Raw genomic sequence first — 72089 nt, 5'->3', positions numbered from 1 at the left:
AACTAGTTTCACATATGTTAATGAGCAAATGACAAACCCCGCTGCATGATTTGATACCAACACAAAGTCTCCATACCTGGACCTATGCATGATTATTTAAGTACTTTAGGATCTCTTCAGTGAGAGCATGAGGTAGATATGTGTGTGTTTAGTTAGAGATGTTCACTTTGTGTCAGTCAAGACTTAAGCTTATTGGTACACCATGACGTTCTATTGGCAAGCCACACATTCCTCACTACACCATCAGAGTGGCTGTACTTGTTCCTGCATTTTCAAAGAGAACAGGTGCTAATGACTTTTGCTCATTCTCCTTGAGAAGCTATGAAGTGAATTATGGTAATATATCAACCATGGTATAAGTAGACCATTCATCAACAAACATGCAACACTCTGATTCATATTAGTGAATTGATTGACAATCTTTGGTTGGCTCAGCATGAGATGCTCTACGTTTGGGGCAACAACACCAACACTGATTGTGAGCAAAACAAGTCCAAACAGTTCATTTGGGGATATATCATGCGACACGTAGAGGTGAGGAGAATTTCAGTGAGGAGGTACAAATTGCCTTCAGGGAAAGTAGGCGTCTTCAACAGTCCAAGTGGATGAGATAGACAGGTGCGCAAACAAAAAGGTACATTGCTGGGTGACAAAGAAGGCATGATGACAGACGCAGGACCACTGGGAAACTATCCAGGGAGATCAGATAAATGTTACCTGACAGTTCATCAACAGAAACTGGCAAAGTCTACATCTTCCTCCCTTGATGTGTGTTGTGCCTCCCCTGCAGTTGGTGTTGTTTGTGTGGGAGGCATCTGAGGCACACACATCAGGGGCCGAAGATGTGTGTCCCCTGTTCCCAGCAGAATTTGTCTGTGCCAGTAAGTAAGGCAGCAAAGCACTGATTAGGGACTGATAGCTTCTCAACAATACAGCAACAGTGCTATGATGGCAACAATTATTGTTATGTGGGAGCCCAGCTTGTGCTCCATAGATGCCACAATTGTAATGAAGGTCTCCAGAGTTGTGGCAACCTCACTAGTGTCAGATGCTGAGGCCTGTTGTTCTTGTCTCTACCTCATGACACCAGCAATGTCAGCCAGGTACTCGTCCATCCTATGGAGCCATTGGTAAGTACCTTTAAAAGCCTCAGATGTATCATTTTTAGGACGGAGGCACCAATGGACTTACTCAATGCTACCCACAATAATCACCATCCCTGCATGCACCACATCAACCATCTACTGCTGGACACCTACCACTCGCCATTTGAAGTCAACTTAGGTGTCTTCAGTGTCCTCAGCTGGGCTTGGGCTGGCAGATGGGGCATGACCGGTGGGTGGAGGTCCCTCTGGAGATCCTACAAAGCTGTTTTCTGTTGCCATGACCAAAGACAGAGATTCTATAGAGTCCAGGGGTTGTTGGAAGTTGTCACCATCCATTGGGGCCAGGATGTCATCACCAACAGATTGGACATCTAGGACAGGCTGCTGGACAGAAGGTGTTATTTGTCCCATGAAATTGAAATATGTTAATGATGACATATGATTTTGCCATAAGTAACTTGGGTGACAAAACTATGTTTTTTTAATTTACTTGATGTTATTTTTTATTTTTATTTTTTGAGAGAGTTTTATATAGTGCGAACTTGACCCGAATCCAACCAGGTATCAGAGCGCTTTACATAGCACCAGTTACGTTACATGAGGACACACATTCATTTTTTTTTTTGTTACACCTAGATGTATCGAACATGAGTTACTGCAAGAGGCCAAGTTACATTGGAGTTGCCTTTTAAATGGCAATATCTTTACATTGTTCACACAACCACTGTGTGACAATGAGTCCATTTTGTGTCATAGCAGAAATTGCAATGCAGTTACGCAGTTTGCGGTCTGCAGTGCCTGGAAAAGTGAGTACAGGTAAGGGCACCATTTACCAAGTTGCTTAGCTGATTCTTTGTTTTAGGGACTAGATTGAAGTAAGGTTCACTTATTGACACCACTGCTGAGAACATTACACAATTTTACCAGGGTGCCTGCTTTGCCACTAGGAATCACTTAGCCTACAGCCTCAAAGTAATGCCATTTTGTTATCTATTAGATTTGGTCCTGCACTTTACCTTTCACACAGTACGGCATGCCAATCTGCCTTGGTTTGCTGTTGTGTAAGCAATTTGTGCATTCATGTGGCTGAGAGGTCACATTTGACACTCATCTAAACAACACAACAAGCTGTCTTGCTAAACTGCATGCATGTACTTACCATAGTGCACTTAGTTGTGTGGAATCCTGTAGTTTCCTAATTCACACAGTCATCTCCAGAGTCCAGAACAATAGGCACTGTGCACCATTTTTAAAGGGGATGGGCACCATCACACATGGAAATAAGCAACCTCTGATGCTCACTCCATTTCCTCATTACCCAAGTTGTGCATCTACGGAGATGCACAAATCTTTTCACTCAGACCCACTCACTCATAGCTGTACATGACTCCTCCGTCAATCATCATTCAGACCCAGGTACTAAACTTCCTCTCACACACTGATGGCACCCAGATCAGACATTGCCTTTCAGGACACACCTACATCACCCACATTTGTTTTATCATGCAATTGACAGCCATGACTACCTGTATGTGAGAGCAATGGCTCATGCTGAACCATGCAAATAAGTAGTGAGGATATTCTGTAACGTGTACCAACCCTGGTCGCCCAAACGACCAGGCCCAAACACATTACCCTCCAACCATCCCTAAAACCTGCCTATCACCCTACACACATAGCTCACCTTACACTTTACAATTTCCTGTCTCACATCCCCCAGCTTGGACATAGCTATCATAGTCAGACTTTTCTGTTTATGGCTCCCTGCCGATGCCAGCTACACCATCACCCAGGCTACATCACATGTAGAATGTAGTACATCAATGCCCTCCTCCACTGCATTTCTTCACTGCTACTACACGAGTGGGAAACTATCACACACAGCAGTGCATGACTATCAATCAAGCTACCAAGGACCATGCATGATGTGTTTCTTCAGTGCAGGCTTTGTATTTTGGGACTTGCAGTGCTAGTCGCAATTAATCTAAAGGTCATAGTATTTCAGGGACAACCTGGACTGCGGCAGCACAGCATGCATGAACCAGACAAAATTTGGCAAGGATACGCTAGGATAAGCAATTTGACATTGTGCAAAACACATGAAATTAATATGATGTATGAGTTAACATGTGAGACATTCCTGCCTTTTACCTTGAACACAGCACAGTGCAGCACAGCAAAGTGTTTTGATGCACTGCACGACAGTGCACATTGTCCCTTGCTGACACTTACCGTGCAGATCTTTCAGGTTCTCAACCGCAGCACAGTCCTCTCCTTCCACCAACTCTGTTGGGATGAGTGACACCACCTGCTCCACCAATGGGTCCAACGCCTCCTAGTCCTCATGTCCTCCTCTGGTTCTTGATGCTGTTCTCAGGTTCTTGGCCAGTTTCTCTTTGGTCCTGCGCTTATAATCATACCACCTTTTCTAGCACTCTGGACCTGGCTTTTCGTTTGGCCGTCAGGGCTGCGTGTTGGCTCCCACCGTTTTTTCACTCATCAATGGAGTTGTGCAGCACCTTGCAGACAGCCCAGCTGATGGCCAAACAATCTTATCTACTGTGGACTACCAAATGGCTTTCTTCTCCACTAATGGCAATTTGGAGATGAAGAGACTGTGTTAAGTTTTTTCTCACCTCAGATATCAATATTTGGTTCCCCTTCTCACTGAAATTGCTCTTCCTCTTCATCTGGGATTTTGTCTGTACATCTCGGTTAGTGTTGGGGTTGTTGGCATTGCTGTTGGGCTTGCATCTCTCTCAATTTCTTGCATTTGGTGAATTCCAAAAGAATGTTTGCTTGCAATGCATAGTTTTTTAAAGCTTTTCAATGCACTGCAGCACTTAAATATTATTTAATGGTAAATCTGCTTTGCATGACATTGGGAGCGGATGCATCACAGCACTTTGCTCCATCCTTCAAGCCTCATGACATGGTGCATCGTCTTGTAAATTCTATGCATCCTTGTCGCGTAAAATTGTTGTACCACAGCACAACTTTTTCTGAAGCTTTGCTGTATTACCACAGCAATACATCAGTTTTCATAAATATGCCAGTACATGTTTAGGTCACCAAGAATGCACAGGTTTGAATATAACAAAAGATGATTTGAAAATCTGGGTCATATTTATCAAGGTTTGTGTCATTTTTGCCCATGCAATGGGGTGCAAAAGCAATGCCACCCTTGAGATGTGATTTATCAAGCCACGCAAGGCCACCTTGTGTGGATAGGAGTGGCTTGATAAATCCAAAGTAACGCAACACAGCACAAATTATTGCATTGCATTACATTACATTACTCTGCCCCACGGAGGCATTCCATGGGTGATGTGGGTGTGTTCCAGCGCAAAACCCATGAATTCTTATGCATTTTCAGACTTACCATAAGTGGTGGACCTGGGAATGCACCAAAACTGCCACGCCTCCCCAGGTGAGGTGTAACAAGGAGAATTATATGTATTTCTCTTCATTTTTGTATCTTTCGAAATGTGCTGCAGTCTGATGCACACATAGCCAATGGTACATGCCTTAGGGGAATGTTTTTGTGTAGGAAGGTGCCCTTTCCTGCACAAAAACAATCCTGCTAACAACACAGACACTCTTGTACCAAAGGGTAAGAAAATCTGTGTTGGCGTTAGGCAGCACATTGTGCGCCAGCCCTGGTAAAAGGCAGGAATGTGCCATACAGTGTTACGTTTGGCACATTCCTGCCCTTTCCCTATCATGCAGAGCACTACAGTGCAGCGAGGTGACTTGCTTCTCTGCATGGTATAATGATTTATCTGTCCCTCCGAGTAGAAATGTGTCTGGCAATGTTCTAATGCTAGGTGGTGATCTGTAAAGAAGTAGCCGTTAGAGGAGAAAGTTGGTGCAGAGTTGCATCGGGCAATGAGGGACACACAACTTAATAAGGAAACATCCTCAGCTTTCAATAGATTTTTTTGATTCCTTAATATATCAATCAGCTAGTCCACCTCCTCTTTTGCCTATATGATTTTGTGTGACAGTTTGATAGCTTTGAGAAACAGTTTTAAGCAAAACTGAAGCAGTGTCATCCCTGAACCACCATTCAGTTTGTCTGTTGTAGGTCAAAAATGTGGAAGTTGCTTTTAGAAAAGGTTGGAGCATTTATTAGTAGGAAGTTTAAATATTCTATTTTGGAGAAAGTGTGACTTTTTTTTTTATCCGTAAGATTGAGTAGAGTCCTTTGAATTTGCAGTAGATATATTATTGGTGATGGTGTTTACTATATCGGGACAGCAACAGTGTTGTTTGTCTATGCCATTATCCTCATCCAGCAGGTTTAGAAGGCATTTTGTTGGCTCTGTGTGCAGGATGTTGAGATACTGGTTGAGAGTAAGGGAGGGGGTAGGCTGAGCAGTTGTTTTGTAGTGTAGTCTTGTGTAATAGACAAGGAGATTTGAAGGTATGAAGAGAGGTGCATTTTTTTTGCGTATGCAGAGGGTGGCAGATGTATGGTTTAGGTGTGGTCATGGAGCATGTGGGTAATGTTTCAAGCTGTTAAATTGTGCAACTCATGAAAGGCAGTTGAATGAATGTTGTTGTGTATTAGAGGAGTTTGTGGTTGGTGTTTGTATTGATAGAAAATTGGAAGGTAAAATCGATTTAGAATATGTATTATTTGTGTTGGTATGATGGTCAGAGTTGGTGTGTGCTTGCATTTAGTGACGGAATGTAGTGTTAAATTGTGTGTGAGTGAGATTTCGATGTTCTTGTGTGCTTTGTTTTGTTTTTGTGGACTAGTGATATGAGATTTTGGGGTAGTGAGTTCATGTGTAGGATTTAAATATTATATACCGGTGGGGAGTGGATCTGCACCTCGGAGCCGGCAGCCCAAGGCAGAGAAAACCAATCTCACCGCCGCAGGCACCTTGCTGCATGAACCAAGAACCACCAGCAGCGGAATTAACCAGGCACACCCCCAAGTCCAGGAAACGTCCTGCCGAAGAAGCAGCTGGAGGGAGAGCCCCGCATTCAAGAAACTCCCCTGAGAATAGTGAGCGTTGAGCTCAGGGTGTTAAGGCTTTATAACGTCTGCCACACCCAAGATAGTTGCCAATAAGCATCATGGGACATGAAGTCCCAAATAGGAAGACTAAACAAATTAACAACAAACAGTGTGTCAGCAATACAAACAGTAGGGAAAGGAAGAGAGGAAAACATGCAATCATGTGGCAAAACAAACATTGGTGAAAACAACAGATAGGAAAAGCATGCAATCATGAGTCCGCACTGGTAATGGCAAATAGACCACCATTGAGCAGGAATGGCAGACTCATGTGCTTTACCACAAAGGGGCTTGGCACATCAAGATGATAAAACAGGTACGCATCACAGTGGTGTGTGGGGGGCGGGCCCTAGTCCGTGCACCACCCTATCTCTGGCACCTCTCCTAGCCCTCCACTGCCAGCCTTTTCTTGCCCCAGCACCTTGATCCCTCAGGGCTGCAGACCTCAGAGGCTTACACTCTAGAGAGCTCACTCACCACCTCTGCCCCTAGGCCACACTACATTCCGATCCATAATGAGGACCCCTCTTCCCTTGAGGACAAACCAATTGACCTTGGTCATGACCGTCAGTTGGTTACAGCCAATCTCCTGAACCTTAAATACATCACCGTGAAGCTCGTGAAGCTCAGGAGTCTTAACCCGTCCTTGTGGACCCCTTACACAAATCAATACACTCTACTCTGAATGGGAGAGCCTACCTTCTCCTATCTTGTTTCATTGAATAACAGGAAGTCACCAGGCTGGCTTGTGAGATTTTGACCTCAGTCCAATTCTACCTCTAGGCCCCAGAGAGTTATAGAACACCTATCTGATGCTAACATATACTACCTTCTGCTCTCATATATCAATACAATAGGGTGTCAACACCCTCGCTGAGCACCATCCAGGCTAAAACCTCCAACTCACACAGAGAATCCAGTCTCAACTATCGATGTGTGAACAAGTATAATCTGCTACAAGTCCCCACAACACACAATGATACATTAGTTTCCAAATCTGGTCTCAATTAAACCTGGTTTGCTTCATTCCTTCATGACAGAACTCAGAGAATTAAAGTCAATCAATCCCTACCTGACAGTACACCGGTAACAATTGGAGTACCTTATGGTTCGATGCTCTCACCTATGATATTCAACTTGTTCATGACATTTTGAAACTCTCAAACATTCATTACCACATGTACGCTGATGACACACAATTGAATTTGAAAATCTCATTTGAAGACATCAAAACACTCAACTGCACTGTTCTAAAGACACAACAATTGCGGACTCGTAATCACCTCATACTCAACAACTTTAAAATGGAATTATTTTTGATCACCCCTTACAATCTCTCTACTCCCATTGAAAAATGGTTCAAGCAGCTCACAGGTCTCAACTGTTCTCAACTGCTCCCCACACATTATTGTCTCTACTCAATCTCTTGGCATAACATTGGACGTGAATATGCAAGATCATATTAGTGGAACCATCGGGCAGCCAATTACCGAATTAACATTCTAAGGAAAATCAAACTGTTCCTGTGCACTATGGATTTTCAGTTAGCAGTACAGTCTCTAGTCAACTCCCAATTAGATTACCGGAGTGCCACTCTTGCTGGTCTGCCTAAAGTAAAGCTGGCAGGGAACAACCATTACAACGCAACTTTAACAACGCATGCTGTTACAACGAAAGTTTTACAACGCGAGTGCATTGACAACGCAGGACATTACAACGCAAGTCTTTAGCACGCCATCCAGTGCAAGTCGATGTAAAGACTTGCGTTGTAATGTCCAGCGTTGTCAATGCACTCGCGTTGTAAAACTTTCGTTGTAATAGCATGCGTTGTAAAAGCATGCGTTGTAACGTCATACATCCAAAGCTGGCCCTGTTAAAAGCCACATTGATCTCAGCTGCCAGGAGAATCGACAATCGACCTAAAATATCTATATTGGTTCAAGTTTGAAGTTAGAATCCAATGGAAGATTGCATGCATGACGCATAAGGCCTTTCACCATAATACTCTTGTCAAAAAACTCAAGCTATCCAGGGGGTGATCATTCCTTAAGAAGTGCTAACGCCCTACTGTTGAAACCGTGCACGTTCAGCAAAAAGAAAACTTACAACAGCTCCTTCTCCAGCCCTACATCAAGGGTTTGGAACACTTTACTATCTAAAACCAGGACAAACCCCTTGACTGCCTCCTTCAAAAAAGAAGCAAAAAAGCTCTTGATGCATAGATTCCAAAACTTGGAGTCTTGAACCTACTCAGCCTGTGGTTGGGTGGAATACCGTGGATCTTGGAACTGCTATGCTTAATGATATACTGTATATATGTTACTCCATGCTTATTCTTTCGCTGTTTGCCATTCGCTTCTCTCTTTTCCCGTAATGTAGGACTTGATTGCTATATGTACAGCACTTTGATACCTGGATGGATAACATCCGCGTTATATAAAACTTTGCAAATAAATAAATAAAAAATTCCTTCCTGGTGGCTTCTCCTTCCATTTTGGGGTTACCGGGTCTACACCGTGCAAGGGCTACAGCCCACTCCAAATTATCCACAGATGCCCCTGCTAGCATACAGGTCACCAATCCCTTGCTGGACATGAGTTCTGGCCCAATTGGCACATCGATGTTCCCAGTTCACTTCACAGTGGCCTCTCCTAGCATAGAGGGTCACCGACTCATCACTGCACACGAGTGATGACCCGTTTGGCACAGCGTTATCAATGGCTCACTTCACTGCTGCCATCCTCTCATACATAGGGTTTGCTGAATTGTTCCTGCATATGTGTAAAGACCTGATCAGTGCATCAGCTGTCTCCTCCCACCTTACAAAGAGAGTCCACTCAATAGGATTCTCCTCTGGATCCCGCTCCCTCAAACACTCTCCTTTCCCTCACAAGGCACACTAGTCTTGGCAAACTGGCAGGCGCTGGTGCTCCAGGATCCAGGGCAGGTGGTTTTGGATTCCATGAGTGATGTCCCCTCACCCAGCTGGCACTCTAGCAGGCCTTGGGCCCCAGTCCAGATAACAAACAGAAAACGTGTGAAGATTCTCGTCACACAGCCTGACTTTCTGACTGACAGTTGACAATTTTTAGGTCTCAAGCTCCCCTTCTTATAGTCTTTTTCCAGACAGCACATGTGATTTAGTGTTCAAGTCTTTAAGGTTTATATGTGAGGGGGGTCTGCTTACTTTTGTAGTATTCACTCCTCAGCCCTATCTTCCTCCAGACAGCAGTCTGTTAGAGTAGGAATGTCTGAAAAGCTGATAGTCCCATAACACAGGCGTGACTAGAGTTCACATCTGGATGTCAGCAAGAGTGATTTGTGTAGCAAAAGTTAAGCCCAGAGCCGCATTCCTACTCTTTATGATTTTATTGTCAGCTCCTTCTCTTTCCTGAGATGTGTTAAGGCTCCTTCCTTGTGACCTGTCTGTGAATTAAAAAGCACCCATTGATGTGTACTGGTGGAACCTAGCTCTCCCTTTTCCAGTATGTCGCACATAGCTTACTGGAATGCAGAAATGCACAAATGTGTCTGGGGGCATTCCTCATCCTTCTCTCTTCATGCTTCACCATGCAGTCCTGGGTCCCCCAAAATGGAAGCCAGAGCCCTCCATGTGCTGTACACTTTACAGGCACACATATACCCAGCACATGCATGCAACCTACACATACTACACAACACATGTAAAAAATCAACGTGACCTGCACAGCACTGTATACTTCACGTATTGTACCATTCCTAGGCACACATACACTCAGCACATGTATTCAAAATATACTTACTGCACATCATTACAACCTTCATGTATTGTTTCCCTCATGAGCACACACACACACACACTGCACAGCACTGCATTTTCCCTGTATTGTATCCTTCTCAGGCACACATATACTTAGCGTAGATAAACCACTCATGTGTTGCGCAGCACTCCACAACAAACCAATGTAGGCCATGGGGTGAGTTTACACAAAGCAGCAGAACTTTAAATGAGTGACCCTGTAGGCCTCACTTCCATGACACAGGTAAGAAGGACCTGTTCAATCCTACTGATTTCTACACAGCATGTGGCCATGACTGCACTCATTCTACGTAACTCTTTTTAAAGGAAGTTGCATTCCACCACTATGAGGGTAGCACTTTGGGCACCCCCTCGGTCTAACCAGACAGCAATCTATGAGACGCGTCTATGATACTGGTATCAGTACAGTTGGGGCATTTAGTGCAGGGAGCATGTCCATTACTATGTGGAGGACTTTTCTTTCCCAACAGCTTCAGTGGAACCTTGTGTTAAATATATCTAGCTTATTTGATTCCTACTTGATTCCTGCCTGGGTATGGCCTTCAGCCTAGCACAGCTGGTTGATTTTGCAAACAAAAACCCCAAAAATGACTAAGTGCCTTATTTCGACTTTGGCAGTCCTCCAGTGGTGCCACCCCCTGCCGTCTGCTGGAGAAAGATCAAAGCTGTGGTGAGCCTTCCCACCTGATTGGGAGTTTAATCCTGGTTGGGCGTGAGAGGGCAATTCAGATTATGCTTGGTGGTGCCGCAGCGCACCAGCAGCATATTACTGCTCCGGACTGCTGTGCGACTGCTGCAGGATCCTGGATCCCGTGCGGACGCAGCGATCCTGTGGCGGTCTTACCGCCCCAATGGTAATGCTTCAGGCAGCCTGCACTGTAGCAGAGATTGTACCTCAACCGCAAGTATGGCAGTCCTATTGACCACTGTACTCTTAATAAAGCTCTTATTCAAAAAATAAAATCTTGTATTGGCCTGAGGCAGTAAAAATACTCCAGCTTCAAAGCAACCTTAGCTGCTGCATAAAACAGCTGTGTCCTTGCTCTCAGTTGTTGCCAGCAACAGAAATGGCTTTAGCAGGAGCCTACCATTAGCCTATCTGACTTCATGGGATCCTGGCCGGCTTCAGCTTCTAGCTTTGCCACAGTAGAGTAAATGGTACTCCAGAAATTTTCTGACATACAAACTGTTGATCAGTGCAACCTGCTTGGCAAATGTGACCACCAGTCCATTTTGGTCAACCTGGTTCCAGTTAATGGGACACTTAAATACTTACTGCTACTATGGTAACCCTTATCCAATTTCAGTCATAGAAGTTTATTTTTGGTTCTGTTCATTAAACTTTTCTTTATTTTTCTAAATTAGTTTTGGAATTGTATTGTGCTATTTTCTTCAATTATGTTGGTACGACTACTTAACAAACATTTATCTATGGAATTGTTAGCTAGTTGTGTCACACATATCAGGGATTGGGCAGAGTTTCAAGTAGATCTTTGTTGTGATCTCAACATGGTGTGATTACTAAGTTGGTACGGGTACCGTCTGCCAAATGTAGAGCCCACTTCCTTACAATAATGACATTGTTTGGTATTAGAGTTATGCTAGATGTCCACCATGTCGGGAAGATATCTGGCTTGTCCATATTAAAAATTGGTTATTCAAGTTGGGGCTAGAAGTTTTTTGGCTGCAGCCTTCTGCATTAACCCAAGGTACTCAGGGTAAGCTGAAAACATCTTATTAGAATTTTGTACTAGGTGCAAAACTTTCCGCTGCATGCCCTGGTACCCTGGTAGATTCCGACTTAATGTTCAAATGTGTACCTGAGCATGAGCAATATCTGAATATTCCTTGATGTAAAAAGGAAGAAATATTTTTTTAATGGATTTGCCTGTTTTTTATTATATAGTTATTCTAAATGTTTTATATTGTACATTTTATGTTTTTTTATTTAACCGAAATAAGGGACATATGATGATGATGACATTTCTTGTTAGGATGAAACGCAGCCATAATCCAAATGTAAGTACCAGAGTGATTTGTGAATGTTCAGGATCTTGGGGACTTTGAACTGTTGAAGCAGTATTGCTGTAGCATGTGAATGTGCCTTGGGTGGCTGGCAACGTCAACTTAAAAAGTAGTTTGTATACTGATATTTGTATGAAAGAAGATGGAAAGCAAAATATGTCCTAGATAGTCTCTGTCAGAAAGCACTAACCTTATACTCTTCCACCCTCACCATTTGCACTACTGACCACACATTATATGACAAAAAATTGAAGCAGGGAAAGGAATTAGGATACATGAGAAAAATTAGACACTAGATATCACTTTCTTACATGTCACTCTGCTGGTCACAGACAGCTGCAGAACGGAATGACTATCGTAAAGCAAATTACAAACTGTTCTGTAAATCATCAACATACTGCATTTATTTCTTAAAGGGAATGCACACTGCTGTGAAACCAGCTTGTCTCTTAGCATGAAGCAGACTTTTCTGAAAGTGAAATACAACAAGGTAGGGGTGACCTTAGAAATGATAACTCAACACCTGCAATAACTACCTCAACCATATGCACCGTCTGGAATTAATTGGTTCTTTTTGGGAAACCTTGAAACAACTAGAAAGTAATTTAACTTTTGCTAATATTCTGCCTGCCCTATTTTGATTTATCATTTATCACTTACTAAGCATTGCTTATACCTTAGCGTGCATAACATACCAATGATAAATGGTGCTTTGATGATCAAATTATTTCCATTTCACAGAAGAACTTAATTTTAAAAGACTGTCAAGGATAGTTCAAAATTTCCTAACACAACTTAGTATATAGTTTTGTTCCCAAACATCTAGTGTTCTGGAATGCATCTTTTTAGAAATTGGGGTCTCTAGTTAGCAGAGGTAGGTACCTTTGTCCAAATAGGGGTCCTTGCTTCTAGTCAGGGTAAGGGGGATTCACTTCTAAAATAACCCCTGCTCACCCACTTGGTAGCTTGACACAAGCAGACAGGCTTATCTCAGAGGCATTGTGTAAAGCATTTCTGAACACATACAGTGATACAGTGAAAACACTACAAATGGACACCACACCAGTTTAAAAAAATAAGTGTAAAATAAGTAATCTTTATCTAAACCAAAATGAGACCAAACAACAAAAATCCACAATACAGTTATCAAGATATCCTCAAAAACTCAATTAAAGTTTGTTGCAGCATATAACTCCTCCTGGAGTTATTACAACGTTATGACAGATAAAAATCCCAAAGTACAGCGCCGATCGCGAGGTGCGCAGGGTCAGGCATGGAGTCAAGCAAACCCACAAAAAGAACAGTACCTTGGAATTGATGAAAGTTAAGACGGTGCATTGCATTGGGGAGGTGATGCTTTGTTGGCGCTGGGCGGCGTCAGTTCCTTATGACCCAAGGGGAGGTAAAGTCTTGATTCCTTACTGCGGTGCAGGGAAGGTGAGACGTCAGTTCCTTACTGTGTCAAGAGGTGACCTCATGGTGGAAGCCAGGAGTTGGCTCCTTACGATGGTGCGGTGTCAAAGGATTCAGGAGTCACACACGTCGAGTATCGGGTCAACGTTGATGAAGCACCGGCGTCGGTGAAGTCAGGGCTGCAGTGCACGTCGAGACAGTGCGTCGTGGACGTCACGAGCAGTGATCTCGGCTGCGGTGCAGGCATCGGCTTTGGTGACAGCTTAGGAGTCGATAAGGCACAGCATCAGCAGGTGTCAGGCCTATGGTTCGAGTCACGAGCGGTGCCCACGCTTCGGTGCAGGTTAAGGCGCCACTCACTGGCGTCAGTGTTGCAATTTTCTTCAGTGGCAGTTGAAACAGCAGTTCCAGATTCAGAGAGACAGAAGAAATGAAGTCTTTGTGTCCCTTAGACTTAAGAACAGGAGGCAAGCTCAATTTCAAGCCCTTAGAGATCTTTTCCTCAAGCAGGTGACAAAGCAAAACAGCAAAGTCCTTTTCTTCTTTCCTTGGCAGCAAGTAGCCACTGCAGGCCAACCCCAGACAGTAAACAGGCCAGGGGTAGTATTCCTCCTCAGCTTGTCTGGCCCTTCTCCATGGCAAATGTTCCTCTTGATTCTCAGAAGTGATCTAAAGTTCTGGTGTCTGGGCTCCAAAATTTATATCACAAAATCCCTTGTTCTCTGGTGGCAGAGAGGCCCTGTGCTCAATGCAAACCGGTTCTGTCCTCTCTGGTGCAGCTTCCTGGCAGGAGGTGGAGACAGCATTGTCCTTGGCAGACCAGGCCCATTCAGGTGAAAGGAAATCTCCTCCCCCTACTCTAAATGCAACCCAGGTCTATTCAGCCCCGGCCTGAGTCATCAGGCTCTCCGGAGCCACTGCCCCTATCCAGCCCCTGTCCTTCAAAAGCTAGACATTCAATACCCTAACCTAGAAGAGGGACCCTGGATTGCTAAGCAAGAAAATACCTACTTTCTCAAAGTGGTATTTTCAAACACAGAATGTAAAAATCACCCCCACTAAAAGATGCAGTTTAACATTCTGAGTTCATGCATACTAAACCTTTTTTTCCTACCTTGTTCCCAGGGGCATATATGTCCATAAGATGTTATAACCAAACTGCTCATTCTGTCCTATGGGAACTGGAAACCTTGAAATAGTGAAAAACGAAATTGGCAGTAGTTCACTCTCAGGACATGCCACACACAACAGGGTATGTCCTACCTTTCACATACAATGCACCCTGCCCACAGGGGTAACTACTGTAGGGGTGACAGATATGTAAGAAAAAGAAAGGTTAGGGGCTGGCAAGTGGGTGCACTTGCCAAGTCGACATTGCAGTACCAGACTGCACACAAGCTCTGCAATGACAGGTCAGAGTTAAATTTTTAAAGGGGGCTTCTGTTGGTGGCACAATCAGTGCTGCAGCCCACTAGCAGCATTTGATTTACAAGCCCTGGGCACACAAAGTGCACTGTATTAGGGTCTGACGGATGTATGACGTTACAACGCATGCTATTACAACGCATACCTTTACAACGCATTTTTTACAACGCTAGTTCTATTACTACGCATTACTTTACAACGAATTCTGTTACAACGCCAAACCTATTACAATACTGAAAAGTGCTGTTACAACGAAGTATATTACAACGCATACCATTACAACGCGATTTTTTTTTTAAAATTAAAAGTACAATAAAATCTGGCACGGGATGCAGGGAAATTAGGGGTTTTAGGGTGGGGAAGTGTATTAAAACGTGGAGAAGAACTGTACGTAAATCGACCAAAATGCAGTAACAAATTAATACTCGGGTATTAAAATTAATACTCGAGTATTAAAATAAATGCTCAAAATTCCCCATAAAAATCCGTTTTAAGACATTTGTAAGTTTTTAAATAATAATGAAAAAATAAATTACAGTACATACACATTTTTAACATGAAAAGATCGCAAACTAAGTAAAGTAACGAAAACATAACACACATACACACAGGCGCCATTTTAACCATCTCACTTATAAAACTTGTCCTACCACAGTTTCTATGTAAACAATACCAAAAGACATGTTCCAAAATGGATGCCAAAACGGGGCAAATGAATGAAAACAAAATTTCTTTAAAAGCATTTTTAAAATATCATTTTCCACAGTAAAACAAAGCATTAAAAAAAACACAACGAACGCAGTTTTTAAAAAAATTAATAGTGACACACAGTAAAAATTATAAATACAAGTGAGACACCATTTTGCACTCAGTTGATTATCAACTAGCAGAGAGAGCAGACGTAATAAGCTGACCCTCTGTCACCTGCACTGCGACCTCCTCAGAGAGAGCACGGAATTCACAACAGAGCAAGTACTAGTAAGTTATTAATATATATGTAAACGATAGTTTTTAGAAAAATATATTTTCTTAAACCACAAAAAATATTTTTTCACTTAATAATAAAAACTTAAGAAATGAACTGTTTGCAATATATTATCAATAAAATAAAACTCAAATTTAAAACAAGTAATTTATTTTCCTCAACCAGAAAATCGGAAGATTTTTACATTGCACAGCAGCTGAACCTATTTGGACATCCCCACCACGTAAACGACTTACAAACTCAATTGTTTAGGTAAATGTTATTTTTGTGGCATGGTTTTACTTGTAAAATTTATTTATTAAAATTTCATAAAGTCATGTATGCCAATGGTGTTTTTTTCTAATACTCAATCACACCGCATAAAAATCAAAATTGTCTTTTTATAACCAACGTTGACAAAGGAACATTTTTTTTTTTTTTTTTTTCTCCAACAGTGAACATCTTTTCACAAAAACCTTTTAACCTCCAGCAAACATCAGTATAAAGGCACGATAACAAAATACCTACTAGAAAAGGTATGTTTTCTTTCCCATTTTATTATAACGATACATTAGAAATCCTTTCTTTTGCAATTATTCCTCCTGTATCGTACCTAATTTGAAAACTAATGGATAGTTTTGAGAAACAATATTCAATTTCTTCTGTAGGAAAGAGCACCATCAGTGATATTTTTGTGTAGGGTAGGGGTACATATCTATATTTCTACTACAGTAATGTGTTTTAATTAGGACAGTATCATGTAGTACTAGTTATATTGTATGTCTGTTTAATTTTAAAAAAACTCAAGTACTACATTTCTACCCACCGTTAATTATCTTTTTTTCGCCTTTTTTCAAGAACAGAAAAGATTTTTTTTCTCACAACTAAAAATTTGAGCCAACAAAGAAAAACATCCTCTACCACCTCATCCACAAAAGCAAATTCTCAAAAACAAGGTATTTATTTACAGCACGGATTCTTTACCTTCAAAATATTTGACTAACTATCACATAGCTAAATTTCAAAGAAATAATCAATGTAATTATGATTACATTTTCAAATTTTAGATTTATATTTCATGTCTAAAGAATGTATTTTTCATTACGGAAATAGTTATGTGCAGCAACTTATATCACATGTGCAATTTTTGTGGAATAATTTTACTAAACACATTTATCACCATCGTTCTGTATTCAAAGTTTATTCATTTTTCACTTTTCCAGACATTTATTTATCCATTCCCCAACAAATCACCTCAAAAGTGTCTACACAAACCGACTCAGCAATACCACTGAACAGGAGTCTGCCAGAAAACCAATTCGGAAAAAAAGGCAATTTAGACAAACATTGTAAGTTGCAACAACTTTTAAAATGTACCATGCTGTAGTGGTAACAATTTACTTTTCCAAAATCTGGAAGGTGCAGCAGTTGGGTAAGTGTTGGATAGTGTAGGGGTATTAATTTACTATTCTAACTCCAGGGGGTGCAACAGTAGCGTAAGTGTTGGATAGTGTAGGGGTATTAATTTACTATTCTAACTCCAGGAAGGTGCAGCAGTAGGGTAAGTGTTGGATAGTGTAGGTGTATTAATTTACTATTCTAACTCCAGGAAGGTGCATCAGTAAGGAAAGTGTTGGATAGTGTAGGGGTAACAATTTACTATTCTAACTCCAGGAAGGTGCTGCAGTAGGGAAAGTTTTGGATAGTGTAGGGGTAACAATTTACTATTCTAACTCCAGGAAGGTGCATCAGTAGGGAAAGTTTTGGATAGTGTAGGGGTAACAATTTACTATTCTAACTTCAGGAAGGTGCATCAGTAGGGAAAGTGTGGGATAGTGTAGGGGTATCAATTTACTATTCTAACTCCAGGAAGGTGCTGCAGTAGGGAAAGTGTTGGATAGTGTAGGGGTATCAATTTACTATTCTAACTTCAGGAAGGTGCATCAGTAGGGAATGTGTTGGATAGTGTAGGGGTAACAATTTACTATTCTATCTCCAGGAAGGTGCTGCAGTAGGGAATGTGTTGGATAGTGTAGGGGTAACAATTTACTATTCTAACTCCAGGAAGGTGCATCAGTAGGGAAAGTGTGGGATAGTGTAGGGGTATCAATTTACTATTCTAACTCCAGGAAGGTGCATCAGTAGGGAAAGTGTGGGACAGTGTAGGGGTATCAATTTACTATTCTAACTCCAGGAAGGTGCTGCAGTAGGGAAAGTGTGGGATAGTGTAGGGGTATCAATTTACTATTATAACTCCAGGAAGGTGCTGCAGTAGGGAAAGTGTTGGATAGTGTAGGGGTATCAATTTACTATTCTAACTCCAGGAAGGTGCATCAGTAGGGAAAGTGTTGGATAGTGTAGGGGTATCAATTTACTATTCTAACTCCAGGAAGGTGCATCAGTAGGGAAAGTGTTGGATAGTGTAGGATTAACAATTTACTATTCTTACTCCAGGAAGGTGCATCAGTAGGGAAAGTGTGGGATAGTGTAGGGGTATCAATTTTCTATTCTAACTCCAGGAAGGTGCAGCAGTAGGGTAAGTGTTGGATAGTGTAGGTGTATTAATTTACTATTCTAACTCCAGGAAGGTGCATCAGTAGGGAAAGTGTGTGATGGTGTAGGGGTATTAATTTACTAATCTAACTCCAGGAAGGTGCATCAGTAGGGAAAGTGTTGGATAGTGTAGGGGTATCAATTTACTATTCTAACTCCAGGAAGGTGCATCAGTAGGGAAAGTGTTGGATAGTGTAGGAGTAACAATTTACTATTCTAACTCCAGGAAGGTGCATCAGTAGGGAAAGTGTTGGATAGTGTAGGAGTAACAATTTACTATTCTAACTCCAGGAAGGTGCATCAGTAGGGAAAGTGTTGGATAGTGTAGGAGTAACAATTTACTATTCTAACTCCAGGAAGGTGCATCAGTAGGGAAAGTGTTGGATAGTGTAGGAGTAACAATTTACTATTCTAACTCCAGGAAGGTGCATCAGTAGGGAAAGTGTGGGATAGTGTAGGGGTATCAATTTACTATTCTAACTCCAGGAAGGTGCTGCAGTAGGGAAAGTGTTGGATAGTGTAGGGGTATTAATTTACTATTCTAACTCCAGGAAGGTGCATCAGTAGGGAAAGTGTTGGATAGTGTAGGGGTATCAATTTTCTATTCTAACTCCAGGAAGGTGCATCAGTAGGGTAAGTGTTGGATAGTGTAGGGGTAACAATTTACTATTCTAACTCCAGGAAGGTGCATCAGTAGGGAAAGTGTGTGATGGTGTAGGGGTATTAATTTACTATTCTAACTCCAGGAAGGTGCATCAGTAGGGAAAGTGTTGGATAGTGTAGGGGTATCAATTTACTATTCTAACTCCAGGAAGGTGCATCAGTAGGGAAAGTGTTGGATAGTGTAGGGGTATCAATTTACGATTATAACTCCAGAAAGGTGCATCAGTAGGGTAAGTGTTGGATAGTGTAGGGGTAACAATTTACTATTCTAACTCCAGGAAGGTGCATCAGAAGAGAAAGTGTAGGATAGTGTAGGGGTATCAATTTACTATTCTAACTCCAGGAAGGTGCAGCAGTAGGGTAAGTGTTGGATAGTGTAGGTGTATTAATTTACTATTCTAACTCCATGAAGGTGCTGCAGTAGGGAAAGTGTGGGATAGTGTAGGGGTATTAATTTAATATTCTAACTCCATGAAGGAGCTGCAGTGGTGAAAGTGTTGGATAGTGTAGGGGTATTAATTTACTATTCTAACTCCAGGAAGGTGCATCAGTAGGGAAAGTGTTGGATAGTGTAGGGGTATCAATTTACTATTCTAACTCCAGGAAGGTGCAGCAGTAGGGTAAGTGTTGGATAGTGTAGGGATAACAATGTGCTATTCTTACTCCATGAAGATGCATCAGTAGGCAAAATAAAGGATTGAGTACATGTTATGTTTTGTTTACAAATATTAATAAATATCAAGCTAAATGTTTTATCTTTTCTCCTTTTTTCAGATAATGTCTAGCCTTGGAGCAGCCAACTTCGTTAAATCCAGGAAGGGCAAAAATCTGTTAAACCATGGTGGATACATATATAGTAAGGAAAGAATAAGTTTAACTAGAAATCATTGGAGGTGCGTGCAATACTACACTACCCATTGCAGTGGCAGAGCGGTTACTGTTGATAATTTGGTTGTGAAAACCACAGAACATAACCACTCTGCCTCTGCAATGGATGTAGAAATCAGAGAGACAATTAATGAGATGAAAGCTATTGCAAGCACCTCCAATGATTCTACAGGATCCATTTTAAGGGAGGTTGCACAGCATGTCCCTAGTCATGTTGCTAGCAACATGCCTATAATACCCAATTTGAGAAGAATTATTCAGAGACAAAAGCAGGCAAGTAATATTCAATTGTCTACACCACATACATTCTCTGACATTAGAATTCCTCATGATCTTTCTATTTCTTTTTCTGATGAACCTTTCCTTCTGCATGACAACGAAAACCCTCAGAAACGTATTTTAATTTTTAGTACCCCCCGTAACCTTGCTAAGTTAGAAAGTAGTGAAATTTGGATGATGGATGGGACGTTTAAAAGTACACCCCATCCTTTCACTCAAATTTACACTATACATGCTAAGATTAACAATAGTGTAATTCCCTTAGTGTATAGTTTGCTACCTGATAAGACTTCTGCAACATACACTGAACTTTTATCAGTGATTAAAAGCAAAACATCTGCAAGTCCTCGAAAAATAATAATCGATTTCGAATTGAGCATGATCAATGTGATCACCAAAACGTACACGGATACCCAAATTCAGGGATGTTTTTTCCATTTTTCGCAGGCATTTTGGCGTAAACTACAAAAAACATCCCTAGTTGCAGAATATTCTCGGGATAGCAAATTACAGTTTGAACTAAAAAAATTAACTGCACTTTGTTTTGTTCCTCCCGAAAGTGTGGACGAGTACTACACTGCAATTATAGAATCTGTTTATTATACGAGTAATGAGGAAAAATTGGCACCCATTCTAAATTATTTTGAGGACACATGGATTGGACACCTAAGCAGATCGGGTCGCAGGAGGAAGCCACGATTCCATGTGGAGTGGTGGAACTGCTACACGAGTTGTTTAGAGGGAGAGGCCAAAACAAACAATGCCATTGAGGGGTGGCATAACTCCTTCAATCATACAATTGGAAAACCACATCCGAACTTCTACTCATTTTTGGAAACTTTGAAGAAGGAGCAAAGTTTCCAAGAAATGAGATTAGCACAAACACTCGCAGGTAGTCTAAACCCACGAGTAACAGTCAAAACAAGGGAAATGTCTGAGAGACTATTGGCAATTCTACAACAGTTTTCGTTGTGTGTGGCTATTGACTACCTCGAAAATCTTTCTAACATTCTTTCTTTTTAAAACAATGAATTTGCTTACTTTCCTGCTTTGCTAAAAATTATAGTAATTACAATGATTCAATTGGCATACAAAGATTTTTTTTAAAAAAATTTTTTCAAATTAATAAGTCGGGTTTTTTCCATTTTTTCAAACAAATCTTCATTTCATCAAAACTAAACCAATGTTGAAAAATGTTACTGTTCCATAGTATTCGAAACATTTAACATTATTGGTACGCCATTTTTCAAATTATCGAAAAAATCCAATTTAAATTCCGTCAAAACCAATCACCAAAACTCAATCCGAACTATAAAATAGAAATTAAACCATATTCCTTAATACACATTGCAGCTGAATTGTCATTTGTATTTCAAAATAAGATTTACAAAATATTAAAGTACGCACAATTTTTTTACCAAGAAATGAAGATCGACAGTACATCTTTATCTTCGGAAACAAAGAAATCAACTGTCTAAACCGTAACTTTTTATTTAGAAAGAGTTACATACTTTTTTAAAATAACTAACTTACTTTCAGCGACCCGACATAGGCATGTATTAATGACATTAATGTGGACATGTTTAACAACTTTTAAAACATCTATTAGTTTTCCAGCAACCTCCCCTTATTCTTTCCTTACTATATATGTATCCCTTAAAAAGGTTTAATCTATAATATCAACAGAAAATATTTCCTACCTGGACGCAGATCAGCTTCCTGCTGCTTCCTCCTCCGATGCTCTGCAAAATGGCGTATTACGTCGACGCACACGTCCTTACGTCATCGCGTGCTTCTCTATTTATGGCGGACTACTTTTTTACATTCAACTGTAATTAAATGTTAATATATGTAAATAAAATATTTATATTTTGTTTAAAAAATAAAACTTACTTTGAAAAATTAATTTTAAAATATGTTTAATTTTTTCATGTTTTTTAAATCAAATAAAATAGTGAAATAAATATTTGTTTCCTATCTTTATTTTTAATTAATTTTTTAAATCTCCAATATTGTAATTTAATAACTGTAAAATTACTTAATATGTTCCTTACCTTGGCTCTATTGCCTTTTCCTTTCAAAACTTCCTCTTACTTCACTTTCTGTACCTTCTTTTCTTGTTCCGCGGGCTGTATATGCTAAGGCTGCCAAAATAAATAAAGAACAAACACGCTCATAGACTTCAATGGAAAACCGTGGGAAATAAATTCAAAAAGTAAGTTATAATTGTTATTTCTGATTTCTAAATTTTAAAAATTGTTAAATTGGTATAATTATTACTGTAAATATTTTTTAATGTTGATATTAATATTTTAAATATATTATTAATTTATTTATATAATAAATTAATCAAAAATACACTTCCATTTATTTATAAAAGGACACTTTCTTTTAAACATATAAATACTCTTGTCTTTTCATATGTGATAAAAATACTCTAGTTTTTAAAAGTAGGTACTCAATCATTTTTCTATATATTTAAATATTATATACTCTTTAATGTTTAAGAAAATTTATTTTTAAGTAGATAAATACTCAACATTTAAACTAAGTTTTTATTAAGTATCTATTTTTTATATTTTAAAACACTAAACTAAATGTTCAAGTATTAAATTTTAAAAAATCAAGTATTAATCATTTCTACATAATAAAATACACATGCATTAATATTTTGATTATCTACTCACTTTTTTGAAACTACTATAGAAACTAAAAATACTAAACTATTATTTTATCACCAAACAAACCAAACTTTTCTACCAGGCACAATACTCAAGTATTATTATTTTTATAAACTACTCACTTTTTTCAAATAAATATTGCATTTTTAAAAAAAATTTTAATACTCAAGTATTTATTTTACTGCTAACCAACCAAACTTTTCTACCAGAAAAAATACACAAGTAATAATTTTTTTATTAACTACTGCCCTTTTTTTAATTACAATTGCTATATTAAAAAAAAAAAAAAATACTCAAGTATTAATTTTAATGCTACCCAACTAATAAAATTTAGATAAATATTTTGCAAAAAAAAATGCGTTGTAATAGTATATGCGTTGTAAAAGTACTTGCGTTGTAAACACATGCATTGTAAATACATGCGTTGTAAAAGCATTACCACCAAATGCGTTGTAAAGGTATATGCGTTGTAAAGGTACTTACCATATAATGGAACGCGTTGTAAAAGCATGCGTTGTAAAAGTTTTAGCGTTGTAAAAAATGCGTTGTAATAGCACAGCGTTGTAAAAGTTGCGTTGTAAAGGTAGTTCCCCGGGTCTGACTAGTAAATCAAATATGTCAATGATGGATTCACTAATCTATAATAACAATTTACAAAGGTAGCACTCGCACTTTGGCACTGAACAGCAGTGGCAAATTGCCCATCTAGACCAGCAAAACGAAGTCCAACACACAGCAAAAACACAGGAGGCAAAGGCAAACAATGCAGGGGAGACCCATGCCAATGTTGCCAGGTCTAACACATCTCTCTGTAATTGTGGATGTCTTTAGCAAGATATGTTCTTTAAACATGAATCACAAATCCATTGAGCAAGGAACCTGGCTGCAGCATATTTATTGCTTAGAAAGTACACTGTTGAACATGAGGAAAGTTATGGCCAGTAATCGAAGATGACTGCTGCCTCTTGCAAACAAAGTGTGAGTCCAGGATAGCTGGGACTTGTAGTTCATGGACAAGACACCATTGCTTAGCATGCTCTCTACAAGTCCATAGCCTTCTGGCAGGCAGCACTGACACTCTGTAAACACCATCAGTATTGTGAACACAGAGATCCCTCCACTTAGTATTTGACCACTTGCAGATAATAAGTTGGAATATTGCGGGTCTAATTAACAAGATGGAAGACAAAGATTTGGTTGCATATATGAAGCTGCAGGATACATGTTGCCTGCAAGAAACCTGGACACTGGAGACTATAAATCTAGAGGGATGTATGCCCTTCAATACACCTGCCATAAGCCAACCGAGAGGTAGGGCAAAGGGTGGCCTACCCATTTGGGTAAAGGACTCCTGTACTCTCAACATCAAACTGCCATTCTTCCCCATAGGTGACAACATTCAGCAATTGAAGCTGGAAAAAGGCAAAGAAGAGAATGATTGTATTATCATCTATCTACCATCTTGTGGGAAAACTGAAACCGCAGCACTCCTAAAGTCATTGGATTCATTACTATTGTCTCTAAGATATGAAAGTGCAGCGGCCTATTCCTCCCCTAATAAGCATGTAAGGATGATAATATTTTGCGGGGACCTAACTACTCAACTGTGTCCAGTCCTGCAGGACCGAAAAGTAATGCATGAGGTCCATGCCTGGGGGCTTCCCCACACCTCATTTAAAGAGTACAGGTCATGAAAAAAGGCAGAACAAGTAACCACAACTATTCTGAACGTAGGCTTAAGACCGATGAATGGCCGTACCATCTCCGATTATCCCCCGAGACCAATGCTTCCGATAGGGAAGTGTGCTAGTGTGATTGAATAAATCATGGTCAATCTGGAGACCTGGAACTGGGTAATTGATATGTGGGTCATAGAAAGAATAGAGATCGATCATGACCAACTCCATCTTGTGTTTGACCTTGCAAACTCCTACTTCGAGAACTGGCACCAGGCTGAATGTGTGTATATGTGCAAAGCTAGCCTAAATCAAAATAGGAAAACATGTCCAGTGGACCCATTAAGCGGGGAAAACTAGACTTTTCGACTTATTTTCAGTGGAAAGCAGTTCTCACAACATTGAGCATGGAGGCCAAGGACCGAGGCCTTGATATGACTGAATCTTTCAAGTCATTCTTCAAACTCATCAAGCAAGTACTATTAGAAAACAGAGTTAGAGCATGACAGTTCAAGATTCCTACCATGACTGGTACGACAATTAATTTGCAGAAAAGATAACGCTCACCGCTGCACTAAGAAATAGAAGGTTAACCTTGGGGGAAAAGGCTCAGTTAATGGAAGTTCAAAAGTCTTATAAACGTATCATTTGACATAAAAAGAATAGCCAGTGCACAAAGGCAAGGAAAGCCTCTCAATGGGCAATCGACATGAAAGATACAAAAATGTTCTGGGAAATCATAGGTTGCCGTTGCACAGGCCCATGCAGGAACTTGGAGGATTAAATAAACCCTCTTAGATGGGTGTTGCATTTTTCTCTCTATACTAAGTGACCATCGAGAATGTCCTGGGAAGAGCAAAAATGGATTCACAGGAATCCATACAGAACCAAGCCGAAACCGAAAAGATATCGCTTTAAGTAGAATTAGTCCAGGCCATTCAGCATCAAAATCTGGGAAAAGCCCCAGGTCCTGACCAGGTGCCCATAGATGTGTTCAAAAGGAACCCGGACGTGTGCCTGGGCCCTTTGACAGTTGTCTTTATTGCTATCCTATTGAAAAGCATGGTTCCTGATTCCTGGAAGTCATCTATAATAGTCTCCATTCAAAAACAAGCATTGGCAATGCCAATCGGTCTCGCCATTAGGATCTTATATGTATTTAACTATGCAGCATAGTGACAGGGCTGGGTTTTAATACTCACTCACTAATTTGATCCAATTTTTGTGCTTGAAATGTCCGGCTTAGCTTTCCTTCCACCATTCTTACCTTGATTGAGCTAAGAATCTGGGGTGCCACTGCAGCAGGTGCAGTGGCACCGGAGACCAGGAATGTTGGCTATCGAGCCCAACTAGGGCTGTGTTACTATAAACTGTGCAGAGCGGGTGGTTGGAGGGAGTATTTTCACTGTTTGCAGGAGGGCCTATTGACCCCTTGCTATGCCACTGCTGAAAATTCAACATTAGGTTATTACACTGACGTCCACAGTGCTGACATAACCTCACACGTAGCTATGTGCTTAAGACCATTGAAAGCCTTAAACAAACAAAATAGTGCTATGAAAGAACACAGTCCGTCATCAGTCACATTAGAAGACTAAAGCTGTGATGTCTTACTACCATATAGCAAACAGGTTTGTATTCCTAATTGCAAAGCTGTCCGTTCACAGGTGAGTAGGTGCAGTATAATCACCTGTCTCTCCCATGCCTTTCTTGTTCTGCTCGGTCAAGCTTCTTAGGTCATGCGCCTAGATTTACTAGGATTGCGCAAGCACTTGTGCGCTGATACACAACGAACGCTGCATTTTTAGGCCTTTTTAATGGTCAGTAAATCGACTAAATGCTTTTTGTCGCTTTGCGCCATGAGGACACCCATGCAAAGCCACTGTAAATAACTCAGTTGGGATGTTGGTGTGCCACTGTGTAGCTGTGTTGGCATGTAGTGTTAATGAGCTGCATAGGGCGAATGCTGCTCCAGGCGGGACATCCTACTTTTGCCTTCATTATGAGCAACAAAGCATGCATCAGGGTTGACTAAATTATGCGGCAAGAAAAGCCAAAAACAAGTAGGTTACAACCAGTGCCACTGGAATTATGTAATTTTGAAAATGCAGCATTTTCCGCATAATTATGGATAATGGATTTACCACATTGACACATAACCCTCCATTTGCTAACTTGAAAATGTCAACAAAAACTAATTTTAGCTCGCACAGATGAAAAGTTTCCAAATAAACGAGAAAACTTAGACCCAGAGAGACTCGTTACAGTTCTTTCACAGTTTCACCATTTCAAAACTGAAGCGTTTTCAATATGCTATACAATGAAGCCATAGTTGTTGCTTATTTATCTTATGCAACTAACAACCATTGGCAAAGTCAAACCCCTGGCTTGTTGGAGGTGGAATGTCACTGGTTGTATCATATATCTGGATACAATGACAGCAGCAGAAAAATACCAGTCAGGCGGCACACTAAGCTAAATATAGATTTTCAGCATTCCGGTTTTCAAGCCACGTCCTTAATTACATCGACCACGCCCCTTTGAGAGACCCCCTCCCCCCAGTTTTTTTTATCCTACTCAAAGCCCTGCATAACACCCTACCTCAGCCCCGACAGGTGGGCAAAGTATCCAACCCAGGATTCTCTTTTACGTGTTTCTATGGTCTGTGCAAATCATCTCTCTACAAACCTGTAAATAAGTGCAACCATAAAACCTGCAGTTCCTACTGCACACCACGAAAATTATGCCCCCCTAAACATTTAATTACAGCGCCACAAACTGAGTGGAACACTTTCCATCTGCCACAAAGGGGTGAGAGGTTGAGATGGCCCAGTGGATTTAAACCAACGGCTTCCAACCTCTCTCTCGCTCTCACTGGAAATTATTTTTTAAAACAGAGCTATGGTCTGGCTCAAACCACTGAAATTTGCCAGAAAAACACTTTACTGCCTCAGAAACTGCATGTAACAATTGCTTTATATAAGGAAACTACTGAGTTCTCTTTGCTATGATTGTACCAAACTGCACATGTAAGGGCTTACATCCTGGTTTTAGTTAATTATTAGCATATTACACTGTGCGAACCTAAGTGTATTTAAAATACATGCACTTTTAACTGGAACTCCCAAAAGGCACCAGGGAAATTCTCAGGAGCGCAGAATCTCACGCAGTCCCTTTTGAGACGCTATCAAGTAATTTTCGGATTCTTCCTTCAAATGTTTTTACAATGGGTTCAGAATTTCGCCAATCTGGACTCACACCGGCGTCATGTTTAAGTGTATAGCAAGACATAATAAAACCACGAACAGCAATGACACCGGTGTCAGAGGGCTGCAGCAAATGACACACACCAGACCAAGTGTGTATTCCTCTGGGAAAGTGTCTGCCTTTTTCCCTTACGCGATGCATTCTTTGCATATATATAACATCATCATCATCAACAAATCTTTATTCGATTGTTACATCATGAAAGATACACTTCAATAAAAGGAATAAAAAGGTATACATTAGACAAGTACAAGAAAGCTCCAAACAGGACCAGCCCAAGAGGTCATGCTAAAACCATATAAAAAAGTAGAATCTTTCAGTTTTTAATAGAAAATAAAAAGAAAAGAGAGATTAGGTGTAACAGGACATAGGTAAACTTATAATTCTAAAGCTGGAAGCACTGAGGTATCGTTCCTGTTCGCCTGGATCCTGCGTATAGCCCAAGACCAGCTGAGAAATTTAGCTAGAGCAACAACAATATCCTCTCGGGTGTTGGTTCTCAGAAGACGCATAGCTATTTTGTGTGATCTGGTGCCTAAATTGGAACAGATCGGCTTTAGCCATATTTTCCTAGGAAAAGCAAAAGCTGGGCACACAAACAAAACGTGGGCGGTAGACTCTTCCTGTGTTTTGCAAATAGGGCAGTATCTATCAGTTCCGCCCTTCCACTTGTAGCTAAAAGAATTGAGCGGGAGAGACCCCACTTTAAACTGGTGATATAATTTACGATCCCCTACTCTGGAGATGAAATTCCAGTAGGGTTCAAAGCTACTTAGAAATGTATGGTCCAGGAAGAGACCAGATAATGAACTGCTATTCGTCTCAGACCACAGTTTCCGTGACCTGGATTCCCAATATAAGGTTTTAAACTCAAGCTTACTGGGGAACTGATTACCCCTGGGATCCACCCACAGATGACCCAGCCCCATATCGATCAAGCCCTTTTTAATATATTGGAGCCAGGCAATTCTCCTTTGCGTGTCAAGATCCTTGATATACCAAATTGCATACATATAACATACATATAACATGTGATAACAACCGAACAGGAGCCCCTGTGAAGTTTTAACTCGGTTTAATCCCCTTCCTTTTCATAGGTGCCTCGTACCACTGCCATGCAGCACCACCCACCCCGGTAAGCCCACGCTCCCAAAAATAGCCCCTAGCTGACCAGCTCAGTATCCCAGCATGGCCATTTGTAGCAATGCCATCTCTGAAGTACTTAGGTTCGTTCGACTACTTGGCACGGGTGCGAATCTTCTCAAACGCCAGAAAAAGGCACACCGTAAAGTCGCACAAAAAGACAGAAAATGGAAATGATAAAAGCCACACTGCGACATCAGACGCAGGCATGGATTGGCAGAGCAAATTATGAACAATATAACTTTTGAAATGTAGATCTGGGGAGTGCCTGCCCTGCTCTGTTTCTGAACAACAGTCCCATATTTTTGAATGAATACATTAAAACGTGACTGAAAAATAACACCTTTAGGCACACTGAATCCACATCTGTTGTAGCCTACTGCAGCTGTGGGAAAAAACAAGCTGCTTGCATTATGTTCGGACAGTCTCGTTCAAAGTACACCAGCGGCACTTTCTTGATTTGAAGATAATGTTAGATGTTGTCCAATAGTAACACTCCAAATGGCCCTACAATTGCGCATAAGCGAAAAGACCCGCAATGCATGCTCTTGTAGCTAGCTGGCAGACACGTTACACAGGAGGAGAAGTGCGTTCCAAGCCTCATTCTGGGAAAAGAAATTTAATTGGTAAAAGAAATAAAGGAAGGGCTAGCCTATGTAGCGCGAACTCGACCTGGAGGTTTGGAAATTTATATGAGCACTACTTGCTTGCATCACACAAGAACAACTTCATTTTTGTATATTTTTAGGCATTGTGATATTAAATAAATTGCCTAGGATTTCAAGATGCTGAGCCGATGCGAGACTCGAACTGGGTTCCCTAATTACTGCCCCCTCCCTGCCTATCTCCCTCATTCCTGGCTGACGTCAGGGCTCTGTTGTCTGACCCCCGGACAGCAGAAAAGTAAAACATCCTGGGTTGCCTTGCGATCATGAAATTCGACATCCGTCCACTCCTGCAGCCTCGCATGCGCACTCACACACACACACACATGCTTCCACTCATCATACGCTTGCTTAGGCATGCTGAAGTGGATGCCTGCTTGTGCCCCGGGGGGACCGCGCAAAGTGCATTCTGATAGAGAAGCACTGTAGTAGGTCCCTGCTTGTGCCCCAGGGGCACTGTAAAGTGCACGCAATGGAAAAAGAGATAAACCCTTTTAAGGGGCTTGTCTTTAAGCCAGGAGAGGTGGCGTATCACATAAGGCTGCTGACGTTGGAGCTGAAGAGCAGCGTTCGATCCTCGGCTTGGGCTGTATTAATTATAAATAAAAAGGTCCGCGGCGTGGGCTGTATTAATCAGAAATAATTAAACAGAGATCTCAGATGAGAGTTGCGAGAGACAAATAAAACAAGCATTGTGGGGAGAAACAAATAAAACAAGCATTGACAATGCAATACAAGCATTGGCAAATCAGATGAGAGTGGGGACGGGAGAAACAAATAAAACAAGCTTTGGCAATGCAACTGTATGGGGGTGAGAAGGCATTGTAAGAAAGTAGTCTGTGCAGTAAAGGGGCCAATAGCCGTGGAAGGACACAAAGGAGGGACTAACAAGCCTACAACCAATTGGAAAGCACCATTTAAGACACCAACCAATGAAAATGATTGGTGGAGAGTGGGCGGAGCTTGTATACACTATAGTGTATACTGCATGTCTCAACGAGACAGCGCAAGCGCTGCCTAGGCGAGACCTAAAAAGGGCAGAGGGATGATCCTTCTAACTACTACCCAATTTCATCACTAGACAGAGTAGGAAAAATCTTTGGTACACTGTTGCTTGCCCACCTAAAAACATGGATGGAGGTCAATTGCATAATGTCTCACCCTCAAGCCGGCTTCCACAGGATCAAGTCCTGCGACTACACATTATCTGTTCGGAGTATGCTTTGCTACGGAAATCACCACACTTCCTGGTCTTCAAAGACCTAAATACCACTTTCAAAAGTGTGGACTGGGCTACACTACGGCGCATCCTGGAGGTCCATGCTGTCCCCAAATACCTATTCAACCTGTTAATTAGCCGTCCTACCGGAAACACAGTATCTGCAAAATATGGCCCTAAAGTTGAGTGCACAACGATTTGTGGAATACACTGTGGGGTCAGACAGGGTTGTGTGGTGGCATCAGCTCTATTTAACATCTAAATCAATGACATAGGTAAGATGCTCTTCAATCTCACTCAGGATGTACCCGAGCAGAGGAATGATCAATTTCCGATCCTTATGTTTCGAAACGATGCAGTTATTCTAGCCCGAACTGAACTGTCTATGCACAGCCTTCTGGGAGGCTTAGAACTTTTCTGTATATCCAGGAAATTAACAATAAATGTGCAGAAAACAACGTTCATGGTAATGAAATCAAGGGTCAAACTAAAAATCATCCTTCAGGATGTATGGCAACCAAATAGATTAAGTTACACCTTTGGATTACCTGGGCATCTGGATCAATGACAAGCTACTTTGGAGCAGTCAAATAACCAAGTCCAAAATGGTTCTCTCCCAACAATCTAGGGCAGTATGGAAATTTGCGAGCATTTCTAAGCCTTCATGATAAAGTCTGCTTTGTCCACGTACAAACCAGAGCAATGGTTGCAAGGCAAGCACACAGGCTTGCTGCAATGCAGTATTGTGATTGGCTCCCCAAAGCTAAACACAACGCTGTAATACAGCATTGTGATTGGTCTGAGCACCGTGGTTTGGTGCTCAGACAGGAACAGGGAGGTTTTGCATGTTCCTCACCAAGCCGTGAAATGAAGCCAGGTGCGGAAGCTGCAAAGTGTGCATGACTGCTTGGCTGGCCCTGGAGTGGCCCGCCAAGCAGTCATGCGCACTTAGAGAGGGCAAACCCCTCCTCCCCCTCCCACTGCACAGCCCAGCCCCACCCCACCTGTGAATCACTGATTTCAGTTGGGCGACACTCCTCCACCTTAGCGGAGGAGCCACCACTGCTTGCAGCCGAGCAGTGGAGGAGGTCTTTTTGCAGCTTTATGAAGTGGCTGAAAAGTTTAAAGGGGTTTTTGTTCCGGTATTAATATATCCTTTTTCCTCATGGACTTGCTTCATAATGATGTACCCTAGCCACCCTGCATAAACCTCTTCTATCTCTCGGAATTGGTTCTTTTAGATTACCGTTACACTTAGCATTAAGCAGCCGAACGTCCATAATGGCAACTGCACACAGCACTTTATTTTGCCTGATGCATGGTCACAAAAGATCCTTTCCAAATAACCCTATTTTGGCACTGTTGTACTTTTTCAGTCCTTGCACACAAAAGCTTATGCGACTTCACTGTTTGTCCTCTAAGGCAACTAAGCAGATAACACCTTGATTGCCTGAAACCATTTCTATTATTCATTTGGCAACTTCTGAAGTGCAAGGAGGCATGCTAGCAAAAAGGGCTTACATGGACAGAAATGCGTTGTAATGAAGATATTGTTGAAAGAAGTCCATGAAACAATCCAGTAGATATATGTAGTATTTAATCCAGAAACAGTCAAGAAAACCACCAGTCCTAACAGCAGTTAACTTCTCAATAATCCAGAATCATCCCCTCCAGCTTGCCAGTATTCTGTTGCTAGGCTATGACAGGTAGAATATAGAACACAACCCAGCTGCAGAGGCAAGAACAGTGAAAAGGATAAAATAACATAAGTAAAACCACAACACATCTCCCTCCCCAAAATATCAAAAACTTTATACAGCAGAAAGGAAGCAAAAGAACAGTCATTCCCATAGATCTTCACCAACTAGTGCATAATGAATGTTTGTATTCAAAACATTTTATAGTCTTTATGCCAGGATGGTCTAAATCTCAATCTTCGATGGCTACCAGGGTGAGGAACTTTTGAAACATAGTTAAGATCATCAGACACTGAATTGTGAGTAGACTCATCAGAAAATACACCCTCACGCTCAGCACCCTCAGAACTTGGCTCCCATTTGACTAAACGAGACATACTCCACACTTCACCAGAATCCAACACCACAACATTTTTCTTAACCTCCTTGATGATAAATGGACCCATATATCGTGAGTGGCCCTTTCTAAAGAGGCCAGATCTTTTAACTAACACTTCATCTCCCACTCTCCAATGTCTAAGAAGAGAGGAATTTCTGAAATCAAACCTGCTCTTGTATTTATCCTGGTGAAGTTTCCGTCTCCAAACAACACATTCATCCAACTGTACATCATTAACATTCAAATTCAACCATGCAGGATTTACTTTGTCATGAGGTTTCCTCCCTCTCAAAACAGAGAAAGGGGAAACTGATGTTAAACAATTGTGGGTGTTACGGTGAGCCCACCATGTTTCTCTGAGCATTTCTTTTAGTGAAGATCTAGTCTGCATGGCTCTTTGAGCACAAGACTTTACAATCTTGTTCATTCTTTCTGCCAGACCATTGGCTTGAGGAGAATACAAAGCTGTCTTGAAATGTACAATGGACAATTCCTTCAAAAATGTATTTATCTCATGAGAGATAAACTGAACACCGTTGTCAGTGATAATGTGTTTTGGTATTCCCTCTCTTGAAAACTCCTCAGACAGAAACTCAATGACAGTCCTAGTGTTCACGGCTGGTACACACTTGGTGACTACCCACTTGGAAGTGTAATCTACTAAAAGCAGCACATAACGCTCATTGTACGCAAAAGACTCAAATGGACCAGCAATATCCAAACCCAACTTGGACCAGGGTTCAGCCGGAATCTCTACAGGCGAAAGTGGTGTGGTACGACCTTTCTTGCTTTTATCACTATTAGCACATTCCCAACAATCCTTACCCATCACTTCAACCTGCTTGTCCATCGTTGGCCACCAGTACCACTCACGGACTCTAGCTTTAGTGAAATTCCTTCCCAAGTGCCCTTCATGAGCTAAATTGATTAACTTGCTCCTAAGTTCACCAGGAGGCACCACCCAATTTCCCCTCAACAGTTTACCATCAAAAACACATAACTCCTCTTTCACATTGATGAAACCCTTCAAGTGTTCAGGTATGTCTTTCTCTGCTGGCCAACCTTCAATCGTGAACTTCTTGAGTAACTCTAAATCACTATCATCGTGAGAAACCAAAGACCACTCATCTTGATTGACAGCAGACTCATGCACCCATCCAACCAAAGAGCCATCAACTTCTGCACCAGATTGATCTACAGGTAACCTAGAAAGACAGTCTGCAACCACATTCATAGATCCTGGGACATACTCAACAATGAAATTAAAATCTGACAGTCCCTCAATCCAACGTTTGATTCTTGGCAAAACATTTTCCGCATTCCTGCAAGTGAAAATTTGGCACAAGGGACGGTGATCAGTACTAACTGTCACAGGTAGGCCCCAAAGATAGACCTTGAAGTGATGAATAGCCCAGAAAACCACCAATGCCTCCCGCTCAATCACGGAATAGCTTTCCTCAGCACCTCTGAGTGAACGAGAAGCAAAAGCAACAATCCTCAGCTCTCCATCAACAATTTGTGATAACACTGCTCCCAAACCAAGCATACTTGCATCTGTAGACAAAATCGTCTTCTTACCGGCATCAAAGTGTCCCAAAGTGGGTATGTGACTAATTGTTTTTTTGATGGAATCGAAAGCAGAAGAACAATCATTTGACCATGTAAATTAAGTACCCTTCTTGAGCAATACTGTCAAAGGAGAGGAAACCCCAGCAAAATTAGGTATAAACTTGGAGCAAAACTCGGCCAACCCTAAAAATGAACGAACTTGATCTTTGCTAACCGGAACTGGGGCTTTTACAATACTCTCAACTAAATTAAGTTTAGGGCTGATACCATCAGCAGATATAGTGTGTCCTAAATAATCTACAGACGACACACGGAACTTACACTTCTCTTTCTTGATAACTAGACCAGCTTCTTGCAACCGTTGCAAAACCCTCCAAAGTACATTGTCATGATCTTGCACATCCTTACTAGGGGTGGGCGACAATTTCCGTTCCGCTCCCGGAAATTGCGACAATTCGACATTTCCGCGTTCCGACCGGAACGCGGAAATGCCGAATTGTCGCAATTTCCGGGAGGGAACGGAAATTGTTGCCTGGCCAAGCACTTACAGATATAAATAAAGCAGGTGCCCGAGTTGAAGCTCAAATTCAGTAACGCATTCATCGGCACAATACATTCGGGAGCTAGGTCGAGGCTGGGCAGGTGTGCTGTTCTCCCCATATCTACCGTCAAAAACTAGCTGTGGTCCTTACCTGTCGCGCAATCCCCGTGTAGTTCCTGACACCAGCTGCTCTGATCGGTCTCTGGCCCGCGGCGTCTCTGGCCCACGGCATGTGAACTGCATGGAAGCCCCGCCCCACACACCAGAGGTGGGCAACGTCTTCCGCCCTTTCCCCCACTACGATGGACAGCTGACTCGAGGGACCCCAGGGACGTCGGCGCCGTGGCTGGCAAGTACGTACACAAACTGTAGCGGGCGGCAGCGGCAGGCCGGAAGCACCAATTTCCGCGATCACGGAAATATCGCGTGATCGCGGAAATTGCTTGCATTCTCGCGAGAATTGGCGGAAGTGCCTTCCGCCAATTCCGCCCACCCCTAATCCTTACCATAAATCAGAATGTCATCTTGGAAAACCAAGACCTTAGGCAACCCAATCAACACCCTATTCATCACCCTCTGAAAGCAAGCCGCAGCAGAAGCTAACCCAAAGGGCATCCGAAAAAACCTGAAAGTCCCCAAAGACAAGGAGGTCAGAAAGGTACAGTGTATGTAAAGGAAGGAGTGTCAGGTTACTCATAGGTCACTCCGAGAAAATGTATGAAGAATCAACAAAAAAGACGGCCACAGGATTAGGCAACAAAATGCGGAGCTGCGCACAGGAGACACACCGTCAGCAGGCGTTGACGTCCCGTTGTGGGGAGCAACCTGCACAAATACATACACAACCAGGTACTTAATGCACAATAGAGATTATTAACCATGAAGAACTGCATGCATACACTCATATGCTCAATCTTTGACAATTATGCCATAGATGACTCATGCAAACTGGCAAGAGATCTGCATTGACAGAGATGAGGCACTTTGTATTGTGCTGAACACCTTTATTGCACAACATCACACAAAGGGAAATGCATCCATACAAAAAGACTCACAGGTCAGTTGACAGAACATGTGGGACATACGCTGGACCCCCCCTTTAAAACACGGATGTTGTAAATCCCAATGAACTGGCACACAAGTTAAGCGGATGAGCCAAACACATCCTGTTGCACACGGAGAGGCTGCAATTCACCATAGAGCCTGTTGTTGTGATGTCCCACACTATGTCCACCCGTAGCATCTGCAATGTTTCAGAGGCAAGGTTTATGCACATTGATGCCTTCATCAGACTCCACACTCCACTACAGATGACTGTCAAGAAGGGTGACTATCATGTCATGGGAGTGATGCTACATGTTATATGCTCCATGGTGAGAAGACATGTATGCATGGTACCACAACATGCACAGAAGCAGTCCCCACACATTCCCAACCCGTACCACCACCAAAAAGCCTTGCTGCAATCCTTACCCAAACTGACATTTCCACATGTCCGTGCATGGAACGCTGATTCAGCACACGTTGCAATCCTCATGAGGAATAGCAGGAGGACAAAGATGACACGAGCAGACAACAGGCGCAAAAACCTGGGAATGACAGACACACAAGAAGTCACCTAAAACAAACCTCGCCGCACACATGGTCAGTTACGAAACATGAACAATGTTGGACACAAGCAAATTTCAAAGAAAGTCTCTCCGCAAAACTGTGTGGCATGACATCATCACTCGAGTGACACATCAGTACATACATCAAAGTCACTTTGCATTCAGTCAGCTGGACACACAGGGCCCGATTCACAGAACTAACTTAAGACAAAATCCTAAACTTACTACCATTTTGGTATTCACAGAAGGCACTTACTCATTTTGGTATTCACAGAAGGCACTTACTCAATTTGGTATTCACAGAAGTTAGGAGTCCTAACTTTAGGACTCCTAAATGCCTTCTGTGAATACCGAAAGTCTCAAAATTAGGATTTTTCTCAGTTTAGTAGTAGTATAGTTAGGACTCCTAACTTTAGGACTCCTAAATGCCTTCTGTGAATACCGAAAGCCTTAAAATTAGGATTTTTCTCAGTTTAGTAGTAGTATAGTTAGGACTCCTAACTTTAGGACACCTAAATGCCTTCTGTGAATACCGAAAGCCTTAAAATTAGGATTATTCTCAGTTTAGTAGTAGTAAAGTTAGGAGTCCTAACTTTAGGACTCCTAAACTGAGAAAAATCCTAATTTTAAGACTTTTGGTATTCACAGAAGGCATTTAGGAGTCCTAAAGTTAGGACTCCTAACTTCTGTGAATACCGAAGTGAGTAAGTGTCTTCTGTGAATACCAAAATGAGTAAGTGCCTTCCGTGAATACGAAAATGGTAGTAAGTTTAGGATTTTGTCTTAAGTTAGTTCTGTGAATCGGGCCCACACATTGCAACACATGCCACTCAATGCTACCAGCTTGCACACTCATACCCAGTGACTCACCATTATGAGAAGAAGTTGCGTATGAGCTGACTCCGGATATCATCCTCCTCCTCCTCCTCACTTGCCTCATGACCAAGCCCTGGATCCTCCACGGGTGGATGTTGCTGCTCATCAGGATCAAGGATGAGTGGCACTGCCTTCTCAACGGCCATGTTGTGCAGCATGCAGCACACAATGAAGATTTTGCAGACCTTCTCCGGTGCATATGGGACGGACATGCCTGTCTTGTCAAGGCACCGGAATCAGCTCTTCAGGAGGCCAAACGTCCTCTCAATCAATCGCCTGGTCTGCTCATGTGCATTGTTGTACCGGTGATCTGCAGCTGTTCTTGGGTTGCGGAGAGGTGTCATTAGCCATGGCATGTTGGGATATCCAGACTCCCCTACATGGAAACATCATGTAAATAAGTGGGTCAGGAGATGCCGTAAGAGCCAAAGATACCGCAACACACAGGACCAACAGAGTATACCCACCAACAAGACATGCTCGTTCGTTGTGCAGCCGCAGCATCATTTGTGGCACCCTGCTACGCCTCCTGATGTAGGCATCGTGTGCTGATCCTGAAAAACGTGCACAGACATGGGAAATAAGCATGTTAGCAAGACACACCACTAGGGCATTTATTGAGTGGTAATGCTTACGGTTGCGATAGGCTTGCTCCTGTGCCTGTGGTGGTACCAAAGCCACATGTGTCCCATCATTGGAGGCAATGACATTGGGCATCCCTCTCAGGGCATAGAAATCACCCTCCACATCTGTCAACTCCTCAGGAGTAGGAAATTTGATGAATCCATCAAGGTGCTCCAACATGGCTGCCAAAACATCACGCAGGACACGGTTGAACATTGTCTGTGACATCCCACTAACATCAGCTATGGTCAATTGAAACGTACCTGTGGCAAAAAAATGTAGGGCTGCCATCACCTTCATCTTTGGGGTCAGTGCAGTAGGATACCTGTGTCGTGGTTGGAGGTGTGGTGCCAGCTTGTCGGTAAAGTCCTCAATCAACTGTTGAGTGAATCTGTAACGTCGGATGCAGGCACGTTCCCTCATGGCAGCCAAGTCTGGCATTGGTCTTGGGACAGGCGGTGCCCTGCAAGACATTGTTAGGAATAATGAAGATTCAGAGTCTGCCAACATCAATGTCAATGAACATAGCACATGCTAAACTGCTACTTAACATCAGGTAACTATGGAGTCTGGTGTGTGCAATACATCCAGGACACATATGCCAGCTTGCTGGCACTCCTGCGAAAAGCCAGATACACCTGTTGATTGTCAAGTCTACATGACATGCCCTGAAATGAGCTGAGGGCAAGTCTGAGTGAACAGCCAGAGATATCACCGGAGTGACACACATCCACATAGTTGCATTGGAAGGATGTCATCTCATCCAGACAGTTGGATGCAAGGCACATGCACAGGTCACATGGAATGTCAAATGTAAATATGAAACACATTGCGATGAAGGGGTACACGTGACAACAAATAAACACAGCCATTGAGACTACGCAGACATGTATGCCTGGGAAAATATGATGTCCGATGCACACAGACCCAACAGCCGTGGGAATCCACATGTGGCATGGTGTGCGTAGATGTGTGCAAAAACAACAATTGATGGACAGAATGCAGAACAATGTCATACATTCACCCCAGTACAGAGATCTGGGCCTAAATCCATCGTTTTTTTGCTCACCATGCCATTCCAGTTTGAACCCAGCCATATGCAAATCAGTCTTGACCCTGTGCCTCATGGGAACAGTCCAGCCCGAACTGCCAAGCCAGGTCCTCCCTGGACTGGAAACAAGCATCCTAGGACCGGTTTCGGGGTTTCACCCCTCTTCAGCCAGGAGAGCTTGATTCCAGTGGCATGGAGAGCACGGGACTCACGTCTGAGCATACCCGTCCCACTCGGGGTGACAAATGCAAAAACAACAATTGATGGACAGAATGCAGAACAATGTCATACATTCACCCCAGTACAGAGATCTGGGCCTAAATCCATCGTTTTTTTGCTCACCATGCCATTCCAGTTTGAACCCAGCCATATGCAAATCAGTCTTGACCCTGTGCCTCATGGGAACAGTCCAGCCCGAACTGCCAAGCCAGGTCCTCCCTGGACTGGAAACAAGCATCCTAGGACCGGTTTCGGGGTTTCACCCCTCTTCAGCCAGGATAGCTTGATTCCAGTGGCATGGAGAGCACGGGACTCACGTCTGAGCATACCCGTCCCACTCGGGGTGACAAATGCAAAAACAACAATTGATGGACAGAATACAGAACAATGTCATACATTCACCCCAGTACAGAGATCTGGGCCTAAATCCATCGTTTTTTTGCTCACCATGCCATTCCAGTTTGAACCCAGCCATATGCAAATCAGTCTTGACCCTGTGCCTCATGGGAACAGCCCAGCCTGAACTGCCAAGCCAGGTCCTCCCTGGACTGGAATCAAGCATCCTAGGACCGGTTTCGGGGTTTCAACCCTCTTCAGCCAGGATAGCTTGATTCCAGTGGCATGGAGAGCACGGGACTCACGTCTGAGCATACCCGTCCCACTCGGGGTGACAAATGCAAAAACAACAATTGATGGACAGAATGCAGAACAATGTCATACATTCACATGTGCCATGCCCATCTCCACACAGACCCATGTTGGATGCACCAACAGCAGATGCAGTTGACAGAACACTAACAGCAAGCTCATGGGAACACATGACACACACCTGACATAGTCACATAGGGGCATGCTGATCGTGACATGTCAGTTGATAGAGTGTCCCTGTCCCTGGCATCAGGAGACAGTTGCGGGTGGTGATGACTGTGCCATCCCACTGCTGCTGTGCATGACACAGTTGGACTACAGACACACATGTGGCAAGTGTCAAGGTGATGTGTGCCACATAGTGCCCCATCACACATGACATGTGTCCACAGGCCATCACACATCAATTGTGCAACTAGATGAGATGACCTGTGCAATATCACTGGCAGACACACCTAGGGCCTGCACATGAAAGTATGCTATGACAAGTACTTGATGGACATCCTTGTGCGACTCGTAGCCCTCTGTTCCTGGCGTGTGTACGCCTCGTATCACTATTGTATTGGTGCTGTTGGGGTACGTGTGAAACGCACCGTACCCCGCATTCATTACGTGTGTACGGTCCGAATCACTATTCTACTGGTGCCGTACGGGTACGTGTGAAACGCACCGTATACCCGCATTCATTGAGTGTGTACGGTCCATATCCTTATTCTACTGGTGCCATACGGGTACGTGTGAAATGCACCGTACACCCGCATTCATTGCATGTGTACGGTCCGTATCACTATTCTACTAGTGCTGAACGGGTACGTGTGAATTTACCGTACACCCGCATTCACTGCGTCTGTACGGTCCATATCACTGTTCTACTGGTGCCGTAGGGGTACGTGTGAAACGCACCATACCTACGCATTCATTGCGTGTGTACGGTCCGTATCACTATTCTACTGGTGCCGTACGGGTACGTGTGAAACGTATCGTACACCCGCTTTCATTGTGTGTGTACGGTCCGTATCACTGTTCTACTGGTGCCGTAGGGGTACGTGTGAAACGCACCGTACCCACGCATTAATTGCATGTGTACGGTCCATATCACTCTTCTACTGGTGCCTTACGGGTACGTGTCAAACGCACCGTTCCTACGCATTCATTGCGTGTGTACGGTCCGTATCACTGTTCTACTGGTGCCGAACGGGTACGTATGAAATGCACCGTACATGTGTGTGGATTTCAAAATTACATAGGGGACACATGGGGGACAAGTATTAGGCCCAAAATGCATGCTGGTTGTCATGGATACAGAGTTTTCATTTGCGATGTGTCCATCAGGTGTCCTGGAACAGTCAGTTGGCCAAATAATACAATGTTGCAAAGTGGTTGTTGACTTGACATGATGCTCAAAATTTGAACGATGCGAATGCGTGTCATTGGTGTATGTTTAAAGGGATTGGAGTAAACGTATGCTGCGAATGAGTCTGACCAATCACTATGTACTCCTCTAAATGAATGCCCCTCAGCAATACAGATATAAGGCAGCCAGAACCCATGAGAGGGCACTTGCCTGCACAACTTTCCAGTTGACCACACTGCTGCTGTCTCTGCTTCCTCTGGACCATGTCGCGTACTGTGGAGAGGGCCCAGCCATTCACCCTAGAGGAGAATGAGGCGTTTCTGGACATCCTTCTCCCATAGTACCCCAAGCTGTATGGGAGACCAGGGGAGCAGGTGAGTGCTGACTCCACTACCTTTCCCTATGCACCTGTTGTGTGACTGTCACTTCTGGCATTGTGTGCAGGTGTGACAGACATGCACAGTTGTTTAAAGTGGGTCCCGGGGGAGACATGCTTATGTCTCTCATGCAGAGCATGAGGTAGTTCCTGTGTGCACTCCTCACTTGCATTGTGCTTACTGTGATATTCACTGCATAGTGCATGACACATTCAGCCTGGCACATCCTTGGTGGCTTTTTTTCCTATTGTCCTGAGGTGATTCAGTGGTCCCCCCCCGGTGTGACAGGTGACTGTACCCACAGATGTGTATGAGTTGAGTGGACCTGTGGTGAGAGTGTCCAAATGATGTGTACGACCTCATGGACATTGATGTGTGTGAATGTTCCTAGTCATGTGGGTGAGTGTCTATGTGAAGTGTTGCACCACAGCTGCATGGAGGAGTGTTAGAAATGGGATTTCTGGTTGGCTAAGGCTTGCGCCAAAGCCAGGCAGAGACCACCACTCTAAGTCAGGGCTGGGGAGTTACACGTCAAAGATAACCCCTGCTCACCCCCTTGGTAGCTTGGCACGAGCAGTCAGGCTTATCCCGGAGGCAATGTGTAAAGCATTTGCGCGCGCACACAGCAACAACACCCTAGGCCCACCACAAAGGAAACTCCACACAAGGTTATATATAAAAAAATAGCCTTTGTATTATAATAAACACATTAGATGATAATCACATAATTTACACTGTGCCAACTGGCATTGGGCAGAATGTTACAGGGGACTATTTACACAAGACAGGGCCACATGGACCTCTGTCCGAATTAGCACAAATCACCAATTGTAAATGTAGAACATATACCAACTGTAACACAAATTATAACGTTAGAGCACAACCAGTAACTACTGGCGCAATAATGACCTCAGCATTATCACAATAGAATCAGGTATAAAACCTATCCTGTATACATCACAGGGGCATAACCACATTATGCAATTTCTCATAAGTCTAACGCATTAGACCTTACCTCTTAAGTATAATTACACTAGGGGCGTATATCGCACAGGGAAGTATAATCTCCCTAACATAAACCTAAACAGGTAAAACAACCTCCTATGCAGAAATCATACCTAGAGGTATAAAACACAGGGTGTGCAAAACATACTACACACAGTACATTCCCTAACACCATAAGCATTAACACAGGGTACGCAAAACATACTACACACAGTACATTTCCTAACACTGTGGAAATATGGATTTTTATGGTCAATTATGTCCCCTATCTTGGACCCCAACGGTTCTATGTGCATGTTACAAGTACATGTATGTTCCCTCCAGTTCCAGTTATGAAGACGCAAATACATGTGCGTCCACCGTTAACATGTCCTCTTTTAGATCCGCCATGAATGAGCCGGATATTCCATTCCTAAGTACGAAAGGCCACCGCCTTTATATGGTTCACTTATGCCATTTTACAGTCCAGGCAAGTAGGCCCTGATCCTGTCATCAAGCTTTTCTGCTTTCTGCCTCTGAAAGCTCCAGTCTGAGCCTGCATCTGTGACCATGAACTTTGTCTCATCCTCTGCGCGGCTCACAGTGCCTGACATCAGCTTGCTGCCTGCCAAGAACTGTATTTCACCTTCGGAAATTATCTGCTCCGCTCCCTGCCCAATGCATTCCTGTCTAGTAGCTTAAGTAAACATTCTGCCAGCTACCGAGCAAAGGCCCGGCTTCTCTGTCTTTATGCAAGTAATTCATAGCCCTGTTACTATGGAAGATTCCTGCCCTCGCATCTAGTGTAGACACTTAGACGCTTGTACACGCACTAACAGTCAGTATAGTCAGTATAGAATAAGATTCTACTCCAAGAAGGCCTCTCTTTTGGATAACATAGTTCTTTAAACATAGGATGTTAGATATGATTTAGGATTAGGTTGACTTGACCCTACAGACATCTGTCGCCACATGTAGAGCTAAATGTCAAGTCCCCTTCACCCCCTAGCTGCACGTCAATCACACGTCATGCTGCTGCGCGCGCATCTCTGCAAAGTATTTCTGCTGACATTGCGAAATTATTTCATAGATCCACCCATATGTAACATCACAACCAATGACGTTTCCTTGTTACTCCCAATTACGCCTCCTTCAGCTACGCATGTGAAATGTTATCTTTGCTATCAATTGTTACGCCTCTTGCATTTGCTTCGCTGTAATGCCTATTGTATAAAAGTTATTAATTATCAATAATGTATGTACTTCACTTCCTGAACCTCCGTGGTGATGGAACCTGGAGACCACGATTCCGAATCGTCCATTGGAATAAAGCCCATTCCGAACCTCTAATACCACGGATTCTGCCTCTTATTTATTGAGCTATTTTTATTATGTTCTGTATCAAATTAAGTCCCGGTAATTAAATTATTTACCACATAAATGGCGCCCGAACAGGGACACTTTCTCATCTCACGCGCCGGCGGTGCGTTGCAGGCCCGGTCTCCTGCCACAGCTGGACGGACAACAACGCGTACCAGCAGGATTTCCTGTATCTCCCTCCGGTCAAGCAGGGGCGACTGAGGCTGCGATCAACACCCAGACGAGGCGGTGAGAAGTGCGAAGCATCCCGACCAGAGCCTAGCTGAGAGAGCAAGATCCGAGGTATACAGAGGCCCACCAGGTTTCCGATGTCCTGAAGTGTCCGAAGTTGTCGAGTCGAGTCGAGTCCAGTCCGGTCCAGTTCAGTTCAGTTCCGTTCCGAGGCCTTCCTTTCCGAGCTACCCGGTGAGTACCATTACTGGGGAGGCGTTCTGGCGTGCACATAAGTTGTGCCGGTCCAGACAGGTTTGGGTACACAAATCCGGTCTGCACTGTTTTAGCAGTGTATCTGTACTGTTTAGCAGTATATCTAGTATATCAAGTATATAAATTCAGAATAATTCCGTTTAATGTCGAGAATTACGTTTTATGATTAAGTTTTCTTAGATCGTCATCTTCATTGTTGCTCATTTAAAAATGTTAAATGTTAAATGTATTAATACGTCCTGCATATTGTGGTGTGAATGACTGTTCATTATCGTGGTTTATTGTATTAAGTTTGTTCAAGACCAAGTATCAGACCAGTTCTCAATATGCCGCTCTTTTCGAAACTAAGACAGATCACAACTAGAAAAGGGGTACTCGAAGAAGCTGTTCCCATTCCTCCTAGGGACACTCCAGGGTACTTCATGTATCATAAACACGGCCTAGACGCTATATTATTTCTTGATCTATGGGTAGACTACACTAAGGAATTACCAGAAAGTCAGAGGTGGCCCGCAGCTGGGACCTGGGATGCAGAGGGCATCGTGAAAGTAGAGGAAGAATTATGGAAAAAGAAAGCTAGACAATCACAGAAAGACGCCATTGAATTATGGCGTAAAGAATCGTATAGACGTACAGAAAAAGCACGTAGACAGGAAGAGAAGAGTAAAGAGAATTCAAGTAAAGTTCAAGAAAATCTATTAATTGAAGAAGGTACACGAGTGAAATCAGAACAAGGAGACAGACAAAGACATGCCCTTATGAAGGGTATGTATCCCCTTCTGGCCGAAGGATTACCTAAGGCTACTACGGGGATACCAAAGGACTTGCCACCCCCATTATTTCCAATAAAAGTACATCCTAAGGGGCATCCTAGAACCGCAGAAGATGTTTTTCTTTCCTCATATTTAGATGACGCAGCTCCCGAGTATGCTAACCCCGCCCCACATAGACCGTTGGCCGGGGAGGTTCAACGCCAAGATCCTGTATCTGTATCCTTACAGCATCAAATCCTGACACAAGTTCCGGCAAGCACGTCCGTTTCCACATCTGTTCCTACAGCTACTTCTATAGCTGTGTCCACACCTATAGTTGCTGTATCGCGTTCTACGAATCCTTTCACGCCCGATACTCCAGACGGGGCTACTGGAGGTGCTACCAACATTTTTTCTACGCCACCCAGAGTAAATAAACTTACCTTTCAAGAGTCAGCACATCCACGTACCCCCAAACTCATAAATGCCCGCACGCTTAAGGAACTTCTAGTAGATTGTAGATATGACCCTGTGCCCGGCAAAGAGGACGAAATGATCATGGCATCATTACGTATCAGACGAGCCGCGGTGTATTTAGGGAAGTTACCAGGAATGACTGTGCATCTAGATAATATATATCATTATGTCCAAACAGGGCGAGATTCTGAAAGTATTAACAGAGCTATGGAATACCAGAAAGTGGAGATACAGGGGGAACTGTTACGTTTCCTCATAAATTGTGTGATCAGAAATCAAGACCGACCGGGGGTAGATCCGGAAATAATGCAAACTCTTACCAGATGGAGCCAGAATATATCAGAAGGGAGACATGATAGGCAAAAATGTATAATAGCCATGTGCAGAAAGATCCGTAAAGAATTAGAACGCCTACACGAAGAAAGATTAGCGGTAGACCAGTTTGAACAGAACGAGGAGGAGGGAGGATCAGGACTGTCCACAGGACAGTCAGAAACCATAGCCTATGTAGGTAGAGGAAGATCTTGTAATAGTACTAGATATTTTACTGACCCGATACATCCGATATGTCCAGATAATAACAGGAATTTCCAAACACCTATAATAAATATGAGATCCCCCGAGCATTCGTTCCAAGCCGCTGACAAATTACTGCGAGAACGAAGGGGTTATCATTTTCTTGATTCTATGGATGAACAAGAATTAGCCAGGTCAGCCATTCATTGGATTGACAGTCCCGGAAAGTATGATGATGATACAGTAGCACACACATTTTTGAACCTCACCCCAGATGAACAGCGTTTAGCTGGGATTTATATGATTCAACAACTCCTTATACTATATAAAGGCCAACATTCAGATCCTGGTCCCTTACCTGATATATTGACTGAATTACTCACGAATAGATGGAAAGGTTCAGGTACTAAGTTAATTAAGGAAATACTAGAATCTAGAAAACAGTACATTCTTTTTGTATGTCCAGAACATGTTTCATTGCCCATCAAGGAAAGACCGATGTATTACATGGACAGACAGAATCCCTTACGAGAAGTACACCCAATAAAGGGCGAGGACAATCAGTTTAAACGTGTATATGTATATACGCCCATATCGAAAATAGAATTGTTAGAAATGAAGAAAGTGGTACCCAGTCATGACAAAGACCCAGCGGGTTTCCACCGAGAAATTAAAGACATGTTACTCATGGGAGAGTATACCTATCCCGACATTATGACAATATTAAAGGTATTAATGCCTGCTGGCATTTATGAAAAACTCAAGGAAAAAGAGTGGGAGGTAGGAGACCAAAAGATAGATTGGACAGCATTAGAAAATGAAGAAAAGGCCCGAGGTCCAGGTTCGGGGCTTGGGGACAAAACTAAAGCACTGCCAGGTTTACTAGTACAGGTACTGCCACGTTTATTAACCACGAAAAAGGAAGACTGGGGTGCAATCTCAGCCTGTAAACAAAAGCAAGATGAAGACACTAGTGATTTCTATGCCCGATTCGAAAACATTTTTGGTATAAATAGTGGTATAAAAGCAAGTAGCGAGTCATACCCACATCTGTTTGTGACAAAATTAGTTGAAAATTCCTTGCCCCAAGTGAAGAATAGAGTATTAAAATTCGAGAGTACCTGGCAAGGTAATACCCCATCACAAATGTTACAAATGTTACAGTACCATTACAATAGAATTAGAGAGGAACAAGAACATGAACAAAGACGCATGAAAGACACGAAAATGAAAATGCTAGTCTCCCAGACAGTTCCAGCTGAAGGTCATAAAAAGGGTACGACACATTCCGGTGATTCAGCAGGACCTATAAAAGGGACATGCAACTATTGTAAACAGCCAGGACATTACATACACGATTGCCCAGTCCTGAAGCGTAATATCGCCACAGGTATTACAAAAGAAAGACCACGGCCACCTAGACAGGATCAGAATGAACAAGGAGCACCGCAGCATGCACAGGCCATGCCAGCTCCACAACAGTCTATACAGTTTGTGCCAGCCGCACCAGCGTTGCCTGCTGCTGCCACACAAACCACGACACGACAGCTGTACCAGACCGCACAGTATGACTATCCTGATTATCAACGATATGCATGAACCAGCCTAGAGAGGGAAGTTGACTTACCCCTTATCGAGGTCCCTGTAGACCAAGAAGGACCTTATGTACATAGTGAATTATTAGGCCAAGATAGAAAATTTTTACTAGATACAGGGGCAAGTCGAACAACTATAAAACGTAGTGAAGTTCCAGGGGCACCCCTCTCAGGCTCACAGAATATTTCCCTTGGTTTTTCAGGAAAACCTATTGTTAATGAAGTATCACAGCCTCTTCCACTTACGATAGGACCCTTGACCAGAACTACAGATTTATTGCTTACTAAATCATGTCCAGAAAACTTGTTAGGTATAAAAACACTGAAAGCTCTAGGAGCTATAATATGTTGTTCTCCGGAAGGAGTAAGATTCTTTTTACGTGATTTCAAAGGTCATTATGTGTCTCGAGACATGGATTCCCGACTGCAGAATTTGCCCACACATTTATGGGCACAAGGCCCTACAGATGTTGGTTGCATGAACATTACGCCATATCGAGTCACACTAAAGGCAGGAGTGGTACTACCACGAATGCGACAATACAAGTTACCCCCAGATGCTGTAATGGCTTTACTGCAAATCATTGACGAACTTATCGGCCAAGGAGTGGTTGTGGAGACCGACTCCAATGTATGTAATTCACCGATAATTCCGATTCTTAAACGAACTGATCCAAAGGCTCCCCCAGTATATCGATTGGTTATTGATCTGCGCGAATTAAATAAATGTATTGTACCACAATACCCCGTAGTTCCAGACATCTCTTCATTACTGACAGCTATTGATTCCGAAGCAACGTTCTTTACTGTAATTGATCTCAAGAATGCCTTTTTCAGCGTCCCAATAGATCCAGAAAGTCAATACTTGTTCGGATTCAGTTTAAATGGACGTAGCTTTAAATTCACACGCGCACCTCAAGGATTTACAGAAAGCCCCAGCATCTATAGCCAAGCATTGAAACGAGAACTTGACAGTATACACATGCCAGTCAACACTGCTCTGCTTCAATATGTCGATGATCTGCTGATCACCGCCCGAAGCGAACCTGAATGTGAAAAAGCATCACTGACGGTTTTACAATTTCTAGCCGAAAAGGGGCACAAGGTGTCCCCTTCTAAGCTGCAATTCTGTGTCCAGCGAGTTATTTACCTTGGTCACTCGCTGTCCAAGGAGGGAAGGCAGCTTACACCAGATCGTATCCAGTTAATAGCTAATATGCCAATACCCAAGACACAAAAGGAGGTGCGGGCTTTCATAGGCCTCACTTCATATTGTAGGCAGTGGATCCCTCAGTATGCATTTCTAGCAAAACCACTCATTCAATTAACAACACAGGAGGCAGCCACATCGACTGTCCTCCCTTGGACTCAGGAACACACACTAGCTTTTGAAAGCTTAAAGAAAGCTCTATGCCAAGCACCTGTTTTAGCAACACCATGTTACAGAAAACATTTTACACTCTTTGTTACAGAACGAGAAGGTACTGCCTTGTCAGTACTCACACAGGAGCAAGCAGGATCACACAAACCGTGTGCTTATTTTTCTAGTACATTAGATCCGTAGCTCAGGCTCTGCCTGCGTGCCTGAAATCAGTGGCAGCGACAGCTTTAGCAATCAGACAAAGCGATGCCATAGTGTTAGGACATCCATTGACAGTACAAGTACCACATGCAGTAGAGGTTCTTGTGAATCGAACGCAAACACAACACTTGACTATAACGCGACTTACAGGTTACGAATTAACATTGTTTCAGCCACATATAGAAATCAGACGCTGTAACACATTGAATCCTGCCACACTTTTACCTGTAAATGGAACAGACCCACTAGCTCATGATTGTATTGATGTTATTACAATAACGACGAAACCCAGACAAGACTTGACAGATGTCCCATTGTCAGATCCAGACCTAACGTTGTATGTAGATGGTTCATGTATGAGAACAGGTACAGGAGAGTTAGTGGCCGCTTATGCAGTCACAACAGACACTGAAATTATTGAAACAAGGTGTATAAATACCTTGTCCGCTCAAGCAGCAGAGCTCGTCGCTCTGACACAGGCCTGTATTCAAGCCACAAATAAAAAAGTCAACATATACACTGATTCACGTTATGCATTCGGAGTTGTACATGACTTCGGCGTGCTGTGGCGAGAGAGAGGTTATTTAACTTCTCACGGTGCCCACATTCAGCACGGACCCCTCATTCATGCCTTATTAGATGCAATACATCTACCCATTGCAATATCGATTATGAAATGTAAAGCTCATACGAAAATTACTGATATCATTTCTCAAGGCAATGATCTAGCTGACAGAACAGCTAAACAGACTGCTCAAACTCAAACATCCGACATGACAAAGACAATAGTCCAGACACCAACACATTGCATGATGGTTAAGGATCCCGCTCTTGATGTAATGGACATACAGACACATGCTACTCCAGACGAAATAAGGAAATGGACTGAATTAGGAGGGATCCAAATGGATCAAGGATGGATGACGAAGGAAAAATCTGTGTGGTTCCTTCCTGATTCAATGGTCCAAGTCATTATTAACACTATCCATAGTCCAGCACATCTAGGAGAAAAAGCTATGCTAGACAGCATTCAACACATTTGGTTCAACAAACATTTACGAGCAGCAGCCAAACAAAAAGTCCGTACCTGTATGATCTGTTGTCAGTTCAACCCAGGAAAAAGCATTCCCGTAGAGCAGGGTGGATTTCAGCCTCCTGACCACCCTTTTGAAATTCTCCAGATGGATTATATCCAGATGGAACGATGTCGAGGATTCAAATATGTTCTCGTAGTTGTCTGTGCTCTTTCCCGTTGGACAGAGGCGTACCCGGTTTCAGATTACACTGCCCCGACTACTGCCAAACAATTAGTTCGAGAATTCTTCCCACGATACGGTTTACACGTGCTGTCTACTCAGATAACGGCCAGCCGTTCTCATCCGAACTAATGAAACACGTTTCACTTCTGCTAGGATATCAGTGGAAGTTTCATTGTGTCCGACACCCCGAGGCAGCAGGTCTCGTGGAACGACATAATCAAACTTTGAAAATCAGATTGTCCAAAATATGCAGGGAGAAAGGTGTCGACTGGGTAGTAGCATTACCAGTTGCACTCTTTTACATGAGAATGGTAGCACACTCTCGAACAGGGCTATCCCCGTATGAGGTGATCTTTGGCAGACCACCAAATATGTGGGGGACGCCTATACCACGTAAAATAACTGATATTGACTGTAATATGCTGACAGATTATTTGGCTTCCTTGATGTCTGCACTACAATCTTGTCGTTCACAGGTAGCTGCAGCTTTTCCTGACAACACTGAGGTGAAACCCCATGACGTAATTCCGGGGGATCTCGTTTTAGTGAGGAACTTTGATCGAAAGACTCAGCTGGATCCTAGGTGGAAGTCGCCTCAATTGGTCTTGCTCACCACAAGGACAGCCGTGAAGATCGAAGGCAGAAAAGGCTGGGTACATTCAAGTCATATCAAGAAATTTTATGGACTACCATCAGATATAAAAACTACACCTTGCGTGTCTTCACCCATTGACTCAAAACTTCCTTTGGTTGACTCAGGTAGTCACGAACATTATAAACTAAAACTCAGATCTAATCAGTCAGGAAATTTGATTGTTTAAGTCCTCTCCAAGGTGAAGCGGTTGAATTTGTCTCTGACATGTATCCCTTAGATCTGAATAGAGGAAAAACCCGAAAAATGTTGAAACAACATGCATACTGTAAATCACTGCGTAGTCATTGCACAGTGACGTTATTAATTTTGTTTTTCTTAAGTCTTTTAATAATTATTGCAAGTATATTGTTGCACATATGTTATCCTATTTTTAGACATGTTTATAATATTACTGCTGAACATTCTTTTAGCGAATTACCTCCGCATGAATTGTCATACAGATTTGCGCTGCGCAATAACACTTTTATTAGTATGTTACATCATTCCCATCAGGTTAGCAATGCTACAAATTGTTGGATATGTGGCCGACTCCCTCCCTATCAGAACTATAAAGGAATTCTACCTCTTTTTCCATACCCGTTCACACACAACGGCTCCTGTGGAGCATGGTTTAGTTTAATTAATTCCTTAGATTCAAATTCTGCAGTTTATCAAGACAACTGGGTATGGGGAAATCTGAACTTAGTTTTACTTAAAGTCTGCCACCCCAACAAGGAGGGACTTCCCAAAAGAACAGGAACTGATCTAGAAAATGAAGTATATGGATTAGGTAACTTTACGCTTAATCTTATGATCCTAAATATCGAATCCGAAGCTACTCCAATTTTGCCCGCCATGGCAGTATTTCCAGTAAAAGGTGAATTATGTGTAAGAAAGAATGGTTCCATACATATGGGCAATAGTAGATGCACCACTGTAATAGAATTTAGTGATCAAGGCAAGTCGACATTTAGAGCTTCCCGCCATTCCTATTTTATATGTGGTCAGACGGCATATGTACGTTTGCCTCTAGATTGGGATGGTACCTGCTACATTGGATTCCTTTTGCCACCTGTTTTTCTAGCTCCTCCTGATTATCACAGAAATACTCATTTAGTACACAATAGAGAAAGGAGAGATCTCCCAATAGTCGACTACACTGAAACAGCATGGGAAAAATACACAGATTTCAATAAAGGTCTCTTTCCCTATATAGGTACCGTTACTAATAGTAAGCTGATACGTAGATTAACTAGAACACTGGAAGCAGTAGTGAACGAAACTATTTCCGCCTTAGGCAATTTAACAGAAGAGCAGTCTGCTATGCGGATTGTTGTGCTTCAAAATCGTCTTGTCCTTGACGTCATCCTGGCCGATAGGGGCGGAGCTTGTAGGGTCATCGGATCAAGTTGTTGCGTATTCATACCAGAAAATTCGCCATCTGTATATAAAGCCATAACGCGCCTTCATAAGATTGTGAGCCAGATACACCAGAATCCAGGCACTTGGACTTGGTCCGGGTGGTTTTGGAGCGTGTTATCAGCCTGGGGATGGAGAGTTCTATCCTTCCTAGGTATTGGCCTTCTCATACTATTCAGTTGCTGCTTATGCCTGCAATGTGGACCAGCGATTTGTGGTCTGTGTGCCACATCGTGCATTCCACATCAAGATTTTCATTCAAGATCCCGGAAGAAGAAAGAAGAACAAATGATGCTATATGAACAGATCAATGGATTAATGAAGATTGATATCTCTTGACGGGCAAGTAGGGGACAAGGAGGGAATGTGGAAATATGGATTTTTCTGGTCAATTATGTCCCCTATCTTGGACCCCAACGGTTCTATGTGCATGTTACAAGTACATGTATGTTCCCTCCAGTTCCAGTTATGAAGACGCAAATACATGTGCGTCCACCGTTAACATGTCCTCTTTTAGATCCGCCATGAATGAGCCGGATATTCCATTCCTAAGTACGAAAGGCCACCGCCTTTATATGGTTCACTTATGCCATTTTACAGTCCAGGCAAGTAGGCCCTGATCCTGTCATCAAGCTTTTCTGCTTTCTGCCTCTGAAAGCTCCAGTCTGAGCCTGCATCTGTGACCATGAACTTTGTCTCATCCTCTGCGCGGCTCACAGTGCCTGACATCAGCTTGCTGCCTGCCAAGAACTGTATTTCACCTTCGGAAATTATCTGCTCCGCTCCCTGCCCAATGCATTCCTGTCTAGTAGCTTAAGTAAACATTCTGCCAGCTACCGAGCAAAGGCCCGGCTTCTCTGTCTTTATGCAAGTAATTCATAGCCCTGTTACTATGGAAGATTCCTGCCCTCGCATCTAGTGTAGACACTTAGACGCTTGTACACGCACTAACAGTCAGTATAGTCAGTATAGAATAAGATTCTACTCCAAGAAGGCCTCTCTTTTGGATAACATAGTTCTTTAAACATAGGATGTTAGATATGATTTAGGATTAGGTTGACTTGACCCTCCAGACATCTGTCGCCACATGTAGAGCTAAATGTCAAGTCCCCTTCACCCCCTAGCTGCACGTCAATCACACGTCATGCTGCTGCGCGCGCATCTCTGCAAAGTATTTCTGCTGACATTGCGAAATTATTTCATAGATCCACCCATATGTAACATCACAACCAATGACGTTTCCTTGTTACTCCCAATTACGCCTCCTTCAGCTACGCATGTGAAATGTTATCTTTGCTATCAATTGTTACGCCTCTTGCATTTGCTTCGCTGTAATGCCTATTGTATAAAAGTTATTAATTATCAATAATGTATGTACTTCACTTCCTGAACCTCCGTGGTGATGGAACCTGGAGACCACGATTCCGAATCGTCCATTGGAATAAAGCCCATTCCGAACCTCTAATACCACGGATTCTGCCTCTTATTTATTGAGCTATTTTTATTATGTTCTGTATCAAATTAAGTCCCGGTAATTAAATTATTTACCACAACACCGTAAGCATTAATCCAGGGTGCGCAAAACATACTACACACGGTACATTCCCTAACTCCATAAGCATTAACACAGGGTGCGCAAAACATACTACACACAGTACATTTCCTAACACCATAAGCATTAAACCACAATAGTACTTCAATCACATTAGGGTCCAGGTTGCGCCAGAACCTAAACGTAGCAGCTGCCCACTACTTGCTGGGCAGCTGGGGACAAGAACAGGGCCTAAACGCTGCAGCTGGCACTAAGTGCTGCGCAGCTGGGGAAGTCAAACTGTGGCAGGGGGGCTCTCACTAGCCCTCCAGAACAAACTGCGCTAATCCTTGGAGCCCTCTAGGCTCTGGAACAACCAATGCGCAAACGTGGGAGTCATCTGGCTCTTGAAACAAACATGTGTCCCCTAATGAAAGTGGGGGGGAGGAAGAAATGGACCCTGGCACAACGGTGCCCTCTGGGCCCTGTTGGGGGCTCTTTAAAATAACCTTGCCCCTGCTGGAGCCACGCACGGGTTCTCAGACAATGTCTGTGGGGCGTGGGAGCCATCTGGCTCTTGAAATAAACATGACCCTGAACGTTGGAGCGGCCCACTGCCATATAGGGCCGCTCAGAAACTTCAGCACCGGCCGGGGGCCCATCACGAAGCTCCTCTCTGGGGCTCCTTAAAGGCATATACATATGCCACACGTTGGGGCGGTCCGCTCTCTCTCGCAGGACCGCCCAGGACTACTCCAGTGCCTTGTGAGCACCAACAACAAAGAAAAGAGGATGGCCAAGGCCCCACTCACCAGCTATGCAGGGGGAGGCTCCTCTTTCGGCGTGTGCTCCACTTTGCACGGTCTCTCTTCTGGGACCGGGACTTCCCCACGGAGCCTGGAGGCTCCGTCACTTCCTTGTTCACCCGCGGTGGGGGCAGGCACCGGTACTGTGCCTCGAGCCCCCTCCGCCTTCGATCGGCACTTGGTGGCGCCTGCGGGGCTCTCCCTAAACCATGGGAGCCCTGCACAGGCAGGCACCATCTCCCTTCTTCCGGGCAGCTTCTTTTCGGCGGGCGGGGCTTCCGGACTCCAGTGAGACCCCCCAGGTCACAGGCAATCTCTGCCTGACTTCTGGAGCGGCTGCGGCGGTGATTTTCAGCAGTAAACTGCGGGGTGGACTCCTGTTAAGGCACACAACGCGGGGTGGGCACCCGCAGTAAAAAAATACTCACAACGCGGGGTGGGCACCCACTAAATAAAGCGAAGTCGCGGGGTGGACACCCGCGCACTAACCAAAATATCCCGCATTCAAATTAATAAAATAAAGATGCGGCAATGAGGGGTAGGCTCCCTCTGAATTGGAATATAAAGCAGGGTGGGCTCCTGCTATTAAAATATACAAATAGGCGGCCAGGCGGGGTGGGCTCCCGCCTCTGTCCCTTTCAGCAGGGGCAATCCCTACGTCGGGATTCCCTCGGGAAAGTTTGCCGCGCTGCGGAGCCCTCGTGCTCCTTTTCTCCTGGGGGAAATCAAATTAAAGCATCGTGCTCACTGGGAACAAAAGGATGCAGGAGCCCTCCTCCAGGGGAGAACAGGTCCTGGAGAAATGAAGAAAATAAGCCCCATGTCCCAATAATCCTTTAGGTATCCAGGGGCAAGGCAGGGCCCAGGGAGGCAAGCCTTCCCCTGAGCCCCAGCAGCAGCACGCCCCTGGCAGATTCCAGTCCAAGAACAAGAACATTTTCATGGGGTCACAGCCCCTCTTTTATACACAGAATCCTTTGTCTCCAAAGGTGCAGGGAAGGGGCGAACTAGATGCAAGTGGTTCCTGAGCACTTTGTTTTGCTCAGCCCCTCTCCCTATTCACAGGACAGGCCAGGGACATCAGACGCACCACAGGGGGTGGAGCCAGCATTGTGGAGGGAAAGCCCAGCCCTATTCAGGTCCCAGGTGTTCTCCTCCCTGCCATCACATGCAGATCTCTCCATTCACCACCGGGGCAGACCCATCCTGACTCCTGGAGCCATACACACCAGCCAATCACGAGCCAGACAGTCACTGCGCATTTATTACACAGACATGCTAGCTTCTAGAAGTGGCACTTCTACACTAGACACCGTAACGCCGCACACATCATTGCGCAGCATTCACCCTCACGAGTTCGCACATACCAAACTCGACCCTGCACTCCTCTCACATCAGGACTTAACCCGGTCACTCAGATCCCCCATGCATTCCTATGGGAGGGCAGGTCAGTCACACAGAGCGCACGCGCTTTCCACTGGGACACAGTGTAAAAGCGCCTAGAGGCCTAAAACCACTAGTACAACATAGGAAAAAGGCTAGGATAAATGCAAACAGTTCTAGGGGTGAACTTGCCAGAAGGGCCAAGTCCAACAAGGAGGCAACAGCTCTGCCCATCTGAAGTGACAAGTAAGCCGTGCTGTGTGTCTGACTTGCAGAGCTAGCACGACACCTGTGACACCCCACAGGCAAGTGGCACATGTGCAGAGTGAGGGTTGTATCCGCTGTTGTCACCGACAGGCGAGTGATCTGTGCCTGGGTATGTCTGTCTAGTCTGCTGAGGGTGCGTCAGTGGAGTGGGACATGTGACTGCTTGGCACGTGCTGTCCATCAGCCTGCTGTTGCATGTGCTGCATAGTGTGTGCCATGATCAGTGAGTGTGTCGTACCCCTTATGCCACCTGATGGCTTTCAATGCCATGTAGTGCATTGGGGCTTGCACACAGGCCAAATTCTCATTGAGAATGATCCAATTTCTGTCAGCATCCTATGCCCTGTTCAACATATCAAATATGTTCAAATGTGTGTCTCTGGGACATGGAGCAGGTGTAGTGATGTTGCCTCACTTTGTCATCCTGACAGGTAACTGCCTATGAGAAGATGGTGGTCTGGCAGGACATCGTCAGGGCTGTGAGATCGGCGGGGGATTGGAGTCAGCACCTACCACAGGTCCGAAAACGGTGGCAGGACATCCGGTGCTGGACCCGGCGGATCGCCCGGGTCCAGCTGGGGCACGACCCTCCTCGCCCCCGCGGTGGGCGCCGACGCCTGACCTCCCACATGACCCGTGTCCTGGCAGTGGTCATCCCTGACCTCGATAGGCAGTTACAGGAGAGACTGCAGCAAGGAGGGAGTAGGTACATGGCTGTTTGTTGTGTTATGTGTCACCAGCTTTTGGAAGTGCTCTGTAGCCTGGATACACTCCCAGAGTTTATATGTGCAGTGCATTTTCTGTTCCCCAATGTCACCTGGTGCTCTTTTTCATCCCTTCCCCTCCTTGACATGTGTCCCCTGGTCTGTGTGTGGTAAATAATTTAATTACCGGGACTTAATTTGATACAGAACATAATAAGAATAGCTCAATAAATAAGAGGCAGAATCCGTGGTATTAGAGGTTCAGAATGGGCTTTATTCCAATGGACGATTTCGAAATCGTGGACTCCAGGTTCCATCACCACGGAGGTTCAGGAAGTGAAGTACATACATTATTGATACTTAATCACTTTTATACAATAGGCATTACAGTGAAGCAAATGCGAGAGGCGTAACAATTGATAGCAAAGATAACATTTCACATGCGTAGCTGAAGGAGGCGTAATTGGGAGTAACAAGGAAACGTCATTGGTTGTGATGTCACATATGGGTGGACCTATGAAATAATTTCGCAATGTCAGCAGAAATATTTGGCAGAGATGCGCGCGCAGCAGCATGACGTGTGATTGACGTGCAGCTAGGGGGTGAAGGGGACTTGACATTTAGCTCTACATGTGGCGACAGATGTCTAGAGGGTCAAGTCAACCTAATCCCAAATCATATCTAACATCCTATGTTTAAAAAACTATGTTATCCAAAAGAGAGGCCTTCTTGGAGTAGAATCTTATTCTATACTGACTATACTGACTGTTAGTGCGTGTACAAGCGTCTAAGTGTCTACACTAGATGCGAGGGCAGGAATCTTCCATAGTAACAGGGCTATGAATTACTTGCATAAAGACAGAGAAGCCGGGCCTTTGCTCGGTAGCTGGCAGAATGTTTACTTAAACTACTAGACAGGAATGCATTGGGCAGGGAGCGGAGCAGATAATTTCGAAGGTGAAATACAGTTCTTGGCAGGCAGCAAGCTGATGTCAGGCATCGTGAGCCGCGCAGAGGATGAGACAAAGTTCATGGTCACAGATGCAGGCTCGGACTGGAGCTTCAGAGACAGAAAGCAAGAAAAGCTTGATGACAGAATCAGGGCCTACTCATCTGAACTGTAAAATGGCATAAGTGAACCATATAAAGGCGGTGGCCTTTCGTACTTAGGAATGGAATATCCGGCCCATTCATGGCAGGTCTGAAAGAGGACATGTTAACGGTGGACGCACATGTATTTGCGTCTTCATAACTGGTACTGGAGGGAACATACATGTACTTGTAACATGCACATAGAACCGTTGGGGTTCAAGATAGGGGACATAACTGACCAGAAAAATCCATATTTCCACATTCCCTCCTTGTCCCCTACTTGCCCGTCAAGAGATATCAATCTTCATTAATCCATTGATCTGTTCATATAGCATCATTTGTTCTTCTTTCTTCTTCCGGGATCTTGAACGAAAATCTTGATGTGGAATACACGATGTGGCACACAGACCACAAATCGCTGGTCCACATTGCAGGCATAGACAGCAACTGAATAGTATGAGAAGGCCAATACCTAGGAAGGATAGAACTCTCCATCCCCAGGCTGATAACACGCTCCAAAACTAACCGGACCAAGTCCAGGTGCCTGGATTCTGGTGTATCTGGCTCACAATCTTATGAAGGCGGGTTATAGTTTTATATACAGATGGCGAATTTTCTGGTATGAAAATGCAACAGCTTGATCCGATGACCCTACAAGCTCCGCCCCTATCGGCCAGGATGACGTCAAGGACAAGACGATTTTGAAGCACAACAATCCGCATAGCAGACTGCTCTTCTGTTAAATTGCCTAAGGCGGAAATAGTTTCATTCACTACTGCTTCAAGGGTTCTAGTTAATCTACGTATCAGCTTACTATTAGTAACGGTACCTATATAGGGAAAGAGACCTTTATTGAAATCTGTGTATTTTTCCCATGCTGTTTCAGTGTAATCGACTATTGGGAGATCTCTCCTTTCTCTATTGTGTACTAAATGAGTATTTCTGTGATAATCAGGAGGAGCTAGAAAAACAGGTGGCAAAAGGAATCCAATGTAGCAGGTACCATCCCAGTCTAGAGGCAAACGTACATATGCCGTCTGACCACATATAAAATAGGAATGGCGGGAAGCTCTAAATGTCGACTTGCCTTGATCACTGAATTCTATTACAGTGGTGCATCTACTATGGCCCATATTTATGGAACCATTCTTTCTTACACATAGTTCACCTTTTACTGGGAATACTGATATGGCGGGCAAAATTGGATTAGCTTCGGATTCGACATTCAAGATCAGGAGATTAAGCGTAAAATTACCTAATCCATATACTTCATTTTCTAGATTAGTTCCTGTTCTTTTGGGAAGTCCCTCCTTGTTGGGGTGGCAGACTTTAAGTAAAACTAAGTTCAGATTTCCCCATACCCAGTTGTCTTGATAAACTGCAGAATTTGAATCTAAGGAATTAATTAAACTAAACCATGCTCCACAGGAGCCGTTGTGTGTGAACGGGTATGGGAAAAGAGGTAGAATTCCTTTATAGTTCTGATAGGGAGGGAGTCGGCCACATATCCAACAATTTGTAGCATTGCTAACCTGATGAGAGTGATGTAACATACTAATAAAAGTGTTATTGCGCAGCGCAAATCTGTATGACAATTCATGCGGAGGTAATTCACTAAAAGAATGTTCAGCAGTAACATTATAAACATGTTTAGAAATAGGATAATATATGTGCAACAATATACTTGCAATAATTATTAAAAGACTTAAGAAAAACAAAATTAATAACGTCACTGTGCAATGACTACGCAGTGATTTACAGTATGCATGTCGTTTCAACATTTTTCGGGTTTTTTCTCTATTCAGATCTAAGGGATACATGTCAGAGACAAATTCAACCGCTTCACCTTGGAGAGGACTTAAACAATCAAATTGCCCGACGGATTAGATCTGAGTTTTAGTTTATAATGTTCGTGACTACTTGTTTCAACCAAAGGAAGTTTTGAGTCAATGGGTGAAGACACGCGAGGTGTAGTTTTCACATCTGATGGTGGTCCATAAAATTTCTTGATATGACTTGAATGTACCCAGCCTTTCCTGCCTTCGATCTTCACGGCTGTCCTTGTGGTGAGCAAGACCAATTGCGGCGACTTCCACCTAGGATCCAGCTGAGTCTTTCGATCAAAGTTCCTCACTAAAACGAGATCCCCCGGAATTACGTCATGGGGTTTCACCTCAGTGTTGTCAGGAAAAGCTGCAGCTACCTGTGAACGACAAGATTGTAGTGCAGACATCAAGGAAGCCAAATAATCTGTCAGCATATTACAGTCAATATCAGTTATTTTACGTGGTATAGGCGTCCCCCACATATTTGGTGGTCTGCCAAAGATCACCTCATACGGGGATAGCCCTGTTCGAGAGTGTGCTACCATTCTCATGTAAAAGAGTGCAACTGGTAATGCTACTACCCAGTCGACACCTTTCTCCCTGCATATTTTGGACAATCTAATTTTCAGGGTCTGATTATGTCTTTCCACGAGACCTGCTGCCTCGGGGTGTCGGACACAGTGGAATTTCCACTGATAGCCTAACAAAAGTGAAACGTGTTTCATTAGTTCGGATGAGAACGGCTGGCCGTTATCTGAGTAGACAGCACGTGGTAAACCGTATCGTGGGAAGAATTCTCGAACTAACTGTTTGGCAGTAGTCGGGGCAGTGTAATCTGAAACCGGGTATGCCTCTGTCCAACGGGAAAGAGCACAGACAACTACGAGAACATATTTGAATCCTCGACATCGTTCCATCTGGATATAATCCATCTGGAGGATTTCAAAAGGGTGATCAGGAGGCTGAAATCCACCCTGCTCTACGGGAATGCTTTTTCCTGGGTTGAACTGACAACAGATCATACAGGTACGAACTTTTTGTTTCGCTGCTGCTCGTAAATGCTTGTTGAACCAAATATGTTGAATACTGTCTAGCATAGCTTTCTCTCCTAGATGCGCTGGACTGTGGATAGTGTTAATAATGACTTGGACCATTGAATCAGGAAGGAACCACACAGATTTTTCCTTCGTCATCCATCCTTGATCCGTTTGGATCCCTCCTAATTCAGTCCATTTCCTTATTTCGTCTGGAGTAGCATGTGTCTGTATGTCAATTACATCAAGAGCGGGATCCTTAACCATCATGCAATGTGTTGGTGTCTGGACTATTGTCTTTGTCATGTCGGATGTTTGAGTTTGAGCAGTCTGTTTAGCTGTTCTGTCAGCTAGATCATTGCCTTGAGAAATGATATCAGTAATTTTCGTATGAGCTTTGCATTTCATAATCGATATTGCAATGGGTAGATGTATTGCATCTAATAAGGCATGAATGAGGGGTCCGTGCTGAATGTGGGCACCGTGAGAAGTTAAATAACCTCTCTCTCGCCACAGCACGCCGAAGTCATGTACAACTCCGAATGCATAACGTGAATCAGTGTATATGTTGACTCTTTTATTTGTGGCTTGAATACAGGCCTGTGTCAGAGCGACGAGCTCTGCTGCTTGAGCGGACAAGGTATTTATACACTTGGTTTCAATAATTTCAGTGTCTGTCGTGACTGCATAAGCGGCCACTAACTCTCCTGTACCTGTTCTCATACATGAACCATCTACATACAACGTTAGGTCTGGATCTGACAATGGGACATCTGTCAAGTCTTGTCTGGGTTTCGTCGTGATTGTAATAACGTCAATACAGTCATGCGCTAGTGGGTCTGTTCCATTTACAGGTAAAAGTGTGGCAGGATTCAATGTGTTACAACGTCTGATTTCTATATGTGGCTGAAACAATGTTAATTCGTAACCTGTAAGTCGCGCAATAGTCAAGTGTTGTGTTTGCGTTCGATTCACAAGAACCTCTACTGCATGTGGTACTTGGACTGTCAACGGATGTCCTAACACTATGGCATCGCTTTGTCTTATTGCTAAAGCTGTCGCTGCCACTGATTTCAGGCACGCAGGCAGAGCCTGAGCTACGGGATCTAATGTACTAGAAAAATAAGCACACGGTTTGTGTGATCCTGCTTGTTCCTGTGTGAGGACTGACAAGGCAGTACCTTCTCGTTCTGTAACAAAAAGTGTAAAATGTTTTCTGTAACATGGTGTTGCTAAAACAGGTGCTTGGCATAGAGCTTTCTTTAAGCTTTCAAAAGCTAGTGTGTGTTCCTGAGTCCAAGGGAGGACAGTCGATGTGGCTGCCTCCTGTGTTGTCAATTGAATGAGTGGTTTTGCTAGAAATGCATACTGAGGGATCCACTGCCTACAATATGAAGTGAGGCCTATGAAAGCCCGCACCTCCTTTTGTGTCTTGGGTATTGGCATATTTGCAATTAGCTGGATACGATCTGGTGTAAGCTGCCTTCCCTCCTTGGACAGCGAGTGACCAAGGTAAATAACTCGCTGGACACAGAATTGCAGCTTAGAAGGGGACACCTTGTGCCCCTTTTCGGCTAGAAATTGTAAAACCGTCAGTGATGCTTTTTCACATTCAGGTTCGCTTCGGGCGGTGATCAGCAGATCATCGACATATTGGAGCAGAGCAGTGTTGACTGGCATGTGTATACTATCAAGTTCTCGTTTCAGTGCTTGGCTATAGATGCTGGGGCTTTCTGTAAATCCTTGAGGTGCGCGTGTGAATTTAAAGCTACGTCCATTTAAACTAAATCCGAACAAGTATTGGCTTTCCGGATCTATTGGGACGCTGAAAAAGGCATTCTTGAGATCAATTACAGTAAAGAACGTTGCTTCGGAATCAATAGCTGTCAGTAATGAAGAGATGTCTGGAACTACGGGATATTGTGGTACAATACATTTATTTAATTCGCGCAGATCAATAACCAATCGATATACTGGGGGAGCCTTTGGATCAGTTCGTTTAAGAATCGGAATTATCGGTGAATTACATACATTGGAGTCAGTCTCCACAACCACTCCTTGGCCAATAAGCTCGTCAATGATTTGCAGTAAAGCCATTACAGCATCTGGGGGTAACTTGTATTGTCGCATTCGTGGTAGTACCACTCCTGCCTTTAGTGTGACTCGATATGGTGTAATGTTCATGCAACCAACATCTGTAGGGCCTTGTGCCCATAAATGTGTGGGTAAAGTCTGCAGTCGGGAATCCATGTCTCGAGACACATAATGACCTTTGAAATCACGTAAAAACAATCTTACTCCTTCCGGAGAACAACATATTATAGCTCCTAGAGCTTTCAGTGTTTTTATACCTAACAAGTTTTCTGGACATGATTTAGTAAGCAATAAATCTGTAGTTCTGGTCAAGGGTCCTATCGTAAGTGGAAGAGGCTGTGATACTTCATTAACAATAGGTTTTCCTGAAAAACCAAGGGAAATATTCTGTGAGCCTGAGAGGGGTGCCCCTGGAACTTCACTACGTTTTACAGTTGTTCGACTTGCCCCTGTATCAAGTAAAAATTTTCTATCTTGGCCTAATAATTCACTATGTACATAAGGTCCTTCTTGGTCTACAGGGACCTCGATAAGGGGTAAGTCAACTTCCCTCTCTAGGCTGGTTCATGCATATCGTTGATAATCAGGATAGTCATACTGTGCGGTCTGGTACAGCTGTCGTGTCGTGGTTTGTGTGGCAGCAGCAGGCAACGCTGGTGCGGCTGGCACAAACTGTATAGACTGTTGTGGAGCTGGCTTGGACTGTGCATGCTGCGGTGCTCCTTGTTCATTCTGATCCTGTCTAGGTGGCCGTGGTCTTTCTTTTGTAATACCTGTGGCGATATTACGCTTCAGGACTGGGCAATCGTGTATGTAATGTCCTGGCTGTTTACAATAGTTGCATGTCCCTTTTACAGGTCCTGCTGAATCACCGGACTGTGTCGTACCCTTTTTATGACCTTCAGCTGGAACTGTCTGGGAGACTAGCATTTTCATTTTCGTGTCTTTCATGCGTCTTTGTTCATGTTCTTGTTCTTCTCTAATTCTATTGTAATGGTACTGTAACATTTGTAACATTTGTGATGGGGTATTCCCTTGCCAGGTACTCTCGAATTTTAATACTCTATTCTTCACTTGGGGCAAGGAATTTTCAACTAATTTTGTCACAAACAGATGTGGGTATGACTCGCTACTTGCTTTTATACCACTATTTATACCAAAACATTTTTCGAATCGGGCATAGAAATCACTAGTGTCTTCATCTTGCTTTTGTTTACAGGCTGAGATTGCACCCCAGTCTTCCTTTTTCGTGGTTAATAAACGTGGCAGTACCTGTACTAGTAAACCTGGTAGTGCTTTAGTTTTGTCCCCAAGCCCCGAACCTGGACCTCGGGCCTTTTCTTCATTTTCTAATGCTGTCCAATCTATCTTTTGGTCTCCTACCTCCCACTCTTTTTCCTTGAGTTTTTCATAAATGCCAGCAGGCATTAATACCTTTAATATTGTCATAATGTCGGGATAGGTATACTCTCCCATGAGTAACATGTCTTTAATTTCTCGGTGGAAACCCGCTGGGTCTTTGTCATGACTGGGCACCACTTTCTTCATTTCTAACAATTCTATTTTCGATATGGGCGTATATACATATACACGTTTAAACTGATTGTCCTCGCCCTTTATTGGGTGCACTTCTCGTAAGGGATTCTGTCTGTCCATGTAATACATCGGTCTTTCCTTGATGGGCAGTGAATCATGTTCTGGACATACAAAAAGAAAGTACTGCTTTCTGGATTCTAGTATTTCCTTAATTAACTTAGTACCTGAACCTTTCCATCTATTCGTGAGTAATTCAGTCAATATATCAGGTAAGGGACCAGGATCTGAATGTTGGCTTTTATATAGTATAAGAAGTTGTTGAATCATATAAATCCCAGCTAAACGCTGTTCATCTGGGGTGAGGTTCAAAAATGTGTGTGCTACTGTATCATCACCATATATTCCGGGACTGTCAACCCAATGAACGGCTGACCTGGCTAATTCTTGTTCATCCATAGAATCGAGTAAATGATAACCCCTTCGTTCTCGGAGTAGTTTATCAGCGGCTTGGAACGAATGCTCGGGGGACCTCATATTTATTATAGGTGTTTGGAAATTCCTGTTATTATCTGGACATATCGGACGTATCGGGTCAGTAAAGCATCTAGTACTATTACAAGATCTTCCTCTACCTACATAGGCTATGGTTTCTGACTGTCCTGTGGACGGTCCTGATCCTTCCTCCTCCTCGTTTTGTTCAAACTGGTCTACCGCTAATCTCTCTTCGTGTAGGCGTTCTATTTCTTTACGGATCTTTCTGCACATGGCTATTATACATTTTTGCCTATCATGTCTCCCTTCTGATATATTCTGGCTCCATCTGGTAAGAGTTTCCATTGTTTCCGGGTCTACCCCCGGTCGGTCTTGATTTCTGATCACACAATTTATGAGGAAACGTAACAGTTCCCCCTGTATCTCCACTTTCTGGTATTCCATAGCTCTGTTAATACTTTCAGAATCTCGCCCTGTTTGGACAAAATGATATATATTGTCTAAATGCATAGTCATTCCTGGTAGCTTTCCTAAATACACCGCGGCTCGTCTGATACGTAATGATGCCAGGATCATTTCGTCCTCTTTGCCAGGCACAGGGTCATATCTACAATCTACAAGAAGTTCCTTAAGCGTGCGGGAATTTATGAGTTTGGGGGTACGTGGATGTGCTGACTCTTGAAAGGTAAGTTTATTTATTCTGGGTGGCGTAGAAAAAATATTGGTAGCACCTCCAGTAGCCCCGTCTGGAGTATCGGGCGTGAAAGGATTCGTTGAACGTGATACAGCAACTATAGGTGTGGACACAGCTATAGAAGTAGCTGCAGGAACAGATGTGGAAACGGACGTGCTTGCCGGAACTTGTGTCAGGATTTGATGCTGTAAGGATACAGATACAGGATCTTGGCGTTGAACCTCCCCGGTCGACGGTCTATGTGGGGCAGGGTTAGCATACTCGGGAGCTGCGTCATCTAAATATGAGGAAAGAAAAACATCTTCCGCGGTTCTAGGATGCCCCTTAGGATGCACTTTTATTGGAAATAATGGGGGTGGCAAGTCTTTTGGTATCCCCGGAGTAGCCTTAGGTAATCCCTCGGCCAGAAGGGGATACATACCCTTCATAAGGGCATTTCTTTGTCTGTCTACTTGTTCTGATTTCACTCGTGTACCTTCTTCAATCAATAGATTTTCTTGGCCTTTACTTGAATTCTCTTTACTCTTCTCTTCCTGTCTACGTGCTTTTTCTGTACGTCTATACGATTCTTTACGCCATAATTCAATGGCGTCTTTCTGTGACTGTCTGGCTTTCTTTTTCCATAACTCTTCCTCTACTTTAACGATGCAATCTGCATCCCAGGTCCCAGCTGCGGGCCACCTCTGACTTTCTGGTAATTCCTTAGTGTAGTCTACCCATAGATCAAGAAATAATATAGCGTCTAGGCCGTGTTTATGATACATGAAGTACCCTGGAGTGTCCCTAGGAGGAATGGGAACAGCTTCTTCGAGTACCCCTTTTCTAGTTGTGATCTGTCTTAGTTTCGAAAAGAGCGGCATATTGAGAACTGGTCTGATACTTGATCTTGAACAAACTTAATACAATAAAACACAATAATGAACAGTCATTCACACCACAATATGCAGGACGTATTAATACATTTAACATTTAACATTTAAATGAGCAACGATGATGATGACGATGATCTAAGAAAACTTAATCACTAAACATAATACTCGGCATTAACTGAATTATTCTGAATTTATATACTTGATATACTAGATATACTGCTAAACAGTACAGATACACTGCTAAAACAGTGCAGACCGGATTTGTGTACCCAAACCCGTCTGGACCGGCACAACTTATGTGCACGCCAGAACGCCTCCCCAGTAATGGTACTCACCGGGTAGCTCGGAACGGAAGGCCTCGGAACGGAACTGAACTGAACTGGACCGGACTGGACTCGACTCGACAACTTCGGACACTTCAGGACATCGGAAATCTGGTGGGCCTCTGTATACCTCGGATCTTGCTCTCTCAGCTAGGCTCTGGTCGGGATACTTCGCACTTCTCACCGCCTCGTCTGGGTGTTGATCGCAGCCTCAGTCACCCCCGCTCGGCAGGAGGGAGATACAGGAAATCCTGCTGGTACGCGTTGTTGTCCGTCCAGCTGTGGCAGGAGACCGGGCCTGCAACGCACCGCCGGCGCGTGAGATGAGAAAGTGTCCCTGTTCGGGCGCCATTTATGTGGTAAATAATTTAATTACCGGGACTTAATTTGATACAGAACATAATAAGAATAGCTCAATAAATAAGAGGCAGAATCCGTGGTATTAGAGGTTCAGAATGGGCTTTATTCCAATGGACGATTTCGAAATCGTGGACTCCAGGTTCCATCACCACGGAGGTTCAGGAAGTGAAGTACATACATTATTGATACTTAATCACTTTTATATAATAGGCATTACAGTGAAGCAAATGCGAGAGGCGTAACAATTGATAGCAAAGATAACATTTCACATGCGTAGCTGAAGGAGGCGTAATTGGGAGTAACAAGGAAACGTCATTGGTTGTGATGTCACATATGGGTGGACCTATGAAATAATTTCGCAATGTCAGCAGAAATATTTGGCAGAGATGCGCGCGCAGCAGCATGACGTGTGATTGACGTGCAGCTAGGGGGTGAAGGGGACTTGACATTTAGCTCTACATGTGGCGACAGATGTCTAGAGGGTCAAGTCAACCTAATCCCAAATCATATCTAACATCCTATGTTTAAAGAACTATGTTATCCAAAAGAGAGGCCTTCTTGGAGTAGAATCTTATTCTATACTGACTATACTGACTGTTAGTGCGTGTACAAGCGTCTAAGTGTCTACACTAGATGCGAGGGCAGGAATCTTCCATAGTAACAGGGCTATGAATTACTTGCATAAAGACAGAGAAGCCGGGCCTTTGCTCGGTAGCTGGCAGAATGTTTACTTAAACTACTAGACAGGAATGCATTGGGCAGGGAGCGGAGCAGATAATTTCGAAGGTGAAATACAGTTCTTGGCAGGCAGCAAGCTGATGTCAGGCATCGTGAGCCGCGCAGAGGATGAGACAAAGTTCATGGTCACAGATGCAGGCTCGGACTGGAGCTTCAGAGACAGAAAGCAAGAAAAGCTTGATGACAGAATCAGGGCCTACTCGTCTGAACTGTAAAATGGCATAAGTGAACCATATAAAGGCGGTGGCCTTTCGTACTTAGGAATGGAATATCCGGCCCATTCATGGCAGGTCTGAAAGAGGACATGTTAACGGTGGACGCACATGTATTTGCGTCTTCATAACTGGTACTGGAGGGAACATACATGTACTTGTAACATGCACATAGAACCGTTGGGGTTCAAGATAGGGGACATAACTGACCAGAAAAATCCATATTTCCACATGTGTGTAATCACATTTGCACATGGTCATCTAGGTTTCCAGAAAATCAAAGTGCACATTGCTTTCCGCAACTTGTGGGAGGGTGGTCTGTGACATGGGATGTATGTCGTTACAACGCACACTTTTACAACGCATGCACTTACAACGCATTTTTTACAACGCAACATCCACTACAACGCATTCCATTACATAGCATGACACTACAACCACACATTTTTAAAAACTACCTTTACAACGCATTCCATTACATCGCATACTACCTTTACAACGCATACCATTACAACGGATAATATTAAATTGCATTTAAGGTAAGTATTGGATAGTATAGGGGTAAAAATTACTATTCTAACTCCAGGGGGTGCAACAGTAGGGTAAGTGTTGGATTGCGTTGTAATGGTATGCGTTGTAAAGGTAGTATGTGATATAATGGAATGCGTTGTAAAGGTAGTTTTTAAACATGCGTTGTAGTGTCATGCTATGTAATGGAATGCGTTGTAGTGGATGTTGCGTTGTAAAAATTTTGTTGTAAGTGTAGTGCGTTGTAATAGTTGCGTTGTAAAGGTTGTTCACCGTGACATGTGTTGGTACCTTGCCTGTGCCATGACCTGTTCACTATGTTGGGGGTCCACATTTGTTGGCACTGATGATGAGTCTCAACATAGGAGTGTGAGGTTTCAACTGAACACCCTTGCACCATGCATGACCAATGTTGTGGCCCCAGACATGATGTGCATGAGTGGGAGATATGCATAGTGCCATGACGGTTGCTCATGGTACAGTCAGCTCATTCCAGGAACACGGAGCAGTGTGCCCACTACAATCCCCTGAGACACCCTGGCCTCCTAATCATGTGTGTCATCCAACACTGTGCACATTCTTTGTGGGTTCAGCATAGGTCTGCCTCTGTGGCATTGTTCCCTGGCCTAGTTTGTATATTTCCAATGTGTGCTACATGTGTCCACTGGACAGGGATACACCAGTTGGCTTGTGCATACTCACACTGGGCAGTGCCTGTGTGGCTATTCACAACAATCTGTTGATGGTTGTTTGTCACAAATATGTGCTGGCACCCCCACGAGGTGATGTTGCGTCAATTTAGCAATTGTTGCTGCACAGTTTTGGAAACCCTGATTAAGAGGTGTCACTTCTTGATCTGTATCAATCACATTGACTCGGGTATGGGGGCGTTGTGCGGAAGAGGCCTACATGGGCACCCCTGATTTCTCCTTGCCAGGTCTGACCTGTGTGTGAGAACTGGCTGTACAAAGAATCACCGTGCAGTGCCCCTGTGATGGTGGCCAGTGCTTAATGTTCGTGCTTTGCAGCCTGTGTCATTTTTTTAACAACATGAATACTGCTCATAAATTATTGGCACATGTGTGTGGTTCAGATGCAACGCAGTTTGGACTTTGTGTGCTGACATCTGTGTGGACATTCTGGCTTGCCATGAGGGTGTTTCCACAGTACAGCTATGTTTTTTTACAACACAATTGCAGGCTCATTAGCTTATGCATTGTCCTGGGTTTGGACATATGTGCCACTCTACATGACAGGCAGTTGGTCATATGTGTAGCCAACTGTGTCATCAGGTAACGGATGGCCATGTGACAACTGACATAATTCAAGTTGTTAGTCAAAAATGTTTGTACCTTGGCACTCACAGCACTTGTCGACAGTTCTTCATGTTTTAAATGTGGTAATTTGATGATTTGTGTTAAGAACACTAATGTGCCTGCATGAAAGATGTCTCCCAAGGAAGTGCACACCAAACGACATTTCCACTTTCATGGAACACGCTGGCACCTTTTCAAAGAAGCCACTGTTAGAATTAAATGGTGTTGCAGATTCTCCGTATACATGTTCCCACAGTGGTCTTGATTTTGTGAAACTCCTTTGCTGTTGGTGATACAAACTAACGTGTGTCAAGACATCAAGACCTCCGTGGGCCCATGTATATGTACTTTCTGCAACACCATTTATTTCTAACAGTGGCTTCTTTGAAAAAGGTGCCAGCTTCTTCAATGAGAGTGTAAATGTAGTTTTGTGTGCACTTCCTTGGGAGACAGCTTTCATGCAGGCCCATGAGTGTTCTTTTCACGAAATGGCGAATTGCCACATTCAATACATGTTGATTGTGTATATTGTGAGTCCCAAGGTAACAACATTCTTCCGTTTTGTGTTCCAAAGTACTTACAGGTCTCTGAGTGTGGTGACACCTTGAGTAGTGAGGTGTGTTAGTTTACGTTGGGTGCACCACTACTGTTTCTTTCAGGGTAAACAAGAGGTGGCATGACTTCATTGTATTGCTGTGCTCACCTGTTCACAGACACTAGCTTCTCAGTGTATTTCTCATTCAAGTTGTGGTCTGGTGTGTTCTTTTTTTCCTTGTGTCCAAGTGGCATAGTGGGTGTACCAACTGGCCAGTACAGGGCTTACATATGTGCGGAGTAATCTAGCTGTTACTCATGATGCATTGCCTGATATGCACTGTGACCTATTGTTTTTGTGCTCATGTGTCAGATGTATACAGGTGACTGATGCATTTCTGTTTCTTCTCCTTGCCCACAGCATCATCATCGGAAACCGAAGGAGACACCTGCACGGACCTGGAGGAGGGACCCAGCGACAGTGCCACCAGTGCTGTAGAGTCAGAAGGAGCCAGTGGCACGGAGGGCGAGGAGAATCAGTCCGAGGACCTGTCTGGAGGCGATACCAGCTACGACGCCGAAGGGTCCGACGCTGACCTCCTCGAGGAGGTGGAGGCTGCAACACCACCTGGCAGCATCCCCACATCTGACCCCGCCTCCTCCGTTACCATCTCCTCCCTCCCAGTTGCTCCCATCCCTTCTGTCCATGCAGAGGCCCACCATGTCTCCTTTGGCCCAGGCACCGAACCCCTGCCCCTGTCACCCCTGCTGCACTCAGTGAAGAGTCTGTGGACATACTGCGGCAGTTGCAGGTTGGGCAGGCATCGGTGCTGAATGTCCTCCATGGCCACACTAAACTGCTTACACAGATGGTGTCGTTCATGGAGGGCATGTCAGCAACGATGTCTGACCAATGCAGGATTCTGCGGTCCATGGACTCTTCCCTAACGGCAGCAGTTACTCTCCTGCAGCGCTCCGTCCCC

The sequence above is a fragment of the Triturus cristatus genome, chromosome 2_2 (genome assembly GCF_964204655.1).
Source record: "Triturus cristatus chromosome 2_2, aTriCri1.1, whole genome shotgun sequence".
Lineage (NCBI taxonomy): Eukaryota > Metazoa > Chordata > Amphibia > Caudata > Salamandridae > Triturus > Triturus cristatus.
This window is presented reverse-complemented; position numbering follows the sequence as displayed.